Source organism: Macaca thibetana, chromosome 16, assembly GCF_024542745.1.
Source record: "Macaca thibetana thibetana isolate TM-01 chromosome 16, ASM2454274v1, whole genome shotgun sequence".
Taxonomy (NCBI): domain Eukaryota; kingdom Metazoa; phylum Chordata; class Mammalia; order Primates; family Cercopithecidae; genus Macaca; species Macaca thibetana.
In genome coordinates, this window is record NC_065593.1 from 53,253,668 (window position 1) to 53,314,615 (window position 60,948).

Consider the following 60,948-nt stretch of genomic DNA (forward strand, 5'->3'; position numbering starts at 1 on the left):
TGGGCACAGAGGATAGGCATTTTGCCCTTAAGGAGTCTCAGCCTAGCAGGGAGACCCAGTACACAAGAAATTGCAGTGTAAGTGAGCATTAGCACCACTGGAGGCATGCACAGGGGACTGTGAGTGCACAAAGGAAAAAAGATTCGCTGCTTCTGGGGAAGACATTTCAGAGGAGTTGACCTTGAGCTTGTGCTGAAGGACAGAACGAAGTGCTTCAGGCAGAGATGGAAACGAAAGCCATCGTACACAGAGGAACAGCATGTCCAAGGCACGGAGGTGGGCGGGAGGCTGGCTTAGTCGGGAATAGAGGACAGCTCTATGGCTGGAGCACTGAACAGGGAAAGAGGCGAGGTTGACAAGGTGGTTCAAAGCCTGAGTTTTGTTCTTTGCTTTTTTTTCTTTTTTTTTTTCTTGGAGACAAAATTTTGTTCTTATTGCCCAAGTGTGAGCTGCCACGCCCAGCCTGAAGCCTGAGTTTAAGAGGCCTCAAAAGGCATACTAAAAAGTTGGAACTTCGGCTCATACCTGTAATCTCAGCACTTTGGGAGGCCGATTCGGGCAGATCACCAGGTCAGGAGATCGAGACCATCCTGGCTAACACGGTGAAACCCCATCTCTACTAAAAATACAAAAAATTAGCTGGGCGTGGCGGCGGGCGCCTGTCGTCCCAGCTACTTGGGAGGCTGAGGCAGGAGAATGGCATGAGCCCAGGAGGCGGAGCTTGCAGTGAGCTGAGATCCCGCTACTGCACTCCAGCCTGGGCGACGGAGCGAGACTCTGTCTCAAAAAAAAAAAAGTTTGAACTTCGGCTTATAGGCAATGGAGAGCCACTCACTGTTCTAAGGCAGAGAGGGATGGGATCCAACACAGACTTTTGAGACAAAACTGGCATAATGTGAAGGGTGGCAGGGAAGAAGCAGGCTGAGAGGCAGGTGGGGACAGGGGAAACTGAGGGTCTGAGCTAGGTGAGAGGCCAGAGGGCTGCAGAAGGAGAAGACCAGGGATCTGCTGGAACCCGCCACGTGGCTCCTGGTTGGCTGAGGCGAAAGACAGCAGTGCTCTGTGCTGAGGTTGGGGGTAGGAAAGCTGCCAGCTCCTCCCAAGGAAGGAAAAGGGGTTCAGAGCGGTGCCGCCCCTGAGAGCAGCCTCTCCCTTTCCTCTAGGACCCTGCTGTCCTCCCTCCCCTTCTCCCACCTTCCAGCTTCTGGCTACAACACGCCTGCAGCCCAAGGCAAAAACTCAGCAAACCCAGCCCCCAGGATTGAGTGAGTGAATGGCGATTCCGCCCCATCCCTTGCCACCCTTCTTACAGAAGCAGCCAGTGAGTGCCTGCCTGGTACCAGACACAATACTTACCACTTAGGTGTCCCCACAAGCCTGGGAACTGGGTCGTCCAGCTGTGGAAGTACAGGCTCAGCAGGGTTAGGTCACTCGCTTAGGGTCACACAGGAAGCGCCAGAGCCTGGAAGTGGTCACAGCCTGACCCCAAAGCTCGTGTTCTGTCTGTGCCATCCAGAGTCTCGGGGGCAAGCCAGAAATGGGCCCTGACCTCTGGACTCATCCCTGCCACCCTGCCCTTCTTGGTCTCATGGCTGCAGAAGGAAGTCAAGACCTTACTGAGGCACGGGTGGTGGGGAGGGGGCACATGATGGTGAGGGGAGGACCTGCCCTTCTGGTGAGGAAGGAGGTGACAATTGACTGTGACTGTAGAGGGAGGGCAGGAAAGTGGCCACTGAATGGTCACTGGAAAGGGTCATGGAAGCGAGGAAGGGGAGTGCTTATACCTCCCCACAGAGGGAACAGGCTGTGGGCCCAGAAAGAGACTGAACATCACACACAGCTGTGGGGTGTGTCTGATCTACGGTCTGCTTCCTCAGAATGGCTTCATCTACATCTGTTTGCTTACTGGGGTATCCTTTAGCTGGGGATGTTCTGAGAAATGGGTCCCAGAGAGGCTAGGGTTCAGGGGTCAAGGGTCAGAGGTCTGGGATGCTGGGATGCAAGGGTCAGGAAGGATGCTGAGGCATTGCTTTTGGACTTGTAGCTTCTCCTGGGCTCTACCCAGCAGGAACCACAGCCAAGCAGGGGAAGACAGGGGCTGAGGCCACTCCATTCCCAGGGACTTCCCGGTACGGGCACGAAAGAACTTCTCAGTACGCAGCAACCTCTCCTCATGCAGCGACCTCTCCTCCTGCAGGGAGCTCCCGCCCCCCACAGCAGCTGGACTCCACCTCAGCAGAGGATGCCAGTCCAGCTCTCAGCAGCGGCAGCTCTAAGCCCAGGTGAGCCCCAGGTGACCAACATCACCTTTCAGGCCATCACTAAACCATAAGCTGCCTTTGAGCAAATAGGAACCCAGTGGTCTTTCCTCTAAGCAGACACATCCTCGTGTCATGGCCACAGCCTGCAGCACAGAGGGTCCCTCACAGGGACCCTTGAGCAGTAGACAGCTTGCACTATAGGAGCCAGCAGCTCTGCTGCCTGTCCAAGGCGAAGGGTCCACCAGGGTCGCAGTCCCCACCTCTCTCCCTGCCCCAGCCTCAGGGATGGCCCCCCCAGTTCGGGGCTTTTGCCTATATACTTTGCACTAAGCCCTGTGCCAAGCATGAAAACTCAGAACCCAAAACAAAACAATTTTTTTCCTTACAACTGGAGTCCCAGCCTGAAGGATTGGTTCTTGGGGGTTGTAAATGCACTTGGCTACCGACATCCAGGCAGCTGCTGGCAGGTTCAGATCCTGCTGAAAGTGAATCCTGGGGTTGGCAACGGGAGCAGGGATCCCTCCCACGCCAGACAGGGCTGATGGGACATCGTGGTCCCTAGTGCCCTCTGATCTCCTTGGGAGAGATAAAGGACATGGCTTGACTCACAGTAAGAATGCCAGGATGCCCCACTTGCCTGTGCCAGTGACACCAGCCCAGATAAAGGCCACTGAGAACTTCCCCGCACACCACTGCGTGACCTGGCAAGTCGCTCATTGCTTCAGGTGTCAGTTTCTCCAGTGTGAAATTGAGCCACTCCTACCTAGTTACACAGGGATTGTGGAATTTAACAACTAACACTGACATGGTACCTGGCATGTGTCTGGCACTGAACTATGTGCTTTTCACATCCTGACCCATTTGATCCTCACCACAGCCATTTTACAAAAGAGGAAATTGACACCCTGGGCGGTTCAGTCACTTACCCAAGGTATAGGAAGGTGGTGGAGCTAGAGTTTGAATCCAGACAGCCTGGCTTCAGGGTCTGCACTAATTAAATAATGATTGTCAAGAGCCAATAGCACTAAATATCGCCCTCCCGCACCACACCCCCCACAAGTCTTTGCTGCATTGAATTGAATTCCACACTAGGGATTGGCTTTCTCAGCCTGTACTTGGGACCCCCAAAGGACATAGACTCTGGCTTATCTGGTAACAGCCACTAGGCTCCTTGTGTCTCATCTCCAGGGTGTCCATCCCAATGGTCCGCATACTGGCCCCAGTCCTGGTGCTGCTGAGCCTTCTGTCAGCCGCAGGCCTGATCGCCTTCAGCAGCCACCTGCTCCTGTGGAGAAAGGAAGGTGAGCAAAGGTGGGTGGCAGGAAGGTGGGAGGCTCACTGGACCAGGGACCTCGCTGAGACCTGCAGCTCCCCGTCTAGCCCCGGAAAGACCCTGTGGGTCTCAGCGTGTCTGTCTGAAATGTGGGCATCAGGAGCTATGGCCTCCCTTCTGAAGGAGCCACAAGGTAATCAACATTAGGAAAGCAATTCACAAGGGGAAATGGGAGAACGAAGGGTTCTCAGCTTCTTGCCTGTCCGAACTGATCAAACACTTCTCTACCTGTTGATCCCAGGGAATTCATGGCCAGCTCCTTGTGTGGGAACCAACTGCCAGGGGCAATGCAGGACCAAGCACTTGAACTTGAGCAGGACAGACATTGTAACCCCACTCCTGCCACTGGGTCTCTAGAGCTGCTCAGTCCCTTCCATAGGCTGGGGCTCAAATCCCAGCTCTGCCACTTTTCAGCTGTGTGAGCTCAGGCAAGTCATCTAACTGCCCTAAGCCTCATTTATCTCAAATCACAGATATACATCAAACAGAAATAGAATACAAGTCACAAATGTCATTTAAAACTTTTGAATAGCCACATGAAAAAGAGTAAAAAGAAATGAGTGCAGTTAAGTGTATTTTATTTTATTTTAATTACTTATTTTTTTAGAGATAGGGTCACACTCTGTCGCCCAGGCTGGAGTGCTGTGGTGTGATCATGGCTCACTGCAGCCTTGAACTCCAGGGCTCAAGCGATCCTCCTGCCTCAGCCTCCCGAGTAACTAGAACTACAGGCATGAGCCACTACGCCCAATCTAGTGAAGTTGATTTTAATAATGTACTTTATTTAACCCAATATGTCCAAACCATTCTCATTTTGATACGGAATCAATATGAAAATATCAATGATACATATTCTACTTTCATGTTTTTCATATTGAGCCATCAAAACCCAGTCTAATGTAAAATAGTCACATTTCAGTGCCTGATGGCCATGTGTGGCTTCTGGCTGATGTGCTGGATGGCAAAGACTAAAAGGATTAACCAAAATCTCAGTAATAAGAGCTACCATGTGCCAGGCACTATCCCCAGCTTATCTTGCTTATCCTCTTTAATCTCCTCCACACTGTGGAGTACACCTATTTTCCAGAGGGAGAAACTGAGGCACAGAGTGGTTAAGCAGCTTGCCCTTTGTTTGCATAGCTAGGAAGTGGTGAAGCCAGGAAGATAATCACAATGTCGTCCCCGTGGAGGTGGCCATGGGGGAATCCTGGGCCCGCTTTCCATCTCTTCCATGTGGCTCCTAGGAGGAAATGTGGGCTTTGTCCAGGTCCCCTCTGAGGAATCCAGGGTGGGAGCATTCCTGGTCACAACCTCAGAGCCACTTAGCACCTTGCCTCCCAAACTTTGATTGCCAGCTAGCAGCGGTGGCAACCCTTGGTAGCCTGTTAGAAATACAGACCCTGAGACTCTCACCTCAGCCTACTGAATTAAACTCTGCACTGTATGAAAATGTCCAAGGTGTCCTATGTGCACACTAAGGCTTAAGTAGCAGTGACCTTAGCACACAGATTTATTTTCCCAGCCAGTTTCTGACCCTCATGAGATCATCTCCATGCACTGATCTCAGAAGACTGGGTCATTCCCAAGGGGCTGAACTGGAAGGGGCTCTTCTGCCCATCTGGCTGCCTCCTGCCTCTGGGAGGCCCCTGCTCCCTTATGCAAGGGGGCCAGTACGCCTTTCTGGGCCGAGCTCCAGGCCATTCCCGGCTACACCTGGCTTCAAGGAGCTCCTGCTTCTACATCTCTTTCAGCTCGACAGGACTTGGAGACACAGAGGAATGAGAAGGTCTACCTCTCACACTTGGTAAGGACAGAGGCGTAGGGAAGCCCAAGCTCAGATCCCCTTGGGGCTGCAAGTCAAGATTTCTGGGCTCTGCTTCTGTAACTTCCTACCTGGGCCTGCATGCCTGACCTGGAGGCAGCACTTGCTCCCCACCTTGGAGGAACCTCTGTGAGCCCGAAGACCAGTCCTTCAGGGTGTGAGCCGGACAGAGTGCCCGTGGGGGACTCACAGGTGGGAACCTGATTTCCCGCCAGGTGCCAGGCAGGGTGGGCACCAGGAGCCATGTGAGCATCTTCTCCAGGCGCCTTCTTTCCATGCCTGCCTCCTTTTATAATTACAGAACATCGGAGCTAGATCCAGAGGAAGCCTTTGAGATCTCTAGCCCAACCTTTCTCTCGGATTAAAGCAAATCCCCTTTCAGAATGCCCAGGGGTCAGGGAGCTGTTAGAGATGCACTCTCCAGGGCCCCAGCCCCCGCTGAACCCTCCAGGGGTGTGGTCCAGGGACTCTGGCAGTGCTACAGACTCTAGTGTGCTTTTACAAAAGATGAAACTGAGGCCCAGAGAGGGTAAAGGTCTTGCCCATGGTCACACAGCAGGTGGTGGCCCAAATAGAAAACAGGACCCAGATTTCTTGACTCCCTGCCCTTCTCTTTCCAGAACTCCCTGATGTTTTCTCTGAGCCTTCCTTGGCTCTGAGACCAAGGTGACATGGCTGCCCTAGGACCCAGGCTGAGGGTGGTGCTCTGGGGACCAGCGGCAAGAGAATAAGGGTCCCTGTGCCCATTATCTGGAGCAGGGAACCTGCCCCAAGGCTACTGCTGCAAGAAGAGACTGTGCCCTCCGAGGCCAGCCCTCCAATGGAGGGGGCTGCAGCATTGCACTTCAGGAAACAGAAGCCTCTGGCCCCTCCTCCCTCCGCTGTTTACTGAGATGCCTCCACTCCATTCCTTTAAACACAAGGGCAGGAAAGCAGGGCTACCACTGCCTTCTTTCCTGGCGCCAGTGAGGACAAAAGACTCAGGCCTGATCCCCCAAGGATGGTCTGGGGTGGAAATGGGACTTTGGGCTGTGGCTTAGGAAGCAGCTGTTGCTGTGTCAGGAAGCTCAACAGGGCCAAAGGTAGCGGAGGGGAGTAAGGGAAAAGTCATGGAGACACATGGATGGACGGATGGTGGGTGCCACTGGCCGCCTCCACGTCCGGCCTCCTGCCTCTGTGGCCTGGGGCCTGGGTCTCACCCCACCTGGCTCCAGAAGAGGGGTTGGGGTCCAAGGATGCTGAGAGCACCTGTACCAGCCACAGCCCCCATGCTACTGCCTTCTGGCAACCCTGGGAAGGGCTGCTTTGGGCTTTTTCCTGCCTGAGGCACCTGACCCTGGCTCTGCTGAAGAGGGAGGGGACAGGAAGGGGCACAGGGCCAGCAGGTAGAGGGTCTCTAGGGGCAGCCCCTTGTTGAGGGAAAGATGGAACAGGGCCTCCCAAGAGGATCAGAGGCAAGAACCTTGTAAATACGATCAGGTGGGAGCTTCTGCTTTTTCTTGATTATTTCCCTTGTGGCTTCTCCATAAGTTTTAGCAGAGTCTGGAGATGGAATTGAAGGGCTTTGGGGTTTTCTTTGCCCACATTCAGGTCAAAGAGGGAGGGGGATGCATTACTCATACTCTGAGAGAACCTCACAGGGGTGTGAAAACCCTGAGGGAAGTGTTAGGGGTCAGACCAGCATTTTCTTTCCCAAAGAGATCTTGCTAGAAGGATTGCCATCCATCCATTCATGTCAGGGGCTTTATATATGCCATTGAATCCTCATCATTCCCACACGAGGTAGATTAGTATCCGCCTCATTTTGCAGATGAAGAAATACAGGCTCGGCTTTGCAGACGCTGCCGCCGAGGAAAGTCCTGTACTACTAGCCATGGTCAACCCTACCGTGTTCTTCAACATTGCCGTCGACGGCGAGCCCTTGGGCCGCGTCTCCTTCGAGCTGTTTGCAGACAAGGTTCCAAAGACAGCAGAAAATTTTTGTGCTCTGAGCACTGGAGAGAAAGGATTTGGTTATAAGGGTTCCTGCTTTCACAGAATTATTCCAGGGTTTATGGGTCAGGGTGGTGACTTCACACGCCATAATGGCACTGGTGGCAAGTCCATCTATGGGGAGAAATTTGAAGATGAGAACTTCATCCTAAAGCATACAGGTCCTGGCATCTTGTCCATGGCAAATGCTGGACCCAACACAAATGGTTCCCAGTTTTTCATCTGCACTGCCAAGACTGAGTGGTTGGATGGCAAGCATGTGGTCTTTGGCAAAGTGAAAGAAGGCATGAATATTGTGGAGGCCATGGAGCGCTTTGGGTCCAGGAATGGCAAGACCAGCAAGAAGATCACCATTGCTGACTGTGGACAACTTGAATAAGTTTGACTTGTGTTTTATCTTAACCACCAGACCATTCCTTCTGTAGCTCAGGAGAGCACCCCTCCACCCCATTTGCTCGCAGTATCCTACAATCTTTGTGCTCTCGTTGCAGTTCCCTTTGGGTTCCATGTTTTCCTTGTTCTCTCCCATGCCTAGCTGGATTGCAGAGTTAAGTTTATGATTATGAAATAAAAACTAAGTAACAAAAAAAAGAAAGAAAAGAAATACAGGCTCAGAGAGAAAAGGGAACTTGCCCACAGTGACCCAGCCTGAAAGAGGCAGAACTGGGGAAACTGACAGGTCTATGGGGCCAGCTGCAGAGCCCTCTGTGTCCTCCACCCTGCTGCACTGAAGTACAAGGGGTTTGAGGAATGAAGCCAAGCTCACAACCCAAGATTCCTCCCCCAGACTCAGGAGAAAGACCCTGGGACAGCTGCAGACCCTCGCTCCTGGAAATGAATAGCCTGCTAAGCTCCCATCAGAACTCAACCCGGCTTCCCAAGACTTCCCTCTTTCTTTACTATGTTTATTACTAGTACCTAGAAACAGGGGCTCTGATCTATATCTTGCATATTTAGCAACCCAGAAAATGCCTCTGTGCTTGCTGGAACAGGGTCGATCGTCCACAGTGGAGGCAGAGGGACAGGGGAGAGATGGAATCACACCAGACTTACAGTAGTGGGCCTGGCTGCTGCCTACTACTGTGTGTGGTTTGGCCTCTGCACTGAGAGGCTCTTTCCTCAAACTCGGTCACCCAGGAACAGGTGACACTTCTGTAGCTGCTGGTGGTCCAGGGTCAGCAGTGGCTGGGTTATAACCAGACTGCAAAGCTGTAAATACAGACTCATGGGTGTGATGTCAGGAGTCCTCTGGAGTAGCCCCAGGTCTGCCCTGCACCAAGGCCCCCTCTGTCTTCACCATGGGCAGGGCTAGGAGGGACAAGAGCCCTGAGTGGCAGCATTTGGGAGTTGCCTTACCCCTCCCAGTGCCCCCATCACCACCCACATTTCCCCCAAGGAACTCAGCTCTAATCCTTGTCTCCAGAAGGCTGAAGATGTCATCCTGTGTTTCTTTCTTTTCTTTAGTTTCTGTTTGTTTGTTTGTTTGTTTTCTGTTTTCTGTTTTTGAGACAGAGTCTTGCTCTGTCGCCCAGGCTGGAGTGCAGTGGCGTGATCTCGGCTCACTGCAAGCTCTGCCTCCCATGTTCACGCCATTCTCCTGCCTCAGCCTCCTGAGTAGCTGGGACTACAGGCGCCCGCCACTAAGCCCAGCTAATTTTTTGTATTTTTTAGTAGAGACGGGGTTTCACTGTGTTAGCCAGGTTGGTCTCAATCTCCTGACCTCATGATCTGCCTGCCTTGGCCTCCCAGAGTGTCTTTAGTATATTTATCTTTTTAATTTAAATTTTAGAGAAACAGGGTCTCACTATGTTGCCCAGGTTGGTCTCAAATTGCTGGGCTCAAGCAGTCCTCCAGCCTCAGCCTCCTAAAGTGTTGGGATTACAGGCGAGAGCCACCACACCCAGCCTTCATCTAGACATTTCTAACAAGAGATGGCTCAAACATCTACCTCTGCCCCCATCCCCAGAAGCTAGGTATTGAGTGAAGCTGGGGCCTGGTTAGTATACCACGAACACCAAGCCCAAGAGAAATGTGTCACACACCCTGCCAGGATGGCAGCAGGGTATAGGGAAAGAGCTTGGGTCTGCAGTCAGACAGTCTCCGGTATGAGTTCCAGCTCAGCCATTTGCCAGCTGTGTGATGTCAAGCAGGTTGCATTACCTTTCTGAGCCCCTATTGCCATAGCTCACATGGTTGTAAATAGAAAAGAGTGAGATGACATACCCCATAGATACCCAAAAAATGGGAGCTTCTTTCTCTAGCATCAGTGCCCATTTGGCCATGGGATTCACTGTCCAGGAAACCTCAGGGCAGCCTGTGGCCTTGGGAGTCTTGGCTGGGGACCTTGGCCGGCTCCAGCCTCTGCTCTGCCCACCTGCTAGGGCAAGGCCCGAGATGGATGGGCCTGGCGTTCCTGATCTGAGGACCCATGGGAACAGCCAGGCCCGGGTCAGAATATGGGCCTCCCCACTGATCTTGGACTACCTCTCTCTTCCCTGGGCCGTGGTCTCCTCATCTGATAGATAATGGATTGCTCAGACCCATTATCTCATGTGCCCCTTGTTATTCAATGCATCTTTGGCATGTTCAACTTTGCTTTCTCCTGGCCTGTTACAAAGAACCTGCAGCCTGCATGATCTTTCTGCTTTAAAGGATAGAAAATAATGAAAACAAATCAGTCATTCCAGAAGTTCTCACTGGTTGAGTGGTAGGATGCTATTATGAATATTATAATCCCAAAGGACAAATTCTTACCTAGTTTTACAGCTGAGGAAACTGAGCTTCAGAGAGGTGAGACAGCTCGTCCTTCTTTGGACAAGGCACGAAGGAAGGAAGTGGCAGAGGCACGCAGGAGCTTAATATTCTCCCCTCCCAGCACCTCCCTGCCTTGCCCACCCCTCCCATGTTTCCCTCCTCTTGCTTGGGCTTGGCTGGGCTCGTAGACCATCCCTGCTGCCAAGAACAGGCTGTTCTGACCAAGTCTCTGTTACAGCCACTGGGGAATGGCCGGGACACAGAGGACGCCGTGATCAACATTGCAGGGTCCATGGGGCCTCTCACCATCCCTGAGCCCTCTCCCGGCCTCCACACAGAGATCCAGTATCTAAGCCAGGTATGGACAGAAGGGCCCTGGGAAGGGAGGGGCTGCAGAGCCACCTTGCCTGCCTCCACTCTGACAATTGGAGGAAGTGGAAAAAGGCCTTTTCCTCAGCATCTGCTCCCCAAACCCCACACCCCCGCGTTCACCCACCTTCCCCATCACAGCCACAGCCCTAGCCCATTTCACCAGGGAAGCCAGGGCTTTTGACCTCACATCCTCTTTTTTCCGGTCCAGAAAATTCCTGAATAGCTTGTTGGGAGTCACAGCTGACAGTCCTGTGGGCTGGCAGGAGGCCACAACTGTGCCAGAACCCAGCCTGGAGCCTTGAGGGCACCCCGGGGGAGGGATGGATTGGGGTCATGAGAGGCCATGAATCAAAGCCTGGGAGTTCTGGGGAGGAGAAGTTGTTAGGTCGTGTGCCCCTGCAGGTGGATGGAGGGCTGGAATTTGTGGAAAAGGCTGGGTGGACACAGCAGCTACCTGGGGACCACTCCTCACACCCCCTACCCCTTCATTTGGGTTCTGCTCTCCAAACCCCACTGTTGTCTTTACAGACTACAGAGGAAGAGGAAGCCCCTTCCCAGGCCCCCGAGGGGGACGTGATCTCGATGCCTCCCCTCCACACATCTGAGGAGGAGCTGGGTTTCTCAAAGTTTGTCTCAGTGTAGGGCAGGAGGCCCTCCTGGCCAGGCCAGCCGTGAAGCAGTGTGGCTGGCTGGATCAGCACTGATTCGCGAAAGCTTTCCACCTCAGCCTCAGAGTCCAGCTGCCTGGACTCCAGGCTCTCCCAACCCTCCCCAGGCTCTCCTCCTGCATGCTCCAGCCTGACCTAGAAGTGTTTGTCAGCCCCGAAGCCCAGAGCGGTGGCCTTGCCCTTCCAGCTGGAGACTGGGACATCCCTGATAGGTTCACATCCCTAGGCAGGGCACCAGGCTGCTGACCCTCAGCAGGGCCAGGCAAGGCTCAGTGGATCTGTCCTGAGTTTCTATCTGCCACAAACTCTCCTGGGCCTCATGCCCAGTGTCGGACCTGCCTTCCTCCCGCTCCAGACCCCACCTTGTCCTCCCTCCCTGGCATCCTCAGACTTAGTCCCACGGTCTCCTGCATCAGCTGGTGATGACGAGGAGCATGCTGGGGTGAGACTGGGATTCTGGCTCCTCTTTGAACCCCCTGCATCCCAGCCCTTCAGGAAGCCTGTGAAAAATGTGATTCCTGGGCCAACCAAGACCCACCAAAACCATCTCTGGGACTTGGTGCAGGACTCTGAATTTCTAACAATGCCCAGTGACTGTCGCACTTGAGTTTGAGGACCAGCGGGCCTGATGAACGCTCAGACCCCTCCAGCTTAGAGTCTGCATTTGGGCTGTGACGTCTCCCACCTGCCCCCATAAGATCTGCTCTGTCCGTGACACCATGACTCAGCTGGGCACTCCCCTGAGGCCTGCCTAAGTCCAAGCCTGGATCAGGTCAGGTGCACATTGCAGGGATAAGCCCAGGACCAGCCGAGAGTGGTTGCTTTCCATTCACCCTCCCTGGCCATGCCTTCTTGCCTTTGGAAAAATGATGAAGAAAACCTTGGCTCCTTCCTTGTCTAGAAAGGGCTACTTGCCTATGGGCTCTGGTGGCTAGAGAGAAGAGTAGGAAACCAGAGTGCATGTGGGTGTCTAATACGGAGGAGAGTAGGAACAGGGCGGATACCTGAAGGTGACTCCGAGTCCAGCCCCCTGGAGGAGGGGTCAGGGAGTAGGGGTAAAGTAGCACAACTACTGTTTTTTTTTCTTTTTCTATTATTATTGTTTTTTAAGACAGAATCTCGCTCTGCCACCCAGGCTGGAGTGCAGTGGCACGATCTGCAACCTCCGCCTCCCACGTTCAAGCAATTCTCCTGCCTCAGCCTCCCGAGTAGCTGGGATTACAGGCACGCACCACCACACCTGGCTAATTTTTGTATTTTTAGTAGAGACAGGGTTTCACCATGTTGGCCAGGCTGGTCTCGAACTCCTGACCTCATATGATCCTCCTGCTTCAGTCTCCCAAATTACTGGAATTACAGGCGTGAGCCACCGCGCCTGGCCTTATTTCTTTAAAAAGTGAAATTAAGAGTTGTTCGGTATGCAAAACTTGCAAAGATGGAGAGGAAAAAGAAAAGGAAGAAAACATGTCACCCATTGTCTCACCAGAGACTATCATTATTTCATTTTGTTGTATTTCCTTCCACTCTTTTCTTCTCCACATAATTTGCCGGTGTTCTTTTTACAGAGCAATTATCTTGTATATACAACTTTGTATCCTGCCTTTTCCACTTTATTGTTCCATCACTTTATTCCAGCACTTCTCTGTGTTTTACAGAACTTTTTATAAATAAAATGTTCATCAGCTGCGTATTCCATCCTATCAGTGTGTCTCAGTTTATTTAACCAATTCTTTATCACTCGATATTTTAATTTGCTTCCATTTTCACTATTGTAGATAAGTGTGGGTGAATATTTGCCTGGGGCTTTATCTGCATTGGGAGATTTCTTTCTCTTTTTCTTTCCCTTTTTTTTTTTTGAGACAGAGTGTTGCTCTGTCACCCAGGCTGGAGTTGAGTGACGTGATCTCAGCTCACTGCAACCTTCATCTCCCTGGCTCAAGCCATTCTCCTGCCTCAACCTCCCAAGTACCTGGGACTACAGACATCTACCGCCATGCCCCGCTAATTTTTGAATTTTTAGTAGAGACGGGATTTCACCATGTTGGCCAGGTCTTGAACTCCTGACCTCAAGTGATCCGCCTGCCTCGGCCTCCCAAAGTGCTGGAATTACAGGCATGAGCCATTGCACCCGGCCGGGAGATTTCTTAAAAGGATTTGCATGCGTGGTAGTGCCAGGTCATAGGGAGTGAACAGTTTTGAAGTGACTGACACCTCTTGCTAAACAGCTTTCTGGAGTGGCAGCACCAATGTCACTCCCGCCAGACCCTTGCAATCAATGTTTCTTGAAGTCCTCTGCACCTGTCCCTGCTGGAAAGGCAGGAGAAACAGTTCAATAATGGCCCTGTGGTCAGAACCTCAAGGGCCTGGGGTACTGGGTGGAGGTGGAACTGGTCTGATGAGGCAAGAACAGCTCACCAGAAGGTGCCAGCCTGTGCCCGAGGCCCCTGCACTGGGGTTGCACCAAATACCTTCTCCTGGTGGAGAGTGAGCTCCCAGGCCCGAGCTCTGTGTGCTGCACCCAGGCTCCAGGCACCGTGTGTACCTACCAAGGTGTTTGGGATATAGGGAGCAGCAAGTTTCAGATGGTCCCAAATCTTCTGCTGGGACCTGGGCACACACACTGTCAGAATGCACCTTAGAAGGGCATCAAAAGCAGGCTTCGCCCATGAAAAATCCCTTGGCTGGGGTTTCCCTGGAAGGAAAGAATCCTCCTGTCCCCTGAATCTCTCCACTGGAGCCAGGGCTTCCTGGGAACCAGAAGGCGGTCAGCTGGGCCATCCCACTCCCATCCCTTGCCCATTCGCAGACTAGGCTAAATAAATTGACATCGTCTGAGAGGCAGAGTTCTCTCCCGGACAATCTAAGATTGCCATCCGTGGAATTCCAAGTTTCAGTGGATTTATGAGACATGCAAATATTACTCAGAGACACTGTCTTATTCTCAAAGTACCACCAAGAGGTCCCAGCTCCCTCCTGACAGGTAGGGGAGAAAGACCACTCCCTTACCAGTTGCCACTTTGAATCCCCCATTTTGATACACCTTGGTTTTATGTTTGTACTCGAAGACTCAGAGCTGCAGTCTTTGGTATTTACGTGAGATTCTATTCATTCCCCCTTAAACAAAAAGAAGCAAAAAGTCACCGCTCACCTATCCTGAGAATGAGAGTTTCCAGTTTGGAGACTTTTCCTGGGAGGTGAAACTTCAGAAAAAAATGGAGGAACATTGAAGAATTGCAAACATTTAGTTTTGCCAAATTAGGACAGTAAATATAACAAAAATAATAAACTATCATTTACCAGTCCAGCTATTTCCTTAAAAGAAACTTTTTTTTTTTTTTGAGATGGAGTTTTTGCTGTGTCGCCCAGGCTGGGGTACAATGGCACAATCTCGCTCACTGCAACTTCCACCTCCTGGGTTCAAGCTATTCTCCTGCCTCCCAAGTAGCTGGGACTACAGGTGTGCACCACCATGCCCGGGTAATTTTTGTATTTTTAGTAGAGACAAGGTTTCACCATGTTGACCACGCTGGTCTCAAACTCCTGACATCAGGTGATCTACCCACCTCGGCCTCCCAGAGTTCTGGGATTACAGGTGTGAGCCACCGTACCTGGCCAAAAAGAAACATTTTAACACCAAAATGGATTATTTAAGGCCTCTTTCCCCCTCCCTACTCTTAACAAATAATTGGATCTTATGTCTAATCGCTTGAGGTCTATTAAGGAGAAATTTGTAAATTCATCCAGGAAGTAGGCAAGGGAGGTGCATCTAGGGGGAAAGAAAACAGAAACAGAGAAGGTGGAAAGCGCCTAAGACATGCAAGGGGCTGTGATGTGCTTTGGGGGAATCTTCCCAGGAGCAGGGAAGAGCTCTCTGCCAGTATCACTTCAAGGTGTGGCAAGCAAGCACCTCAGGCTGACAGCTGGGATGGCACCACGGGGCTGGATGTGAGTGCCGAGGCCCTGAGTCTGATGCAGAGCAGCAGATCTGCCCATCTGCAATGACACACAGGCTGGGACAGAAGAGACAAAGCCAGTGGCCCTTTCCTTATTGTCTTTTTTGCCTTTTTCTGGATTAAGTTCTATTTTTGTTTTCTTATGCCATTCTTTCTCCTTCTACAGTTGGGAGGGTATAGCCTCTATTTTGAATCTTGAACTTTGTATTATACATAGATTTTCAACAAAGACTACAGTTAATATCCTCACAATCCTTAATTTTTCCTTGAATAATATAGGAGTCCCAAACCCTTTAACTCCCATCACTCCCTCCTATCTTGCAGACCATTGTCTTCCAGTTTTTAATTCTGTCCTTTCTCTTTCTTTTTTTTCCCAACAAACTGGACATCATTGTTAATTACTATTTTTAACAGCTTTATTAAGGTATAACTGGGGATGGGCACATTAGGTCATGCCTGTAATCCCAGCACTTTGGGAGACTGAGGCGGGCGGATCACCTGAGGTCAGGAGTTTGAGAGCAGCCTGGCCAACATGGTGAAATCCCGTCTCCACTAAAAATAAAAAATTAGCAGGGCATGGTGGTTCATGCCGGTAATCCCAGTTATTCAGGAGGCTGAGGCAGGAGAATCGCTTGAAACCAGGAAGTGGAGGTTGCAGTGAGCCAAGACCGCACCACTGCACTCCAGCCTGGACAACAAGAGTAAAACTGTCTCAAAAAAAAAAAAAAAAAAAAGCATAATTGGCATTCAATAAATTGCACGTGTTTAGATTATACTATTGGAAAAGTTTTGTATTATGTATATACCTGTGAAACAGTCACCACAATCAAGATAATGAATATATCCATCACCCCTAAAAGTTTTCTTCTGCCCCTTTGTAATCCTGCCTCACTCCCATCCTCATTCACCAGTCGATGGGCATTTGGGTTCTCTCCAGTCTGGGGCTATTACAAATTGAGCTGCTATGAATACTCATGTACAAGTCTCTTTGCGTGCTATCACTTCTCTTGGGTAAATACCTCGGAGTGGAACATCTGGGCCATGTGGTAGATATCTGCTCATGCTTTCCAAAGTGGTCATAACATTTTGCATTGCCACCAGCCATGTAGGAGAATTCCAGGTCCTCCACTGACACTCGCTACTATCAGCCTTTTTCATTTTAACCATTCTAATAATTGTATAAACTGCACCAAAATTATAGCTTTAATTTGTATCTCCCTGATAACTAATGACTTTGAGTATCTTTTTGTGTGCTAATTTGCCATCCATTTATCTTCTTTGGTGAAATTTCTGCTCAAATATTTCGTCTATTTTTATTGAGTTTTGAGAGCTCTTCATATATTCTAGAAATAAATCCTTCGTCAACTATGTGATTTACAGATATCTTCTCCCAGTGTGTGACTTGTCTTTTCATTCTCTTAAAAAGGTCTTCTTAGCTTACTGCACTGAAAAAGGGGAAAAAACAATGTCTTTCACAGAGCAGAAGTTTGACATTTTGATGAAGTTCAGTGTGTCAATTTTTTCTTTTATGTATCATGCTTTTTGGTGTTGTATCTAAAAAATCTTTGCCTAACCCAAGGTCACAAAGATTTTCTCCTATGTTTTCTTCTAGAAGTGTTATAGCTTTAGGTTTTACGTTTAGACTTGTGATTGAACTTGAGTTAATTTTCACATATGTGTGAGTATGAGTTAAACAACTTCTTCTTCTTCTTCTTCTTCTTCTTCTTCTTTTCCTTCTCCTCCTCCTCCTCCTCCCCTTCCCCTCCCCTTCCCCCCCCCCCTCTTCCCCCTCCCCCTCCCCCTCTTCCTCCCCCTCCTCCTCCTCCTTCTTCTTCTTCTTTTTCTTCTTCTCTCCTCCTCCTCCTCCTCCTTCTCCTCCTCCTCCTTTCTTCCTTCATCTTCTTCCTTTTTTTGTGTATGGCTATATCCAACTATTCCAGCACCATTTGTTAAAAAGATTACCTTAGGCCGGGCACGGTGGCTCAAGCCTGTAATCCCACCACTTTGGGAGGCCGAGACGGGCAGATCACAAGGTCAGGAGATCGAGACCATCCTGGCTAACATGGTGAAACCCCGTCTCTACTACAAAATACAAAAAACTAGCTGGGCGAGGTGGTGGGCGCCTGTAGTCCCAACTACTCGGGAGGCTGAGGCAGGAGAATGGCGTAAACCCGGGAGGCGGAGCTTGCAGTGAGCTGAGATCCGGCCACTGCACTCCAGCCTGGGCCACAGAGCGAGAGAGACTCCGTCTCAAAAAAAAAAAAAAAAAAAAAGACTACCTTGTCCTTCCTTTATTGAATTGATATTGCACTACTTTGAAATCAGTTAAACATATTTGTGTGGGTCTGTTTCTGGCCTTTTCTGTTCTATTGACCTATTTATCTATCTTTATGCCAATAACACATTGTCTTGATTGCTGTAGCTTTATAATATGTCTCAAAATCAAGTAGTATAAATCTTCCAGCTTCGTTCTTTGTCAAAATTGTTTTTGCTCTTTTAGATTTCTAGTATTTCCATGTGGATTTTAGCATCAGCTTATCAATTGGTACCAAAAAAAGCTTGCTAGGATTTTGATTGGGATTACATTGATTACATAGATCAGTTTGGGGAGAATTGACATCTGAACAACATTGATTCCAACCCATGAATATAGTATAACTCTATTTATTTAGGTCTTTATCTTAATTTGGGCTGCTATAACAAAGTGCTATAGTTTTGGTGGCTTCTCAACAACAGAAATCTATTTCTCACATTTCTGTAGGCTGTAGGTCCAAGATCAGGGCGCCAGCATGACCAGGCTTTGGTGAAAGCCCTCTTTTGGTGCATTGAATTCTTATGATTTTATGTTGTCTTGGCATCCATTTTACATATAAACTGGACTTTCTCATATCAGAAGCAGGGCTTAGTCATCCTTGCCACAGTTTTCAGGTATCTGCCCTCTCGCAGTTCCTCAACATGGTCGATCCCAGTTCCTGCTTTATACAACCACTTCCTGGTGACCACCTCTCTATGAGACAGCTAGATACGACCTATCTGACTTGTACTACTGACCCTCTTACCCCACATGGACTGTGAAAATATGCCACAGTGACTACCTCACAGTCACAGCATGACTCCACGGAACTCGTGCCTGCTTGTTCTAAACCCATCAATTAGAACTCCCTACGGGAAACTTACTTGAGTAAACTCCTGGACTCCAATAAAGGCTTTGGCCCAAGGTCCGTCACCCTCTCTCTCCTGCTCCCACCCACTGGTTGAGCTCCTTGCCACCTCCAGACTTCCCACTGGGAACCAGTAGACGCCCCTAATGTCTCTGGGAAACTGTAAGTAATAAATTTCTTCTGTTTCATGCATTTGGGTTTAACTTTCTCATTGTGTCTCATCTGACCTACACACTGTAACTTAACTTTCCCCTGATTGGGGCTCTTCTAGAAAATTGCTATCTCAGACTGTGCGCAGTAGCTCACACCTGTGATGCCAGCACTTTGGGAGGCTGAGTCCAATGGATCACTTGAGGCCAGGAGTTTGAGACTAGCCTGACCAATATGGTGAAACCCGATCTCTACTAAACATATAAAATTAGCCAGGCATGGTGGTGCGTGCCTGTAATCCCAGCTATTCGGGAGGCTGAGGCAGGAGAATCACTTGAACCCAGGAGGTGGCTGCTGCAGTGAGTCAAGATCACGCCACTGCACTCTATCCTGGGTGACAGCGAGAGACTTGGTCTCAAAAAAAAAAAAAAAAAAAGAAAGAAAAGAAAGAAAGAAAATTGCTGTCTCAGCTTATGGCCACTGTCAAGAGAGACCTCAAGACCAAATTAAAAGAAACCATGGGCCAGCCATGATGGCTGATGCCTGTAATCCCAGAACTTTGGGAGGCCAAGGCGGGAGAACTGTTTGAGCTCAGGAGTTCAAAACCAGCCTGGGAAGCAAAGCAAGACCCCATCTCAACAAAAAATAAAAAAATTAGCCAGACGCAGTGGCACTTACCCATAGTCCCAACTACTCAAGTAGCTGAGGCAGGAGGTTCGCTTGAGTCAGGAAGGTTGAGGCTGCAGTGAGCCATGATTATACCACTGAATTCCAGCCTAGGTGACAGAGCAAAGACTCTATCTCAGGAAAAAAAAAAAAAAAAAGGACTATTTTCCTCTTCAATGACGTCTATGGAGTCCACTCATTAAAGATAGTGTTGGCTGGGTGCAGTGGCTCACGCTTGTAATCCCAGCACTTTGAGCACTTTGGGAGGCTGAGGTGGGCAGAGCACGAGGTCAGGAGTTTGAGACCAGCCTGGCCAGCATGGTGAAACTCCGTCTCTACTAAAAATACAAAAAATTAGTCAGGCATGGTGGTGCACGCCTATAGTCCCAGCTACTCGGGAGGCTGAGGCAGCAGAATTGCTTGAACCCGGCAGGCGGAGGTTGCAGTGAGCTAAGATTGCACCACTGCACTCCATCCTGGGCAACAGACTCCAACTCAAAAAAAAAAAAAAAGATGAAGTCACAAGATAGAAAGAGGCTAGATCCCTGAATCAATGCTAGTAGCACCACTCAATATACATGAGATGTCATGTGATCAAGAAATGAGTAACAAAGGTATTAAGTTGCTGAGATGTGGTGGTTGTTACAAGGGTTGGCCCCTCCTGAACTTCTGATCTAATTGATGTGGAGAAGGGCCTGGGCAATTGTTTTTTTAGCCCCCCAGGTGATCCTAACAGGCAGCGAGAATTGAGAACCACTGGATTGGGACAGAAATACAAGTGCGGAGTTGCTTAGTAGAGAAATACTGAGTTTCCAGGAATGCCCCTAGGAAATGGGAAGAAAGTTGTCCAGAAACGAGAGGAAAAAAAGAGAGGACAGAGAGGACCTAGCAACATGGTGGAGGCAAGCGACCAAAAGAGAAGTTGATCAGAAAGACAGTCTTTGTGCTAGGAACGGTCAGGGGCTCTTTGGAATAGAGGTGTTTAACAATCAATGCCAAATTCCCATCAGAACTATGAGGTGATATGAACCCCCATGGATGCTTTGGGGAAATCATTGCACTTCCCCAAAGGGTGGTTGCTCATCTGGCCATTGCAAGGAGAAGGGAACCGCCAAAGCTCCTGAGAATCCTCAATGATCCCAAAGGAGTGGCACGCAGTTCCGCTGAATAACTCAGGTAGAAAGAAAGCTGACCTCTTAACCCTGAAGGATTTGCCAAATATCGCCCCTGGGTGGTCTTTTGATGTCACCTATGTCCCCTGTTTTTGAGCACCTGGAAGCAATCCTAGTGTTACCACTGGAAGAGTCCATGACACTGTTACAGAAGATGAACCTGAAGCCCAGAGAGGTAAAGGGACCTGCTGGAGGCCGCACAAGTTCCAGGTGGAGCTGAGTGGATTAGCCACAGTGTGTCTGGGTCCTCTAGCCCCATGAATGCTCGCAGACACCCGGGTGCAGGCATTTTTTTTTAAATTTCAGATTTAGGGGGTACACGTACAGGTTTGTTACATAGGCATATTGTGTGATGCTGAGGTTTGGGTTTCTATTGAACCTGTCACCCAAATAGTGTACAGAGAACCCAATATGTCGTCAATGTGTCGTTTTTCTTTTTTTCTCTCTTTTTTCTTTTTCTTTTTTTTTTTTTTTTGAGACAGAGTTTTGCTCTGTCCCCTAGGTGGGAGTGCAATGTCACAATCTTGGCTCACTGCAATCTCTGCCTCCTAGGTTCAAGAGATTGTCCTGTCTCAGTCTCCCAAGTAGCTGGGATTACAAGTGTGTGTCACCACACCTGGCTAATTTTTGTATATTTAGTAGAGGTGGGTTTTCATGTTGGCCAGGCTGGTCTTGAACTCCTGACCTCAGGAGATCCGCCCGCCTCAGCCTCCCAAAATGCTGGGATTACAGGCATGAGCCACTGTGCCCGGCCAATATGTCATTTTTCAACCCTTATCTCCCTCCCTCCCTCCCTCCTCTCATCATCCCCAGTGTCTATTGTTGCCGTCTTTATGTCCATGTGTACCTATAATGTTTAGCTCCCACTCAGAAGTGAGGGCATATGGTATTTGATTTTCTGTTTCTATGTTAATTTGCTTCAGATAATGGCCTCCAGCTGTATTCATGTTACTGCAAAGGACATGATTTCTTTTTTTTTTTTTTTTTGAGATGGAGTCTCACTCTGTTGCCCAGGCTGGAGTGCAGTGGCACGATCTTGGCTCACTGTGACCTCTGCCTCCCAGATTGCAATACAAGCAATCCTCCTGCCTCAGCCTCCTGAGTGGCTGGGACTACAGGTGTGCACCACCACACCCAGCTAATTTTTGTATTTTTGGCAGCCACAGGGTTTCACTATGTTGGCCAGCCTGGTCTTGAACTCCTGACCTCAGGTGATCCACCTGCCTTTGCCTCCCAAAGTGCTGGGAGTATAGGAGTGAGCCACTACGCCCAGCCAATTTCATTATTTTTATGGCTACACTGTATCCCATGGTGTATATGTACCACATTTTCTTTATCCAATCCACCACTGATGGGCACCTAAATTGATTCATTGTCTTTGCTATGGTGAATAGTGCTACGATAAGCATACAAGTGTGTTGGAGGCCGAAAGAATGAGGGTCGTGATCAACTCAGTATACCACTGAAGGCTATATGAGCAAACAGCAAATTGTTCTCATAAATGCAGAATGTTGGCAAAAAACTGACAAACTGCGTCTGCCGCCCAGAAGGAATACTGAGGGCAGTCACGCCCCAGGCACAGTGTTTGTGATTATCTACAGGCATACCTGAAGCCTGTTAGCAATCATGTGAACCTGTGATAAATCAAGCAGCTGACCAATGGTTACCTGCTCCTCCCTGCTCTTTCTGCCCAATAAATATGGAGGGCTGTGGAAGCTCAGGGCCCTTGCTCACTAGAGGCAAGGAGCCCCCTGACCCCTTCTTTAAAACAGATTCTTTTGTCTTAAGTTTTAATTTCTGCGTTCGTCCTCTTTTGTTCAGTCCCGTAGTAACTGTCACAAGTGGCACCCAAACAGGGATGGACAGGGACAGACAGGGACAGATAGAGACTAGCAGGGACTTGCAGAGATTAGCAGAGACAGACAGGGACATGAACGAGGAACGTCTGCTGGAGCAGAGAAAGTGAAACTGACCAGATGAACGAGAAACCCCAGGACGAGTCTGCCGGCAGTGGATATAAGGTCAGTGACCTAAAGAGGTACTGGGAGTGGGAAGTTTCTGAATCAGGGTAACATGGGCAGAATTTGTTCATTATTTCTGTTTTTTCTGTTTGGAGTTTGGTCTGTACTGTCCTTTTGTCATTATTTCAAAATTTGAAAGAATTTTGTGCCCCACCCACAGCACCTATCGAGGGTGGTGAACAGGAGAGGGAGGGTGAAGATTGGCCTGTACCATCTTCTTCTGTGGCTGCAGAAATACTAACTTTAACTTTGGCTTTGAGAAGGCAAACGTGGATTGTAAACATGCACTGGCACCTGTGAGATGTACAAGAAGCTTAGGAAATTTTCTCAGAGCTTGTCAAGATGTGGGAAATTGAGCTTCATTGCTCTACAATGTTGGCTCAAGCAGTGGCTAATTTAGTAGCTGATAAACCTAAAAGGAGCCAAGGGTCAAACCCTAAAGTGGAAAAATGTTATAATTGTGGAAAAATTTCAAAAAAGAATGCCGTCAGATCTCCAGAAAGAAAGGATCTCATAACACAGTTCCCTCCCCCGCAATAGCAAAAACACCAGGACTTTGCCCTTGTTGCAATAAAGGAAATCATTGGGCTAATCAATGCCATTCAAATTTTCATCAAAACAGCACCCCCCTGTGGGGAAATGACAAGGGGGCCTGAACCCGGGCACCTCAAACAATGAGGGCATCCCCAGTCCAGGACACAACTCCGTTTCAGGGGTGGGTTTCGGAAGGCACATTGATTCCCCCTCCCCAGGAACACCTGGAAGCACAGGATTGGATCTCCCAGTCAGAGAATGCGTTACGTTAGTTGGAGGAGACAAACCCACCAAGATTCCCACTGGTATTTGTGGACCTTTGCCAACAGAATACATGGGATTAATTTTAGGCAAAAGCTGTCTTAACTTACAGGGCATTACTGTAGTCCCAGGAGTTGTTGATTCAGATTATGAAGAAGAAATTCAAGTAGTGGTAATGTTACAAGATCTTTGGGTTTTCGAACTGGGAGAACATATTGCTCATCTGTTGCTTATCCCCTGCAAATTACACCCTTCTTGACGAAAGAAGAAACAAGGGAATCAAGGATTTGGAAGTACAACTAGGAGGGAAATTTATTCATCACAACCAATAGCATCTAGTAGACCCACTTGTGCAGTGCAAATTAAAGAAAAGAAGTTGTGTGGGCTTATGGATACAGGAACAAGAGACTGGCCTCTTGCAGTAATGGATCTTGGAGATTTTTTTTTCTATACCTTACATGAGAAGGATAAGCCTCAAGTTGTTTTCTGTGCCTTCTGTTGGAGAAAGCCTGTTTTTCATTATCAATGGAAAGTTTTACCCCAAGGCGTGCTCAGCAGTCCTAACGTTATGTCAGCATTTTGTAGGAAAAGAATTAAGGAACCTCAGAATATGTTTCCCACTGCCTATAGATTTATCAACGTGGGGACAAGGGTATGCTTGTGTTTTTACAGGAGATGGACAAACCATGTGGGTGCCCTCAAGGTGTGTGCAGCCATGGAACAGGAGACTGGAGGGAACCATGGATCCCAACCATGAGCCTGGTTCCCCTGGTACGAGCCATGAGTCAGTTGAATCTGAATGTGAAGATGGAATGAGGACTGACCAGAGTCACACTGACATCAACCCCCATAACATGAGGACAGATTTTGTTCAATTAATGTAAAAACAAAAAGGGGGAGATGTTGGAGGCCAAAAGAAGGAGGGTCGTGATCAACTCAGTATACCATTGAAGGCTATATGAGCAAACAGCAAACTGTTCTCATAAATGCAGAATACTGGCAAACTGTGTCTGCTGTCCAGAAGGAATGCTGAGGGCAGTCACGCCCCAGGTGCAGTGTTTGTGATTATCTACAGGCATACCTGAAGCCTGTTAGCAATTATGTGAACCTGTGATAAATCAAGCAGCTGACCAATGGTTACCTGCTCCTCCCTGCTCTTTCTGCCCAATAAATATAGAGGGCTGTGGAAGCTCAGGGCCCTTGCTCACTAGAAGCAAAAGCAATGACTCCTTCTTTAAAGCAGATTCTTTTGTGTTAAGTTTTCATTTCTGTGTTCATCCTCTTTTGTTCAGTCCCATGGTAACTGTCACAAGTGGCGTTCGTCCTACGTTCAGTCCCGTAGTGACAATCACACCAGTGCAGGTATCTTTTTGGTGAAATGATTTCTTCTCCTTTGGGTAGATGCCCAGTGATGGGATTGCTGGAATGAATGGTAGTGCTATGAAAAATCTCCAAACTGCTTTCCACAGGGGCTGAACTAATTTACATTCTCACCAATAGGGTATAAGCACTCCCTCTTGTCTGCAACTTCACCAGCATCTTATTTTTTGACCTTTTAATAATAGCCATTCTGACTGGTGTGAGATGGTAACTCATCATGGTTTTGGTTTGCATTTCTCTGATGATCAGTGACATTAAGCACTTTTTCATACATTGTCACTTGTATGTCTTGTTTTGAGAAATGTCTGTTCATGTCCTTGGGTACGAGCACTTAGAAGGAGCATCTTCTGGGGAAGGGGAGTGTGCAGGGGCAAGACAGGAAAGGAAGACATTGCAGAAAACAAGACATGTCACTCTGACTTCCATTCTAGAGTCATCTGTGCTGTGCTCCCCAGCTCTTTCTCCCAAAGCCATCCACCAACCCCAACCAAAGACAAGCAGAGCCAGAAGCCTTTGCTTTCACATTTAATCCAAGGAAAAGAAAAAACCAGTCAGTGAGAAAACTCAAGAATTGGATGGCTGAGGGAGGGGACAGAGGAAGGGCACTGGGGCTGGGACTGAACATGGACAGTGGATGGTAGGGTCCTCTCTCTCCTGAGGTCCCTCAAATATAAGAGTCCACAATGGCAGGGAGGGAGAAGAGTCACAGAGCTAATGTGGTGGGCACACACACCTGTTCCAACCCAGCCCCAGCCCTGTCCCAGGTGAGCCAAGGACTGACAGCCTCTGCTCCCACTTGATAGGTACCTGGGAGGGCTGTGGAGTGGGGCTCAGGCAGGGGAGGTAGGAGGCTGTTCAGAGAGGAAGGACTGAGAAGAGACAGGAGGGAAGGGCTCCAGGCCTGCCCCTTGGCATCACTAGCAGTGAGGGTGCCATGAGGGCCAGGTACCCAACCCATCTCCATCAGAGATGATGGTCATTTGGACCAAGGGGGCAGAGGCAGCTGCAACAACAAATCTTCCCCTGCCTCTACCCTCAAGTCGCCTCTACCCTCAAGTCCCCCAGGGAAGGTAGGAAGTGGCAAGTGACCCCATAGCCTCAAGTCAGCAGGAAAACACCCCATTTCCTTCCCACTCTCTTAGGCTGAGGGTGATGCAAGGGACAGCTGAACTAGGATGAAAGGACACTGATCAAGGGAAAAGAGGAGCAGGAAGATGAGTGCGTAGTATATGCAGAGGCACACCAACGAGATGGGGGCAGGCCTGGCCTTTCCACCCCATGTGTATACTCTATGCAAATGCAAATGAGATTCCTAGTATAAGAAATATATTCTAACATTTGTAATAAATATTCTGTTTATTCTCCTTCCCCTTCCCTAGGAAATGGGCACACAGTGGTTCAGGGGCCAGCTTTGGCTGACGCTGCAGAGAAGACTAGTTAGACACTTGGAAGAACTGGGAGGCACAGGGGTTTGGACTTGGGGTGTCCCAGGTTGTCTCCTCTGAGGACAGGCTCACCCCGGAAGGAATGCAGAGAACAATGAAGGATGAGATGCCCAAATACATCTAGGACAGCATTCTTTCTTAAAGGGAGTCTCCTATTTTACAAAACTGCCCTCCCCAAGTTACGGCAGGGGGGCATTTAGGGTAGAGGGACAATAGGACAAGGGAGAAAACATCAGGAAAGGACCAGGGCTTTGGAGTCTGGGATCAGGGTATTATAAGAAATGAGGGCTGATGGGGAACCCCCAGAAAGGGGCCCCAAAGAGAGACCTCCAAAACAAAACAATCCTTTGCTTCCTCGCCAAACTAAACCTGACACACACACACACACACACACACACACACACACACACACACACACACGCACATACATATACACACACCCCAGTGCCAGAGGCACAGACAGGCGCCAAGCATGCACATGGAACCACAGGCTGTGCAGACTACAGTGTAAATGGCGCCCCCTGGAGTTGTGTGTGAGGAACCTCCTGGTGGGCAACTGTCCTTCAAGCCCAGGCTCCCAAGGTCCCCTCTGAACTCCTCCTCAGCCCCTCCAACCCGGCAGCCCTGACGCAAGTGGGTTACCTGGACCTGGCTAGAGAAAAAACCAAAATGGACCAAAGTCAAGGACACAGAACCCAGACCTGTGCCTGCTGTGGGCCATGGAGAGCTTGGGGCTCTTCAGTTGGTAGCAGCAGGTTGTCACAGGGCTCAGCCCTCCATCCCGCGCCTACCTGGGCTGAGCCCACTGACCCCTGCCAGCTTGGCCCTGTGGGGAGCAGGGCTGACATGTCAGGACACATTGGAAAAATCTGGAAAAACTTCGGCAGTGAGAAGCTGTGGATGAGGGAGGGACCGAGCAGCATCTGCCCTGTGACCCTGCCCCTTTCTGAGGGAGCTGGGAGCTACAGTGCTCTGCAGCTGTGGCCACTGGCTCTCACTCTGACTCCTCCAGCCTTCAAGATGGCACCAGGCTGGCACCACCACCCAGGCCTGTCTGGCTGCCAGTGGGACATGCATTCCCCTGGCCACATGGAAACAGCCCAAGGCCTGCTCCTGCGACACAGAGGTAAGAGGTGGAAGGAGTCCAGGAATGGGGTGGGTGTGGCCAGTCCAGAGGAGTGTGACTGGGGAGGGGTGGCAAGGGGCAGTGTACCTACTGACCATGTGGTCCCAAAGCAGCTTTTATCTTCTCTGTACTGACCATTATGGAGGTGACTCTGACACATTCCTGGGCATGGCTTGGCCCTCAGAGATATCTGGTGGCCAATGGGCATTGGGAGTGGGCAGCACCTGGGCACAGGGTACCCCATGAATGCCCACCTCCCTGGCAGTGCACGCCTCTGTGCTGAAGCCAGACTTAGGGCCTGCTGAGAGCTATTACCCAAGGAGAGCCAGATATAGGGGCTAAGGATTGTGGCAGGGGGTCACAGGTCAGGAATGGGATGGATTCAGGTTCTGGGTTTCAACACAGAGTGGGCTGAGGACCAGGTGAACAGGCTCAGTACACCCAGCTGACAGGCACCCACTGGGGCTCTGTCCGTAGCTTCTCCATGGCCGCCTGGAGCTCGCGGAAGGTCCTCTCCAGGTTGCTATTGACCAGGCAGAGGTCAAAGTAGTGCCCGTAGCCCCTCTGGATGCGGCTGCTCTCCTCCACTGTCCGTCTCAGGTCCGCCTCCTGCCCAGCCACAAGGGGACCTCCCTACAGTCAGTTCTTACAACTCACCCCCACTGTCAGAAGGAGCTACAGCTCCCCCACTCCCCCTCCCCAAAGCCCAACCCTGGTGTGGACTCCCTGGCTAGGGAGGGAGGGGCCCCTTTCTGTTTGCCTCAAAGTGGCTCACCATCGACCACAAACAGATGATGAGTGAAAGGGAGGAAATAAGCTTTAGTAACTGCCAATCACACCCCTAAATGCTTTGCATGCCACATAATCTTCACTACAGCTTTGCAAAGTAGGATTAATTCTTCCCCATTTATAACAGAAAATTAAGGTACAAAAAGGTCACACAGACAGTGGCTAAACAGGGTCTGCCTGACTCTCAAGCCAGTGCTCCCTCAAGTCTGACTAGGCTGCCTTACCTATGCAGCATGACAGGCTGGTACCAGGGCAATCCACAAGTACCCAGGACAACCCCACCCTCGACCCAGTGGAAGCTGGCTGGGCAGGGGTGGGGAAGGGTACTTGACAACTGACTTAAATAAGCTGAAGCTAGCTATATCCCAGGAGCTCCGGTTGGCCACACCTTTTGCCAAGGAGGAGGTGCCCAGAATGGGAATCAGGCAAGGGTCCAGAGCTCCTAAGGGGGTCACTGGCAGAAGGGTGCCAGCCTAGACAGCCTCTTCTGGGCCCCAGCCATGCTAGAGGGTGGGGTTGTCCTGGGTACTTGTGGATTGCCCTGGTACCAGCCTGTCATGCTGCATAGGTAAGGCAGCCTAGTCAGACTTGAGGGAGCACTGACTTGAGAGTCAGGCAGACCCTGTTTAGCCACTGACTGTCTGTGTGACCTTTTTGTACCTTTTGTACCCGGGGCCTGAGTGCAGCAGCACCAGGCATGGCCAGCAGAGGGACCCCTGCGCTCAGAGCTCTGCAAACCCTCCACCTCCTGGGAAGGCGCAGCAAGACACAGGGTGGAAGGAGGAAGAGGCCAGAGTCCTGCAATGCAGGCTTGAAGCCTCTCCTCCAGGCACTGCCTGCTCTCTTACACTGACTCACCCCTCCAGCCAGCCTTCCCGCCTCTGGCTTTCTCCTACCTTTCAGCTTCCCCCCAGCTATAAGCAACCCAAGCTCACCTGGCCCACCTCCTGCCCACCTCTTCCACTGGCCCTCTGGAACTCTCTCTGGCCAGCTTTCTGCCCCTGCAGAGTGGGCTGAGCTGGGGGCCTGGAGTCAGAAACACATGTGTCCCAGGCTAGCTGTGTGCCTGGCTCACTCTGAGACTTTGGACTTCCTCTCTCAGACCTCCCGTTCCACATCTACGCAGTGGGGGACCACGTCCTGCCTCACCGATAACTGGAGCAGGCCCCTGTCCCTCCCCAACACCACCTCCTTCTCTCTCTCTGTCAGCTCAGGCCTGTCCCCCACCACCCTAGGCAGCCATTGGACGCCTCCCCCACACCTCAGAGCCCTCACCGTGAGCTGCTTGGTGGACACTCCACTCTCCAGCGCGGCCCTGTTCATGGCCCGCAGGGTCTCGAAGTCTGGGGCCTCGATGAACACCACGTAAGGGACAAACTCGGCCGTTCGTAGCACCTTCACCGCCTGCAGAAGGAGAAGGTAGGGTAGGGAGCATATCCCCATGTCTGTCCTGGGAACCAGAGAAAGGCTGTGAGGGTGACTAGGGTTGGGGTGGGCACTTGGGAGTGGGTGGAAAAGGGTGCCTAGGGGTCTGGGACATGAGTCCTGGGACAAATGACATATAGCTGGCAGGTGGCTGGGTGACTGGAGGAGACTAGAGGAGGAGTGGGGGCTCTGGAACGCTGAGAAAGGTTCCAGGTAGGCTGGGTTTCAGCAGTAGTTGAGGGCAGAGGGGGTACACGGGTGTGCTCAGGTGACAGGTACCTGGAACTATAGGGGAGCACTGAGGCAGCAGAGAGGACATTAGGCAGGCTGGGAAGGAGCAGAGTGGCAGTACCTGAGGGTTGACATCCAGCACGCACACCTTCCCAGCAGCGACCACGCCCCGGATGGAGTCAATACGTGTGCCATACAGGTTGCCCTCGTATTCGCCATGTTCCAGGTAGCGCCCAGCACGGATGTCAGCCTCCATCTCCCCACGGGACACAAAGCTGTAACCCTGACCTTCCCGCTCTGAGTCTTTGGGCCGCCGGGAGGTGTCTAGGGGGATGGGGGTAGGTTGGGCCGAATGGGCACGGGCAGGTCACAGTGCCTCAGACACATATACGCACACTTACCCAAGCCCCCGTTTCCCAGTCTTGGGGGTGCAGTCTGCCCCTCATCTTGCCAGCACTGCTGCCTTTGCACACACCTGCCCCCCACCCTCCCCACTGGCACACACAGAGACATGAGGTGGTAACCTTGGTCTAACCCAGAGCCCACAGATGAGAGGCTGAGGTACAGAAAGGGCAATGTACAGCCCAAAGCCACACAGCAAGAGCCAAGCAGACCAGGGCAGCGCTCTTAGTCCTGCCTCTGGCAGCCAGGAGCTTCCCCCACCCCCGCTGGTTCTGCCACTAAGAAGCCCTGTCTTCCACAAGGCTACACATACACAGCTCATAGCCGGTTTCACCCGGGTGCACAGCTGGGCACTCACTTTCTTCACGGCTTTTAGCAAGTGAAACAAGAGAAGGAAAGGGGACGCCAGCCCAGCCCACTAGGCCACCTGTTGGCAGGACACCTCCCTCATCCTTCCTGAGCCTGAAGTTCCCCTACCTACCCACAGAGGGCGTGCACCCCAACCCGTACACCCAAAGGTACCACCTGGCCTGGCGCCTATGAAGATGCCCATTCGGTAGGCTCAGCCCTGGCCCCCAGGGGAGCCCCTGCTCCCTGTCCCCGACTCAGCAGGGCCCAGCTCCCACTCACAGGGCACCGTGGTGCCATAGCGATCTGGATCCCACATGATGAGCTTGTTCTTCAGGCTGCGCCGTCCCACGCCCTGAGCCCCAATCAGCACCAGGGTTTTCCGGCGGAACGGGGGCATGCGGGCCACCTCCTCATAAATGAGCAGCTCATGACGGTCAAACTCTGGACACAGGGAGATGGCGCTGCTCACCAGGCTGCATGGTGAGGGAGGGGCGGAGCTCTCAGGGAGGCTGAGGGCAAGAGGGCTTAGAACAGGGGAGCAAGGGGGAGTCGAGCAGGGCCTAGGGACACGGCTGGCAGCATCTGAGCCAGGCACACATCTTCACGGTTGATGCGTGGGGACAGGGAAAGGCAAGCCATGTTAGAGGAGGACAAAGGGGGGGACACTCTGATACCCACCTGCATTCTTGGTGGTCAAATACATCATTCGCTTCTTTTTCTTTCCTGAAAGGCTGCCGCATAGGGTCCCTGGCCATAGGGAGATGGGTGAGTGAGGCAGACAGGGCCCTGTCGGATCCCAGATTGGAGATGTGGGGTAGGGGGGAACCTCCTACCTGAGTTTGGTGTCAGCTCCAGGTCCCTCTTGACAAATGCTTTCCGCTTCTCCTCCAGCAGCTGGCTGGGGATGAGCCCAGCACTGCCCCCTTCAACATGGCATGCCTGAAACGGACATGAGACCAAGATCTGCCTGAGCAAGAGGACCCCTCCCTGTGCCCTTGCCCTCCCATGTACCACACCTGGAGAGATGCAGGGGTGCCCGGGGCTCACCTGCCACCAGTTGGCATCGTCCTGGTTTACGATCTGGAGCAAGTCCCCAGCGTTGAAGCGCAGGCCTGCTTCCTTGCAGGGGATGAGGCTGTCTCGGGCCGGGTCATAGTCAAAGTGACATTTCACAAATACCTGGGCCCAGGAATCAGCAAAGGGTCGGGGGAAGGGGCAGTAGAAGGCTGCAGGTGGAGGTCTACCCCGTGCCCCCTCTTTTCACAAAGACACAAGGGGAAATGGAACTGTCCCCCTGCAGGAGTGATGCCTCCAGGCCTGCCCATGTGCCTTCCTGGTGCCAACCTCCCTTCACATCTAGTACTACAGGATTCAGATCTTAGGACCAAGGATGTGGGACCACCAAGTAGGGGACAGGACCCTGGCATCTAATCCTGGATCCCTCCCTCCACTCACCCTCTACCCTTGGAGAAGGGCTCTGGCAGAGGGCGAGAGAGCCAATAGGAGAGGTAGATAGAGCAGCCAGACCCCCAGAATCCACCAACTAGGAGACAGTTGTCCAGGACATACGACAACGCCACCCACCCTGTGCATGCGCACAAACATGTGAAGAACGCAGACCACGATACAGGCGCTCTCTCATACACTCTGGTACCCCAGGCTGTGGCTGCATGCATAATGCCGGCCAATGCGGGAGCACGTGCAGGTGCAGCAGAGGCAGAGGCCTGTCAGCGGCTGCAGTCAGCTGCCCCTGGGCTGCAGGTCCCACCCTCATCTCCCCTGGAGGAAACCAGTAGGAGAGGAGGGCCTCAGTGAGACTTGCAACCCTGACAGCCAGGAGGCTCGGCCATCCCTTGGGCCTTCTGCTGAGAGAGGGGCTGGTGGAGGGGCCCACCTGGCGGGGCAGATGGGGCTCCTGGTAGCTGGGCAGGATCTTGAGGATGACGCTGCCACTGGCATTGCGCAGGAGCTCCTGCAGTGCACGGGGGTCACTGCCCACTGGCTGCCCGTTCACCTCCTTGATGATGTCACCCACATGCAGCAGGCCTTGCTGAGCCACCATGCCCCCATGCAGAATGCGTGCGATCACCAGCTCGCCGCCCTCCACGCGGAACGTTACACCCTGGAGGTCAGAGGGAGAGTGTAAGATGAGGACCCGATTGCTCCAAGTCAGAATCTTCAAATACTCTTCTAATAGCACCTCCATTCCTGTCCCCACCCACCCACCCCCGCACTCACAAAGTCGTCCTCCATCCTTCTGCCTAAATTCTTCACTTAGAGCAGGTACTAATGGCAGGCGGAAGCGGGCAGACTGGAGAGATGCGGACACAGGTGAGTGTGCAGTGTCTATGGTCTCCTGGGTCTGCATGGGCCCTTCCCTGCACAAAGCTGGCCCCATCTTCATCTTCAGACCACGCTTGGCCTTTTTTTGTCCCCTCATTGGTTATTCTCAATCCCCCACCCTCACCAGCCCCGCCTCTGGCCCTGCCCAGTCCTCACCAGATGTTCTCCGGCTGTCTTTCGGATGCCCACCATGCGCACGGCGTCGGGAGGTACGGGCTGGTTGCTGAATGTAGGGTCCAGGCCAGGGCTGGGGGGTGGTGTCTCATAGGTCTTTGAGGCCACAGAGTCATGCGTCTCCAGGAGGGACTAGGGGGTGGTAGGAAAAGAAGGGACAATGGGGCAGTGCCCCAGGTCTCTTCCCATCCCACCTCCAACTTCCTGCCGGCCCCTCCAACAGCAGCATGCCCCGGTCCACCCGCCTCCTGCTCCCTCACCCCAGCCCCAGCGGCCAGGAACCTGGAAGTGGGGCTCCTGGAGGATGTGGGCCAGCTCGGCAGCAGTGCTGCTCTGCTCAGCCAGCTGTGCCAGGTCCCGCAGGATCTCCTGCACCAGCTCCAGGTTGTTGTCTCTCACAGCCTCCAGCTTCGTCTCCTCCAGCCTCTCATGGGCCTGGGGATGGAAGCAGAACAGGTGTGGCTAGGAGCTTCCCCAGGAGCCCTGAGACACCAAGCAGGGTCCTCCTCAGTCCCCAGGCATTTTCCCCAGCCCCCAGCTTCAGCTCCTCACTCACTGACACACAATAATACCCACACGTGCACATTCTTTCCTTGCTATCTCCTTTCTTCCCCAAAATGACTCAGACCTACTTTAGGGAAGGAAGAAACCAAAGGACAAACTTTCCTTTCCATCCCCTTGCCACAGAGGGTCATTAGAAGTTACCAAATTGTCCCCAGCTCCCAGGACCCTATATGCATTGGCATTCAAAAATAGCTTCTTCCACCAGACATTATGGTTGGGTGGGGTCTTGAAGACCCTGAAGCCCCGGATGAGGAAGTTAGGGAGGTGGAATAACTTTCCCAGGGTCACTAGGACTTGAACTTGCATCTCCAGGCTCTCAACTCAGTGTTCCCAGTGAATGAGGGGACATGAAATCAGCACATGGTGCCAGAAGCAGGCCCCACACCTATTTGTCACTCTGCTGGCTCCGGGTTCCATACCAAGGTGCGCTGAAAACGGAAAAGGAATCCTTTGCCAGTGACCAGCCCAGGGTGGGGTGTTAGGTTAGGTGGGTCAGGAAGAAAGGAATTCCATTTCAAGAGTATATATGAAGACCTTTTTTTCCCCTCTGAATCTTTGAAAGATCATTGCAGACAACACAAGCCACTTTATCCCAAAGTATTTCAGCATGTATTTCATAGGAACCAAGACATTCTGCTGCATAAACCACAATACCATTATCACCTGCAAGAAATTGCACATTGATTCATTAATATATAAGACAGTCCATATTCAAATGTCTACTCTTGTCCCAAAAGTATCCTTTATAGTTCTATTTTTTTCTGATTCAGGATCCAATTGATGATCATATGTTGTATTTGGTTGACACATCTTTTTATTCTCCTCTAATCTAGAACAGATCCCAAAAACTTTTAGACTTTCAGGACATTTGTTGTTTTGTTTTTTTGTTTCTGTTTTTGTTTTGTAGGGACAGGGTCTCACTACGTTGCCTAGGCTGGTCTCAGACTCTGGGCTTCAAGCGATCCTCCCGCCTCAGGCTCCCAAAGCCTGGGATTACAGGCGTGAGCCACTGCACCCAGCCTAGACATTTTTAGACTCCAGGCCAGTAGTTTTTAGGATGCTTTAGCACTAGATTTAGTTGTTTCCTCATGATTAGACTTACGTTAATCCTTTTGACAAGAGTTCTACGTAGGTGATCTTGTGTCTTTGTGTCTTTCCCATACTTTGAGACTATGTGACTATTCTGTTCCCCCAAAATCCTTCACCAATGGATTCAGCGTCAATTTATGACCCTTGCCTAAATGAATTATACTGGAGGTTGCAAAATAGTGATTACCTAATTCCTATCATTCCTTCTACATTTATTGGCATTCTACTATAAGAATGAGCTTTTCAGCCAGGCACAGTGGGTCACGCCTGTAATCCCTGCACTTTGGGAGGCCAAGGCAGGTGGATCACCTGAAGTCAGGAGTTTGCAAAACAGCCTGGCCAACATGGTGAAACCCCATTTCTACTACAAATACAAAAATTAGCCAGGGGTAGTGCTGGGCACCTATAATGCCAGCTACTCAGGAGGCTGAGGCAGGAGAATCGCTTGAACCTGGGAGGCGGAGGTTGCAGTGAGCCGAGATCGTGCCATTGCACTCCAGCCTGGGCAACAAGAGCAAAACTCTGTCTCAAAAAAAAAAAAAAAAACTCTTCTTTTCTCTCTACCACCCTACTCCTCTTTCTCTCCTTCTCTCTCTCATGATATCACTATGAATTTTTTTTTTATTTCATGTGTTCTAATCCATTACGATCACTATCTTCATTGATGCAGTTTATCCCAAATTTGTTCAGTGGGAGCCCCATTCACACCTCTGTCCTGCTGACATGTTCTCATCAGTCCTTGAGCATCTCCTTCCCTTCTGGCACAGGCTCATTTGATATCTTCCCTACCCCAGGTCTGGAATCAGCAATTTCTCCAAGGAACCCTGATTCCTTTTAGCAGGGGATAGTATTTAGAAACCAAGATGTGGGCACTCAGTACCCACTGTTTCTGGGCATCATTTCTTTGGCAGTCATTAGTAGATACTGATGGCTCCAAATAAAATCAAACTCTAAAGGATTTTTCTCACCTTCCCCCATTCCATATTTGTGTCTCCCTTGTCCTTCAGTGAGAACTTATTTCCCAATAACATCAATATATTTACTTATTTGTTCTGTCCTTCAATATTCAAAGCAGTTTCAGAATTGCTATACAACTGCTACTACCTATCACAAATCTATTAAGTAAAAATCAGCGGAGATGGGTAGTAGGGGCATAAGGGATAAAAGACAACACACTGAGTACGGTGTACACTACTTGGGTGATGGGTGCATCAAAATCTCAGAAATCACCACTAAAGGCCAAGCAAGGTGGCTCACGCCTGTAATCCCAGTACTTTGCGAGGCCGAGGTAGGAGGATCACCTGAGGTCAGAAGTTCGAGACCAGCCTGACCAACATGGTAAAACCCCATCTCTACCAAAAATACAAAATTAGCCAGGCATGGTGGCACACGCCTGTAATCCCAGCTACTCAGGTGGCTGAGGCACAAGAATCACTTTGACCTGGGAGGCAAAGGTTGCAGGGAGCTGAGATTGCGCCACTGCACTCCAGCTTGGGCAACAGAGCAAGACTCTGTTTCTAAATAAATAAATTGCCCTTTCTTACATAAAACATAGAACACTGTATATACCTTTTGACACCCTGGGGCTTTTGTTTATTTAACTGATTTGGTTTTCTGGCTTTTTATTTAAAAATATGCCATAGAAATCACTCCATGAAACTGCATAGAGATCTTCCTTTATTATTATTTTTAGTTTGTTTGAGACAGAGTCTTACTTTGTCACCCAGGATGGAGTGCAGTGTCATGGTCTCAGCTCACTGCATCCTCTGCCTCCCGGGTTGGGATTACAGGTGTGAACCACCGTGCCCATCTTATTATTTTAATTACTGCATTTGACTCCATTGCATGACTGGATTCCTGTAATTTATTCAACCAGTCTCCATGGGTATTTAGGTTGTTTCTAATACTTTGCTATTGCAAATAATGTTGCAGTAAATGACTCTGGCATAGTATTCTATATCTGTGGAGATCTTCCATGTAAATTCCTAGAAGTCTTGCTGGGTCAAGTAATATATACATACGTAATTTTCTTAGATATTGACAAATTCCCCTCCATGGGACTTGGGCCAGTTTGCCCTCCTGCTAGCACTATATGAGGGATATTCTTGAAGCTCACCACCAGAGTGTTGATCAAATATTTGCATGTCTGCCAATCACATGGAGGAGAAATGATCTCTCAGTGGGGCTTACTTTGCATTTTGCTTATTATGAGTGAAGTCAAACATCTCTCCATATGTTTAAGAGCCATCTGTATATACTTTTCTGTGAACTGTCTACTCATGTCTTTCCCAATTTTTCTGTCAGGTCTTGGTTTTTATTCTTTTCCCTATTTTAAAAAATGTTTTCTCTCTATTGGGAAAATTAGTCCTTTGTGATATCTCTTGCAAATCACTTCCCCCAGTTTGCCACTTGTCTTTTGACTCTGCTTGTGGTGTTTTTACAGGCAAAAAAAAAAAAAAAAATTTAGGTCAGGTGCGGTGGTTCACACCTGCAATCCCAGCACTTTGGGAGGTCGAGGAGGGAGGACTGCTTGAACCCAGGAGTTCAAGACCAGCCTGGGTAAGACAGCGAGCCCCTGTTGCTACAAAATATTTTTTAAATGCACCTGAGCATTTTTAATGCTCATTTTAATGCATGGTGGCATGTACCTGAGGTCCCTGCTACTCTTACTTGGGAGGCTGAGGTGGAAGGATCACTTGAACCCAGGAGATTGAGGCTGCAGTGAGCACTGTCTGCACCACTGCACTCCAGCCTGAGTGACAGAGCAAGACCTTGGCTCAAAAAAAAAATTGTTTTTTAATGTGGGTGAATGTAATAAGCTTGCATGCATCTGAATTTTTAGGCATAGTTTTTTGTTTTCTTTTTTTGTTTTAAGGGAGGGCTTTTCCCATATACAGAGCCTTGTTTTCTTCTAGGATGTGTATGATTTATATTTTCACATAGAGATCTCTGATCTGCTTGGAGTTTATTCTGATATATGATGTGAGGAATAAATATACTTTGATATCTTTCAAAATTACTATCCAGATGTTCTAATACCATTTATTAAAAATTCATGGCCGGGCACAATGGCTCATACCTGTAATCCCAGCACTTTGGGAGGCCAAGGCAGGAGGATCACTGGAGCCCAGGAATTCAAGACAGTAAGACCCCATCTCTATTTTTAAAAATTTGTTTAATTTGGCCGGGGGCGCGGTGGCTCAAGCCTGTAATCCCAGCACTTTGGGAGGCCGAGGCGGGCGGATCACAAGGTCAGGAGATCGAGACCACAGTGAAACCCCGTCTCTACTAAAAATACAAAAAAATTAGCCGGGCGCGGTGGCGGGCGCCTGTAGTCCCAGCTCCTCAGGAGGCTGAGGCAGGAGAATGGCGTGAACCCGGGAGGCGGAGCTTGCAGTGAGCCGAGATCGCGCCACTGCACTCCAGCCTGGGCAACAGCGTGAGACTCCGTCTCAAAAAAAAAAAAAAAAAAAAAAAAAAAAAAAAAAAAAAAAAATTTGTTTAATTTAAAAAATTCATAAGAAAACTATTGTTTGATTTTTTTTAGGTGTAAGAATAGTAGTATAACTTTTTAAAAGAATCCTTTTCAGTTAAGCCCAGTAGTTTATGTACACAATGAAACACTTACAGATGCAATCTATTATGGCTGAGATGTACTCCAAAACAATGGAGGAGAGAGGGAAGTGGATAAAGGTATGGATGAAATAAGATTATGCATGACTTATTAAATGTTGAAGTGGGGTGCTAGGTGATAGAGGTTCAGGATATATTTTTAAATTTTTTCATAATAGAACATTTGTTTAGCCATGAGATGGTAAGATTTGAATAGCACCTCACAGGACTGCTGTGAGAATTTGGTGAGATGGACACAGTGCCTGGCACACCACACAGCAGGTGCTCAATAAAGGTTAGATCCTTTCTGCTTTCTCCTTCCCCAAACAGGCCAGGGAACAGCACCCCACATGGCCCCATAGCCTCCTAAACTATCCTCTGGCAGGTGGGCAGCATTTTAGACTGACACCCACAACCTACTGGGGAAACAGACAACTAATGGGGCAAAGGAGTAGCATTTGGGGACAGGAAAAAGCCCCAGAGGGTTGGTCTTCCACAGAACCCTATGTGATTTTCAGTCATTTAGCTGGGCCCAGCCCATGGAGCCCCAGAGTGAGGGAGGCATCCCAGCTCTGTCAGCCCGTGCCTAGGACAATGTTGGGAATCAAAGCCCCAACAACTGAGTGTCAAGAATAAACAAAGGCACTCAGGCAGCAACAATCTCACCATGGCAACCCTTGCATGGCTCTTTTGGGTTAACAGGAGCCAGCTCTGGCACAGGTGTCCTGATGTGACCATTAGAGAGGTCGCTCATTTTGACTTTAGCACCGTCTGGTCCATGGATGGAGGACAAGTTTTCCGAGGAGATGTGTTTGATCAATGGGGAAGCCAGGGTGCCTCCTAAGCTGCTTACCTCTTATCTTTGACTGAATGACATTCCCACCATGGGCTAATCCATTCCTCCTCCTGTGGCCACTCCTGGACATTTTATACCCACAGATATGAAAGCACAGCTCTCCAAGCTCGACCTCACAGCCCTGAGGAAACTTTAAACATTTAATCGTTCAAATACAAAACCAACACCTCAGTGGGCTGAATTAAACAATTAATTTTTTTTTTTTTAGATGGAGTCTCACTCTGTAGCCCAAATTGGAGTGCAGTGGCACAATCTTGGCTCACTGCAACCTCTGCTTACCAGGCTCAAGCAATTCTTGTGCTTCAGTCTCCTGAGTAGCTGGGACTACAGGCACACACCACCACCCCCAGCTAATTTTTTATATTTTAGTAGAGATGGGGTTTCACCATGTTGCCCAGGATGGTCACAAACTCCTGAGCTCAGGCAATCTGCCTGCGTCGGCCTCCCAAAGTGCTGGGATTACAGGCATGAGCCACCACACCGGGCCTAAATTAGATTTTTTAAATGATATAACAAGGATCTAAGAAAACTCACCACCCCAACTAAAAAACAAAGCTCTTGACAATATCGTACATCTAACCACGTGCCCCACTCACCCCTCCCACTTGCAGAAAGCACCATCCTTTTTTTTTTTTTTTTTTTTTTTTTTTTTTTTTTTTGAGATGGAGTTCTGCTCGTTGCCCAGGCTGGAGTGCAATGATGCAATCTCGGCTCACTGCAACCTCCGCCTCCCGGGTTCAAGCGATTCTCCTGCCTCAGCCTCTCAAGTAGCTGGGATTACAGCATGCGCCAACACACCCACCTAATTTTGTATTTTTAGTAGAGATGGGGTTTCTCCTTGTTGGTCAGGCTGGCCTTGAACTCCTGACCTCAGGTGATTCACCCAGCTCAGCCTCCCAAAGTGCTGGGATTACAGGTGTGAGCCACCGCGCCCAGCTGAAAGCACTATCTTGATTTAGTGTGTTTGTCATTCCTTGGCTTCCCAATTAAAGAGTTTTAATGTGTCTGTATGTATTCTACATACTTCTGAAATGAATATAGTTAATAAAAAGGGAATACTGTCTGTTCAAATGCATTTTCTATGACATAACAAAAGGGGGGAATCATGATTTTATCCATCCCTGGGGCCTGATTTTTTTTCACTTAATATTATTAAGTGAACAATTATTTCCCTTACTACTTTTTTACTCACTATTATTTTGCTAAGACTTATTCTTCTTTTCCATGTTAGGTGACACATGGCCCAGAACTAGAAGAGTGATTTGAATTTCTGTGGTAGCCATTCATTTCATTCTGCTCTGAAAATCATCCTCAGCAAAGCAGGGGCTCAAGCTCATGGTAGACCAGAAGCTTGGGTGGGAGACACAGCTAGCTCGTGTGGAGCCAGCCTGCATTCTGCTCTGTTTGCTCCCAATCCAGAGCTGTAGCAGGCTGCAGATGCAAACACTACACAGTCATTTCAATCAAAAGTTTTCCCTCTGCCCTCTACTCCAACCCCCCTGATCATAGTAAAAGACAGGGAATTCCTATTTGAAGCCCTGGTTCATAATTAAATAGTGAAATAAAAAGCTGAAAGATGTCACAGAGAGTAGTGTGTCAGAAAGTAAAGGAACTCTTTAATGTGAGTTTGACAGATGTGACTTGCTTTAGCCAATGGACCATTATCAAATGTGAGCAGAGGCTTAGAAAGTGCTTGTGACTAAGGGCTTGTCCTTCCTTGCTTGTGAGACCACCATGTGAAGGTGGCTGAGGATGAGAGACCCTCCTAGAAGATGAGAGACCAGATGGAAAGGGGCCTGGCCATCCCAGACATTGCAGTTTTCCCAGCTAAGACACCAGATATGTGAGTGAGGCCATCCTGGACCACCCAGCCCCAGTTAAGCAAGCCCAGACCAGGAGAACCACCCAACCAACCCACAAAATCAGGGGAATTAAATCACACTTGTTTTAAGCCACTACACAGCAGGATGGTTTGTTACACAGCAAAAGCAAACTGATACACTGGCCTCACCACTACACCCTCTGCTTGTCATGTCCCCTTGTCAGAGCCCCTATCTTAGTGACCTCCCTAGACCTCTATTCTTCTAGGGCCATGTCTTGCTTTCCCAGCTCTTCCACCCTAGCCTCCCCACAGAAAAAGAGGCCTCCCTGTGAACTCCAGTCTAAAGCTAAGATTATAACAACTCTTTCTGACTCAAAAAGTACTTCTAGCCGGGCACGGTGGCTCATGCCTGTAATCCCTGCACTTTGGGAGGCCAAGGCAGGCAGATCACCTGAGGTCAGGAGTTCGAGGCCAGCCTGGCCAACATGGTGAAATCCCGTCTCTACTAAAAATACACAAATTAGCCGGGGATGGTGGGCCTGTAATCCCAGTTACTCGGGAGGCTGAGGCAGGAGAATCACTTGAACCTGGGAGGCAGAGGTTGCAGTGAGCCAAGATTATGCCATTACACTCCAGCCTGGGCAGGAGAGCAAGACTCTGTCTCAAAAAAAAAAAGTACTTCCACTTCCATAACCTCCACCTAGCCCCACCACAACTCTGAGGGATAGGTATCATTCTCCCCACTTCTCAAAAGAAATAACTAAGCTGGGCATGGTGGCTCATGCCTGTAATCCTAGCACTTTGGGAAGCCAAGGTGGGAGGATCACTTGAGCTCAGAAGTTCAAGACCAGCCTGGGCAACAGAGTGAGACCTCATCTTTCTTTTAAAATAAATAAATACATGAATAATTAATTTTTTAAAAATTCCTCCATAAGAAATAACAAGTTCAGAGAGGTTGACAGATATACAAAACTCACAAAGCTGGTCAGTGGAATCTTCTGACTCCAAGCCCTGTGTTCTTTCTTCTTCATCTCATGTGAATTAGTTTACACCAGCCTTCACATGCCTCTCACCTGGCAGATGTCCCCATTAGTAACAATTTTTCTGAATTTCTGAATGTTCCCTGCCTTGGATTCTTCACCTTGGCCTTGTCTGCAGCTGGAACACCTGCTACCGGATCCATGTCAGCCCTCTCAGATGCCAGCCACCTGCCAGGGCCGCCACCTGCTGTGTGCAGTCAACCACCTGGACTTCTGATCTCTCTGCCAGACTTGACTTCCCTTAGGGCCTTTAACCCTCCAGATTTTTACCCTCAGGCCCTGCCCCTCCCTGGTCCCAGATCTACCCAGCCTGGACCCTCCCACACTGCCTGCCACATCCCCAGAGAGAGTCAAGCCCAGCTCCACAGGGTAAGGGAGGGAGGCCAACAGCTACCACATGTGGCTCCAATCTGATTTCATTCCTCTGGGTTTCTGGGCCACTTCACCAAGTTTTTGCAGTAGGATCTTTGATCACAGTGCTTTGTCTATTAGGTTAGAAATTTGTCTATGTACACAAAATCATTAAAATTGGTGAGAAGGAAGTAGGTCCCATTGTCCAATGCAGGGAGCTCTGAGAGACAGTCTTTGATGAGAGGAGTGGCAAATTTACATTACAAAGGATCACCTATACAAGGACAGAAGAAATGTATCTTCAACGAGCTCAGGTAGGCTCCTTTACGGAGATTCACTTCCTGTTTGTTTCACAACCACAGGGAGAGAGAAGTCACTGGATTGCCTTAGCCCATTAGTCTCGTTTTGGGGGTCTCAGAGGGGAAGAAATGTCCATAATCTCTTCTATTGTGCTCTATGACTCCAGAACCGTACCAGAAATTTCTTGGAAAAAATCCTGACCAACTTCTCCCCAGAAATGTTTCTAGAGAAGGGAGTTTACTTACAATGTGACATAGCACAATGGTTCATTCTCAATTAGGCTTTACTGTGAGGTCCCAGGACTGCGGCATTGTGGGGTCCAGTGAAAGGAAGACAGACTTGGGCTTCATCAGGAAAACAAACTATCTGGCAGTTCACTGTCATAACCCCAGCACTGTGCCTGGTATGTGGCAAGTGCAAAATAGGTATTCGTTGGATGGATGGATGGATGGATGGATGGATGGATGGATGGATGGACGGACGGACGGATGAGTGAATGACATAGCCAGCCAGCAAACCCATCATTAGAGAGCTGTCGAGCGGACTGTCAAGTGGACTGGACCAGAGAGTAATGCTATCAAGGGGGATCCTACTTTGAAGGGTATTGTCGAGAGGGCTGTCTCACTCTGAGACTCTGCCATCCCAAAGCAAAGTCTCACTGTCTCACTGTGGAGACAATAGCTAAAGTACGCAGAGGTGATGTGGTCTCATAAACCCAACTCTGAAATCCACTTTGGAAAGTTACAGATGTTGAGGTTCAAAACTGCACACATTCATCAATTTCATTGCCAAGTGTCCATTCTAGAGAAACCCTCACGAGTGCAGAAGCAGATGGATATAAGGATGCTGCAGCACTGTTTTTCAGAGAGGAAAATCACCAGTGACATACACATCTCTCGGGGGGGAACCAATAAACAAACAGCTCTATTCATATATTAGAACAGGGGTCCCCAATCCCCAGGCCAGGGACCAGTACTGATCCGTGGCCTGTTAGGAACTAGGTGAACAGCAGGAGGTGAGCAAGCATTACTGCCTGAGCTCCACCTCCTGTCAGATCAGTGGTGGCATCAGAGTCTCATGGGGCGCCAACCCTACTGTGAACTGCACGTGCCAGGGATCTAGGTTGTGTGCTCCTTATGAGAGTCTAACGAATGCCTGATGATCTGAGTGGAACAGCTGCATCCCGAAACCACCCCCCTCACCCTGATCTGTGGAAAAATTGTCTTCCACAAAACTGGTGCCTGGTGCCAAAAAGGGGACTGCTGTATCAGAACACCATACAACAATTCAAATGAATCTCCCTATCTCTATCTATACTTAGGTCGACAGCTGTACTACTTATATGAAATAGAAATCTCAAAAACAGAAGCACCTTACACTATCATTTCATTTATATAAATTTTTAAAGCACACGTAATGGCCGGGCATGGTGGATCACACCTGTAATCCCAGGACTTTGGGAGACTGAGGCAGGAGAATTATGAGGTCAGGAGTTCTAGACTAGCCTGGCCAATATGGTGAAACCCTGTCTCTACTAAAAGAAAATAAAAAATGGCCGGGTACGGTGGCTCACGCCTAAAATCCCAGCACTTTGGGAGGCCGAGGCAGGCAGATCGCGAGGTCAAAAGATCAAGACCATCCTGGTCAACATGGTAAAACCCCATCTCTACTAAAAATACAAAAATTAACTGGGCGTGGTAGCACGTGCCTGTAGTCCTAGCTACTCGGGAGGCTGAGGCAGGAGAATCACTTGAACCCAGGAGGTAGAAGTTGCAGTGAGCCACGATTGTGCCACTGTACTCCAGCCTGGTGACAGCGTGAGACTCTGTCTCAAAAAAAAAAAAAAAAATTAGCCAAGCATGGTGGCGCGTGCCTGTAGTCCCAGCTACTTGGGAGGCTGAGGCAGAAGAATCGCTTGAACCTGGGAGGCAGAGGTTGTAGTGAGCCGAGATTGCACCACTGCACTCTAGCCTGGGCGACAGAGTGAGACTCCAGGAAAAAAAAAAAAAAAAAAAAAAGCACACCTAACAAAGGTAGAACCAGGCATGGTGGCTCATGCCTATAATCCCAGTGCTTTGAGAGGCTGGGAGGATCACTTGAGGCCAGGAGTTTGAGACTAGCCTGGACAACACAGCAAGACTCTGCCTCTACAAAAAAATTTAAAAATTAGCCAGGCATGGTGGTACATATTTGTAGTCCCAGTTACTCAGGAGGCTAAGGCAGGAGCATCATTTGAGCCCAGGAGTTCCAGGCTGCAGTAAGCTATAATTGTTTCACTATAGAACAGAGGTCCACTGTACTCCAACCTGGGAGACGGAATAAGACCTTGTCTTAAAAAAAAAAAAAAAAAAAAAAAAAAATCACACCAAGGTATATTGTTTACAGCTAAACACATATGCAGGCAAGATAAGCCAACATTCAGTGAAATGACATCAATCTCTAGCCAGTGGTTACCTGTGGGAAGGGAATGCAGTGAAAATGAAGAAGGGGAGAGGCATTAACTGTGTCAAACTTTTTATTTCTTTTTTTTTTTTTTTTTTGAGACAGTGTCTCACTCTGTCACTCAGGCTGGAGTGCAGTGGCATGATCATGGCTCACTGCAGCCTCGACCTACCCAGCTCAAGCAATTCTCCCCGCTCAGCCTCTTGAGTAGTTGGGACTACAGGTGAATGCTACCATGCTTGGCTAATTTTATTTTTTTTTATAGAGACAAGGTTTCACCATGTTGATCAGGCTAGTCTTGAATTCCTGAGCTCAAGTGATCCACCAACCACGGTCTTCCAAAGTGCTGGGACTAAAGCTGTAAGCCACACCGTGCCGTGCGCCTCATACTTTTTATTTCTTAAGAAATGGCAAGAGTCAAAACAAACATTATTAACATTTTGGAGATGGGTACTCAGGAGTTTATTATGTTATTTTTTATACTCTGTTGTATTTATTCATTCAATAAATACTCAGTGAGCACCTACTACGTGTCAGGCATTTTGTAGGCTCTGGGGATACAGCAGTGAATCAAAGAGACAAACATTCCTGCCTTCATGGAACGTCTCTATGTTTGAAATGTGTATAATTCCTTTTTTTTTTTTTTTTTTTTTTTGAGACGGAGTCTCGCTCTGTCGCCCAGGCTGGAGTACAGTGGCCGGGTCTCAGCTCACTGCAAGCTCCACCTCCCAGGTTTATGCCATTCTCCTGCCTCAGCCTCCCGAGTAGCTGGGACTACAGGCGCCCGCCACCTCGCCCGGCTAGTTTTTTGTATTTTTTAGTAGAGACGGGGTTTCACCGTGTTAGCCAGGATGGCCTCGATCTCCTGACCTCGTGATCCGCCCGTCTTGGCCTCCCTAAGTGCTGGGATTACAGGCTTGAGCCACCGTGCCCGGCCTAATTCCTTGTTTTTATTTATTTATTTATTTTTATTTTTATTTTTTTAATTTTTTTTTTTTTTGAGACAGAGTCTCGCTCTGTCGCCCAGGCTGGAGTGCAGTGGCTAGATTTCAGCTCACTGCAAGCTCCGCCTCCCAGGTTTACGCCATTCTCCTGCCTCAGCCTTCAGAGTAGCTGGGACTAGGGGCGCCCGCCACCTCGCCCAGCTAGTTTTTTGTATTTTTTTTTTAAGTAGAGACGGGGTTTCACCGTGTTAGCCAGGATGGTCTCGATCTCCTGACCTCGTGATCCGCCCATCTCAGCCTCCCAAAGTGATGGGATTACAGGCTTGAGCCACCGCGCCCGGCCTGTTTTTATTTATTTACTTATTTATTGAAGACAAGCTCTCACTATGTTACACAAACTGCACTTGAGCTTCTTGGCCTCACGCAATGCTCTCACCTTAGCCTCCAGAGTAGCTGGGACTATAGGTGCCTGCCCCTACTCCCAGCTTCTTGTCTTTATTTTTAGTAAATGAGTAGGATCTTCATTTGCTGAATGAAAAGCACCCTGCCTTTCTCCAATCTCCTCCAATCTGCTCAGTTTTCTCTTCCCCAGAACTTCCTACTACTAAACATCTGCAACTTATCATCTTTCGCTGTTAACAATCTTCCCAAATCTTCAACCACTCCACAGATAACGTGAATAGGCTACGTCCTAGGGACACGGTGTCCCCTGCAGCAATCCCCACTCCAGTGGGATGTGTCCAGCCAGCCTGTGACAGAGTCCCCACTCTATAGAAAACCCACCACCTGGCTGTACCTTCTTTCTCCCCACCCTTGCTGTTATTGCTGACTTCCTGGTCACCTCCACCACCATGCACTGAAAACCCTGCGGACTGCCTCAGTCTTCTCCCTACCCTGATGCCTGCCATAGCCCTACATGTCAATGGCTGTGTGGACAAGCCCATCCCACTCCTAAGCCTTCCATTTATGGACGTCTTCAACACTGATGACCTACCTGTCCACTGCAGCCCCGCCCTACATTATCATGGCATCCCTAGAGCTGTCCTCCTTGGAAAACTTTCACCTACTACCTCTCTTCCTCTGACCTTAGTCTTTTTCTCTTCCATCTATATCCCCACCATTACCCCTTAAATACTCTGTGACCTTAGAGAGCCACCGAGCCTTCACCTCCATTTTCTCTCTGTTCCACCTCTTTCCAGCCTGGGCCTCTTTTCTCTGAGCCTCTCTCACCAGCTCCCTTCACAATTCCCTGCATCCGACTTCCACAGCCCCAGGCCAGCACATGCCCTGGACGAAAGCCCCCTGTCCTTTCCCTTCCTCCCTGGATGGAGTTACCCCCACCCTGGGAAATCGGGCACCTGACATGGACAGTCGAGGTCCCCATCCATTTAATTCCTTCTCCCCTTCAGTGACCAGTCAGACCTTCCCTTCTGAATCTTCCTGCTCCATCTCTGATCCTTAATTCGCAGGAGACGACTGCTCCACCTTTACCAAGAAATCCGAGAAATTAGGTCTGATTTCCCACAGCTCCCAGCCTTGCCTCCAATGCAGCCATGGGCACCATCCCCACCTCCCCTCCTCAGGAGAGGGGGCATCCTTCCACACTCCCTGGGGCAGGATCCCAGGTGCCTTGCTGTCCCCTAGCCCTCACTGCCAAACACCAAGTTCCACCAGTTTACCCTAAGGTCTGGGACCACAGCTCCAGTTCAGGCTCTCAGCATCTTATACTTAACCCACTAAAGAGCCACTAACTGGCTTCTCCAACTCCAGATATGACTCCCCAACAGTTCTCCATGTGGGTGCCTAAAACACCCACATTTGGCCATCACATCCCTGCTTAAATACCGTAAAGCCTGCCAAGCACAGTGGCTCATGCCTGTAATCCCAGCACTTTGGGAGGCCGAGGCAGGCAGATCACCTGAGGTCAGGAATTCAAGACCAGCCTGACTAACATGGAGAAACCCCGTCTCTACTAAAACTACAAAATTAGCTGGGCATGGTGGCGCATGCCTGTAATCCCAGCTACTTGGGAGGCTGAGGCAGAAGAATCACTTGAACTCAGGAGATGGAGGTTGCAGTGAGTCAAGACCATGCCATTGTACTCCAGCCTGTGCAACAAGAGCAAAATTCTGTCTCAAAAACAAAAAAAAAAACAAAAACACACACACGTAAAGCCTCCCTGATACTCACGACACTCACAGAAGGATGCCCAAGCACCCACACACAGCCCCCAACCTTTGCACAGCTCGCATTGTCTCACGCTTGAGGCTCAGCCTCGCACCAGCACTTCCAATCCCCTGCACACTCCTGACTTTTTCTTACCTCTGTGCTTCTGCTCAAGCTCTTCTGTGGCCCAGAATGCCCTCCCCCTCTTCCTCATTCTTCCACTCAGCTCAAGTGTTCCTTCCTCCAGGAAGGCCTCCTTGCTTACCCCAGGCTGGGTTAGGCATCTGTACTTTATGCTCCCAAAATGCCTAGTGTATCCACCTCTATCACTGTCATTACCAAATTGTCCTATAATTTTCTCTTTCAGTGAATCTCTCCCCAACCTGACACATAGCAGGTGACCTTAGAAAGACATGCACACAAAATGCCCAAAGGCAGAAGGACAAGCAAGATGAATTCTAGAGGTTCTCCAACATGTGCATGCTGGCCCACACCAATCATACACTCCACAAGCTGGCGGTCACCAAACATCCACCCACGCACTCACCAGACAGGTGCCAGGGCAGCCCCGTCTACCTGCAGCCACTCAGGTCACCACCTGGGCATGATTTTCTTCTACAGTCCCCTTCAGGGGGGCCTCTTGTGCCACATGCCCCATTCCCAGGGCCCTCTGTAGCTAATACCCCATCCCCTACTGTGCCTCCCCAGGCACAGTGCCCTTGTGCCCACCTCCCTGGAGCACTGTACCTTGGCCAGGGATCTTACTATGGGACTTTCCATAATGCCTCGAAGGAAGATCAGGTCCAGCTCTGCAGCCCCCGTGGCATTCGGGAGGGATCCCAAGTTGTCCAGGACTTGCTGCATGGCTGGGGGAAGGTATGGGCAGTGAGATACACAGGTATCAGCTGGGTACAGTAGACTAAAACACACCACAATACCTGCCACTCCCCCACCCCCATGTCCCACAGAAGACAGCCCCTCCCCGACAACATTCCCCTCCCTGCCCAGCACAGGCACCCCAGGCCCTTGAATGCCTGGGACAGGGGTCCTTGAGGAAGGGGACAGTTTCCTTGGCCTGTTCTCTCCACCCTAGGTAACACCAGCCTGAGTAGGTGGGAGGCTCCAGGCAGCTGGAAGGGACTCTGAGGTGGGGGGAAGGGAGAAAGGGAAGCAGGTGTCAGGTTCCAGGTCCTGCCCTGCACCAGAAAACCACAAGCTGTTGGGTGGATCACCTGAGGCCAGGAGTTCGAGACCAGCCTGGGCAACAAGGCAAAACCCCATCTCTATTAAAAATACCAAAATTAGCCAGGCATAGTGGTGTAGGTCTGTAATTCTAGCTACTCAGGAGGCTGAGGCAGAGATTGCAGTGAGCTGAGATCACGCCACTGCACTCCAACCTGGGTGGCAGAGCAAGACTGTCTCTGGCTGGGAGCAGTGGCTCACGCCTATAATCCCAGAACTTTGGGACACCAAGGTAGGTGGATCACGAGGTCAGGAGATCGAGACCATCTGGACCAACACAGTGAAACCCCGTCTCTACTAAAAATACAAAAAAATTAGCCGGGCATGGTGGCGGGCGCCTGTAGTCCCAGCTACTCAGGAAGCTGAGGCAGGAGAATGGCGTGAACCTGGGAGGCGGAGCTTGCAGTGAGCCAAGATTGCACCATTGCACTCCAGCCTGGGCGACAGAGTGCGACTCTGTCTCGAAAAACAAACAAATAAATAAAATAAAAATTAAAAAATAAGACTGTCTTAAAAAACAAAAAAAAAAAAGAAAAAGGAAAGAAAACCAGAAGTTCCTCACTCAATCTCCAGATGGGCTGAAGCCCAGGACTCAGCCACCTGCACCTGGCAGGCTTAAGGATGAGACAGACAGTACTTGGAGCAAGTCCCTGAGTACAGGCCCAAAGTCAAGCGGGCAGCCACACAGGAGCCAGGGCCTGCAGAGCCTCCAGTCTAAGCATCACTAATTCAGTGTGACATTGTACAAGTCACTGTCCCTCACTGGCCTCAGTCTTTCCTGCTTGTAAAATGGATGGGTTGGGCGAGATGATGACTACAGGCCCTTCAGCTCTAAGTGGCAATGATCTATAACTGAGAAATTAACATGGATGATAGGAAGTCAGAGCTGAAGCCTGGAACGCTGGCAGGAGCTAGGGAAACAGGCACTGGAGGCCTGGAATGACTGTGGGCACCCAAAGGCCAAGGTCACACCAAGTCATCACAGGGATAAGCAAACTCTCAGCCCGGAATGGGGCATAACAGAGGACATGATAACACCTGCAGCTGGGCCGCAACAACGCCCTGGAGATCGGAGGTGGAGGCTGCCTTCACTCACTGGCAGAGGTGGGAGTTCCAGGCTGTGGCAAGTTCCCGGGAAAGGAAGTGAGAAGCAGAATGTGCCCAGCTGGGGGCAGAGATGGGCAGGGGGTATCATTACTCTGCCACCATGCCACCTATGCCTACATCTGCATAACAGAACCCAAGCCATGGAGGACGGGGGAGGATGCACCCCTGGCGCCTCTCAATGCTCCTGTCAGTGCTCCCCTCCTCCAGGAAGGAACAGGAGTGGAGAGGAGGGGGCACTAGAACTGGAGCTGTCAGAGATGGTTCAGGGACTCCTGGACTCCCATCTCCTTCCTCCTCCTGCTCCCTGCCTTCTCCAGAAAAAAAGTCCAAGCTTGCCCTTCAGACCCCTCTTGCCCGGTCAGAGACCTGCGAAGCCCCCAGTGGGCTCTGAAAGAGGCCAGGGCAGGGACCCTTCCCTCCCTGCCAGGGTATGCCAGATTCCCTCCGTCAGTTATCCAGGGGAGGACTGAGCCAAGGGAGTTGGTGCCCTCTGCCCAGGACAGCTCTCCTGAAGGTGCCCTCAGATGACCTCTCCCAGGCCACCCTCCCCAGATGCCCCGACTCTGCTGGAGGAAGGTAGGCTAAGGGGCCAGCTGCCCCGCCCCCATCTGGCCCACCCTTCCCTACCTTCCCTCTGGAGCTCCGCTTCCTCAGAAGAGCCCAGGGATATACCCTCCAAGGAGACCCCGCTGCCTGGGCTGCCTGCCATGGCAGCCCCCAGCCCCGGGGACTCCCGGAGTGTCCTCCACACCGCCGTCTGCCGCCTCCCGAGCCAGAGCCTGGCGGGGCTACAGAAGGCGGGAGTCGGGGAGCACCCTCTGAGGAACCAGCCAATAGCAAGGCTCAGCTGCCGTGATCGCCTTGCTGATTGGCTAAAGCCCCCGACTGGCGCTGCGCGGTGCAGAGCAGGCGGTAACCCTGGTGGGAGAAAGGTGGTGGGAGGGAGCCCTAGTCCCACAGATGGCCCGATCCCCAGCATGTCAGTGTCGGTGGGGATGGGGAGGAGGCGTCTAACAGGAGGTTTTGGGGAGGGGGTAGGCATGCTGCACCTTCAAGACTGGCGCGGTACCCCGAGACCCTCCCCTCACAGCCAGCTTCAAGAGACCCGAGGGAGAAAAGTCTTGACCCATCTTGTCCCTGCACCCTCTTTTCTAGAAGTCCCTCCTCTGATACACCCCATACCACCTCCTGCCTATGCCCTCTGACCTCTGCTGTCAGTCCCCTCTCCAGGCCCTGCTTCCTTTACAATGGTCCCTCAATCGAAGGAAGTCCCCAAGAACGACTCAGCCCTCTACCGGGAGGCAGCCTCACTCGGGCATGGGGCAAATACCTCAAGCCCCAAACGCCTCCCCCCACCAGCCCGCGGCCAGCCACTGGGAGGCAGGATACAGGGGGCGGGGGGTGACATCGCTGTGGGTAGGGACGGTGCCCCAGCCCTGCTTACCCCTCGCCTCACAGCAGCTTCTTCCCCTCCCCCATCTCCCATGAGTTCTTCCCCTTGATGTAGGGGGTGATGCCCAGGTGCCCAGTCAGGCATCTTGGAACTCAGTGCCCCAGAAAGGAAAAGTGAGGACACATTTGCACACAGGGAAAAGTGTGGGCAGAAGGGAGGGATTCAGCTCCACCCCGGTGACCCCATTCCTCTGAGATCTTGTGCCCAAGAGGCCACCACCAGGGTATGGCAGCCTCCATTCAGCCATTCCCCAAGGAGTGACACCAGGTCGCATTGCACCCCTGGGGTTTCCATGGCAGCAGAATTACACACCAGGACAGTAACCTAGGGATGGAGGAGAGATTTAAAGGGACAGCTCCACCTGAAAGCAGCCACAGATCCCAGTCTTGATCCAAAGAAGGAAGGGAATCTGTGACAGCGGAAGAGGGAGCAAGGCTGCAGATCAGGAGATGCCAGGTTCAGGATCTCTAAGCTCTCAGCCCAGTGCCATTGCCCATTTATCTCCCAACTCGCAGGAAAAGGGCCCCTGACTTTACCCAAAGTAGATATGGGGTCTCTCTGCAAGAAGAATACACCTATACCTTTTCCCTCCCTTCCAACAACCACACTGACCCATGGAGAAGGGCGGAAAAAGGACCTTGTTAGCTTTGCCCTTCACAGAGTCCAAGACAGGGATCTCCCAGGGAAGGAGGGAAGGGGAGCCTGAACTCAGAGGCAGGGACACAGCTGTCTCTCTGTCCTGTGGGAAGTATAATGACCACCAGATAATAAGGGGAAGAACCCAGCATTAGATTTTTGAAGCTGGGAGCTAATGTAGCTCAGGATAGGACAGAGGCTGCCTGAAGGAAGAGAAATACTTTGTACTTCTTCCTTTGAATATGAGAAGCCAGAAGCAGCCCCTCGAACAACATGAAGGGGAGCAGGAGCCCCAGGAGTCCTTTGAGGAAGCAAAACCCACTGCCACACCCCAAGGCTCCACTCCCTGTCCCCCATCCTCCCCACCACGCCCCCATCAAGTGGTCTGCAACAAGGAAGCCAAATTGCTGGGCTTGCTCCTCCTCCTACACCCCAGTCAGGCACCATTGATGGGTTTACTAGGCAGCCCCGATGGACAGGCCATTAAGCATGGGCTCAGGGGTGGGTTTAATTAACCCCTAAGCAGCTTACAGTGGGGCCTAGGCAGGCTGAAAGAGGTGGGGAGACCCCAGGGAGCCCAGCAGGCTGGACAGGAGATGGGGAACTGAGCCCTCCAATGCTGCAGAAGCTGGAGACATTGGTGCCATCCCTCCACTGCAAGGAGAAGAGGCCTTTCCTGGACAAGTGTGCCACAGTTTAGACCCTGGCTCACTCCCTTCACGTTCTTGGAGAGGAGGGACAGAGGAATCATTCTACCCAAAGTGGCAGCCCTGGAACCTCTAGCAGAGGCAGTAGCGGGGCCTCGAGCAAGGGAAGGAGCTGCATGGGAGGGAGGCATCCAGGCAGGGGGAAGTTCAGACAACTCAAGAGCAGAACCATAGCAATTCCCAGCTGCCCAGGACTCAGAGAGCCTCTATCACAGGGAACTCAACCTTCTGGGGTCCTGCGTGCACTACAGGAATCCATGAGCTCTTAGAGTGGCATGTACCTTTTGTGCATGGATGCATATGTCTACAATGAGGGCTCACTGCTGTCACCAGATTCTAAGTGACTCAGGACCAATAAAAGTTAAGAACAGGCCAGGTGCGGTGGCTCACACCTGTAATCCCAGCACTTTGGGAGGCCAAGGTGGGTGGATCACCTGAGGTCAGGGGATTGAGACAGCCTAGCCAACATGGTAAAACCCCATCTCTACAAAAATACAAAAATCAGCTGGGCATTATGATGGGTGCCTGTAATCCCAGCTACTCGGGAGGCTGAGGGAGGAGAATCACTTGAACCTGGGATGCGAAGGTTGCAGTGAGCCAAGATCCCACCACTGCCCTCCAGCCTGAGCAACAGAGCAAGACTCCGTCTCAAAAAAAAAAAAAAAAAAGTTAAGAACACTGATCTTGTCCCATCATCTCATCTTAGGGAATTCTCAGGTCTTCAAAGGGAGGTGACTGTTTCAAGGACACAGGGTTAATGCCAAAATAACAACTCAGGCCAGGCACAGTGGCTCACACCTGAATTCCCAGTACTTTGGGAGGTTGAGGCAGGTGGAGCACTTGAGCTCAGGAGTTTGAGACCAGCCTGGGCAACATTTTTGTCTTTACAAAAAATACAAAAATTAGCTCAGCATGGTGGTGCACACCTATAGTCCCAGCTACTCGGGAGGCTGAGGTAGAAGAATAGCTTGAGGCTGGTAGGTAGAGGTTGCAGTGAGCCAAGCTTGCACCACTGCACTCCAGCCTAAGCTAAAGAGCCAGACCTTTTTTTTTTTTTTTTTTTTTTTTTTTTTTTTTTTTTTTTTTGAGATGGAGTCTTGCTCTGTCGCCCAGGCTGGAGTGCAGTGGCCGGATCTCGGCTCACTACAAGCTCCGCCTCCCGGGTTTACGTCATTCTCCTGCCTCAGCCTCCCGAGTAGCTGGGACTACAGGCGCCCGCCACCTCACCCGGCTAGTTTTTTGTATTTTTTTAGTAGAGACGGGGTTTCACCGTGTTAGCCAGGATGGTCTCGATCTCCTGACCTCGTGATCCGCCCGTCTCGGCCTCCCAAAGTGCTGGGATTACAGGCTTGAGCCACCGCGCCCGGCCCAGACCTTGTCTTAAAAACAACAATAACAACTTGGTGGCAGTGGCAGCAACAGCAGTATAATAAGTATGACTATTCCTAAAAGTAATGTGCTCTCCCATCACAGCCTTTGCGTCTCACAGCAGCCTCTTCACAGAAGAGGAAATGTGAGCTCCAAGAGGTTAAGCAGTTTGCTACTGAGGCTTTGCTAGTTTATCTGAGTGGCCCATTCCCTTGTCCTAATGCCTCCTACAGAGCCACGCCCAGGTATCCTGACCTGGTATTCTCGTTCCTTCACTCAGAGCTTCCTGGCCCCCAGTACCACCTGTCCACCTGTGGCACATGCTGGCCTAGTGGGCAGTGATTATGGACTTCTCAGCCCCAGGCTGTATTGCTGTAATCCCTCCATCCCCAAGCCATTCTCCAAGGCCCAGCTCCCAGGCCACCTCCTGAAGCCCTGGTCCCATGCCACTGCCCTCCAGCAATAGTACGGGTCACCTCTGGAGCATGCATCCCCTGCCCTCCACAGAAGTGAGTTGTGCTCCAGCCCTACACTGGAGCAGGGGAGCAGGTACGGGTCTTATTCCTTCTCTTCTCCGTTCCAGCACAGGAACCCACACAGAGGAGATGGCCACAGCAGCTGCCAGAAGGAATGGCTGAGTGGTAGGATGGAAGAGCAGTGGAGCCAGTTGGTCCTTATCTGGACCTGTGCAAGTGCCCATCCCTAAGTCCTCGCCTGGCACCCTCTGAACCACTGAAATAAGCTAACATCCTCACCCACTTCTTACCAGACTCAGAGTTGGTGGCGGCAACCGGCATGGTGAAGGAGGCAAGGACTCTGAAACGTCTCTCCTGGAGAGGGGAGAGAGGAGGATGAGTGGATACAAGGGCAAAGCAATGGGGAAGGGAATAGGAAGAGCCTCCCCTTCAGGACCAGTCAGCAAGGTAGGGGAGAAGGTGCTGCCCAGAAAGTGGGGGTTGGAGAACAACAATGATTCCAACAGTCCTGGGAAGCAGGAAGAGCAGGTATTACAAGCCTATTTCTCTGAGGAGGAGGAGACCATGGAGGATAAAGGAGGTTAACTGATTTTCCCAAGATCACAAAGCTAATAAGGAGAGCTAGAATGAAAATCCAGGTTTTATGACTCAAAAATAAGTATATAAATAAAGTGTTTCTTCCTGCTGTCTTTTTTGTTTGTTTGTTTGAAGAAGGAACAAGTAGAATTTTTAGAGGGTAAGAACATAATTTGGCTGAGCAAGGTGGCTCACGCCTATAATCCCAGCACTTTAGGAGGCTGAGGCACGAGAATCACCTGAGCCCAGGAGTTTGAGACCCACCTGGGCAACATGGCAAGACCACCATCTCTACAAAAAATTTAAAAATTATCCAGGTGTGGCAGTGCGTGCCTATGATCCCAGCTACTTGTGGGACTGAGGCAGGGGGATCTCTTGAGCCCAGGAGGTCGAGGCTGTGGTGAACCATGATTGCGCCACTGTACTCCAGCCTGGGCAACAGAGCAAGAACTTGTCTTTTAAAAAAATAATGGAAGAGTCCAGAATTTGAGTCAAAGTAGAAAACACGAGTACTCCCAGACTGTAGGTTCCCTGAGAGCCAGAACCACATTGATTTTATTTGCTTCTGGAACCTAGGCCTACCAAAGCGTCGATGTTTCACAGACATTTATCTGGGGGGCTGACAGAAGTTACATGTACCTCTCCATGGCCCCTCTGGCTGGCTCTCTCTCCTCTCTCCCTTTCTTAGCTCAGAGCTGGCACAAGGAGACCAAGTGCTCTGGGCAGAACCAGGCATGGAGTCTACAGCCCCAGTTTCCATTCCAGGGCCTCCCCAGGCTAGGATGGGCTCCCTCGTTCTCCCAGGAGAGGGCAGGGGGTTACCCCCCACCCTTCTTCCCTTTGCCTTTCTGGGCATGTGCTGCTGGATAAAACCCTAATTCCTAGTTGCCATGACAACAGGAGGCAGTGGCTCACAGCAGGGGTGGGGAGTGGGGGGAAGCATCTGGCAGTGCCCACTTTAGGACTGAATGCCTGCTGAGTCCTGGGGATGTGGGAACCACAGCAACTCCACCTGCCCCCAAAGAGGATTCTTCCCAGAGGACTCGTACCTGATTTCAATAAAACCCTCTCTGCTCCCATTCCTCTCTCAGGCCTGAGCTGGTCACCTGAGCTCAGGTGACAGAAATTACAAAAGTGAGGGGGATGGTTCCCTTTCCTCCCGGCTCTGCCCCTGAGGACATGGAAGAAAGGTGCTTTCAGCGAGGGGAAGGGCACCCCTATTCAGGCCACACCCAGGCTGGAAGAAATGCCCAGGATCCACTGTGCTGGCCCGTGCCTCTGGTGCCAATCTCTACTTCTAGAGAGCAGGGAGGAGGGATCCCTTCCCTCACTGCCCCAGGCCTTGATGACCTGGAGCCTTCTGGCTGCTGCTGCTCTCCCTCAGAAGGTCAGAGACTCTTGACTCCAGAAGTCCTCCTTCCCTAGAGCGAGGAGGGTGGGAAAAGGCAGGGAGAATCATGTATGAAATCCCTGCGCTCAGAAGTCTTGCCCAGCCTACCTGGGCTTTCTCCCGGGGAGTCGGTTCCCACAGCATCGGCTGGCTTTGCTCCCCCAAGCCTGTCCAAGCCGCTGAGAGGGCGGGGCCTGGCTGTGCCCACAAGAGAACGGCAGTGCCAGGCAAGCTAGCCTGGCTCCGTGCCAAGGTCCTGCACCCAGGCATCTGGGAACCTGCACCTCGGCTTCCAAAAGCCTGGGCCCAGATGCCCTCTCAGCTCTGCCTCCGAGATATCCCCATCACCCAAAGTGTCCGTAGGCGAGGGGACCAGCAGTAAAAGGGAGAGGTTTCTTCCAACCTCCCACCCATCCCTCCATCCGTACACATACAAAGAGGTGCGAAGAAGAAAGGTCTGACAAAGGCGCTTTGAAGAGCAAGAGGTCGCGGGGAGGGTTGGACAGAACTGAGGGTCAGAGGATGGGGTCGAAAGGCCAGGCGGACGTGCATGCTTGGACAATCGGATCACTCCTGCCCCAGCGGACCCAGCCCTAACACACTGGGCGCTAGGACCTGGGGGAGGGGGGCGTGTTGCGAGCCATCAAAGAAGGCTCTCTCTGCATGCGCGCCCGCCGGAGACCAGGGATGAGGTCACTAAATGACTGCCCCAGCCACCAACCCCCAACCCGTCCTTATCCCCCCCACACACACCCCCGCTTAATTGACCTAACTTTCTAACCCTGGCTCTTCGCTTCTGGCACTGGTCCCCTCCCAAGTCTCCAGACCCTAACCCTGGCTCCCGACCCGCCCTGCTACATACAGCCTGGGAAGCGGAAGAAGCAGCGCGCCCCTTCTGGGGACCCCCTCCCAGTGAAGATTGTGGTGTTAGCCGCCTAGGGGGACCGGGGGCCACCGGGACAAAGCGCAACCTCTGTTTCTCTCCCCAACCCCCGGAAGCGCTAACAGCACGGTTCTTACGTAATGCCGGGCTTCCAAGTCCCCCCAGCCCGCACAGACCCCGGGGAGGCCGCGCGGATACCCGGGCCCCTCACAGCTCACCACCTTGGTGCCTGAAGCCACTTTGGAGCCCCTACCGCAGGGGCGCGGACCAATGTCAATGGGCAGCGGGCCTTGGTTCTCCCAACTAGCACCCCAGAAAGAGGGCCCAGGGGCGGGGGCGGGTGGAGAGGGAGGGAACGGGCCTGGGTGAAAGGGGCCTGTGGAGTTTAAACCCAGTGAATAGGGTCCTAAGTGCCGTGCCAGGACGAAAAGGAGGCTGAGGTCTTGGGGTGGGTGGTGGCCAGGGGGCCGGGGGACGCCTACCTGCGCCCCGGGGAGCCCCTAGCTCCGCGCAGCTCCAGCGCAGCCGGGCGCTCACCGTTTATTGCTTGTCAATCGCTAGCCCGGCTCTTAAAGCGGCAAGGCCTCTCCGCGAGGGGGCGGAGGCCTGGCGAGAGGGGACGGGAGAAGAACGCGGAGGCCGGCACAACTCGGAGGAAGTAGTCTTTCCCAGCAGCTGGTACGCGGGCAGCCAGGTAGTGGTTTGGAAGACACCGCACAGACCACGACGCCGTCCCACTGGGACGGGCTAGGGAGGCAGGACTGGTACCGGTACCCGCTGGTGTCCCTCGGCTCCCCCTTAAAAGGGCGATGGTTAAAGTGCCGAATGAGACCGGCTTGATTACTCCGCCCACCCCTCTTGGCTTAGACCCGCGTTCTAGTTCCAGACGTGCCTCACCTTTCCTGGTTATCCTGCTTCCATATTGAGAAAAGGAACAGGAAGACTATCTCCCAGGAAGCAGGATACCAGCCCCAGAAGGCCTCGGGATCAGGGACAGCTTTTTAAGGACTCGGAGGGTGGGTATCTGGATTCCAGACTTTCCAGAAAATTTGCAAAAAAGAGGAAATGTCTTCGTGAAAGGATTCGAGAGCCTATTTTAGGTCTGGGTGAGGGAGGCCTGTTCTATTTCCCTGTCTATGGAATAAAGAAGTAACTGGCTAGCCTTCCTCAGAATCCCAGCCCCAAGAAGTAAATAAAGGGTTAAGCCCACTGGCCCGCCTTCGCCTAGCCTCCGGCTCCACCCCAGATCTGCTCGTAAAAGATACTGGGCCTCCAAATACGGGAGGCTCTGTGCAGTGCGCCTGGCATTTGGGGTCAGCTACGCTACTTATCCGACCTCGGCGTTCCGTCACCCCGTCCAGTTACCCTCAGCAAGATGTGGGAGTCATCCCTCTTCCTTGCTAACTGGATTCCTAAGATCATAAATGAACTGCATCTTTGGCCGGGCGCGGTGGCTCACTCCTGTAATCCCAACACTTTGGGAGTCCGAGGCGGGAGCATCGGTTGAGCCTAGGAGTTCGAGGCTAGCCTAAGCAACCTAGTGAAACCCCATCGCTACAAAAGATAAAATAAACAAAATTAGCTGGGCGTGGCAGCGCGCGCCTGTAGTCCCAGCTACTTGGGAAGCTGAGGCTGCAGTGAGCCGAGATTGCAACACCGCACTCCAGCCTGGGCAACAGTGTGAGATCCTGTCTCAAAAGAAACAAAAAGAAAAGAAATGGATTACATCCTGGAAGCTTGCTTGGAAATCTCAAATATGGGAATCTATCCCGAAAGCAGGGAACTAGTCCCTAGGTCCCAAGACTCAGCTCTCCCCTGAATTCCAAGGGTATAAGTTTGGATATAGGGAAAAGCCACAGAGGCGGCCAAACTTCTGAAAACCACATTGTTTAGGTGCCCCCGGCTTTTACTGAGAGAAGAAAGTTATCGACCCCAGATAGCTTTGACAGGAATTACAGGCCTTGGTCTCTAAACAAAGAGGGTTCCTGGAGCACATTGCTTGCAGCTCTCTCCTCTACCTGCAAGCTAGAAAATCCTTCTTTTTTTTTTTTTCTTTTTTCTTTTTTTTTTTTTTTTTGAGACAGAGTTCCACTCTTGTTGCCCAGGCTGGGGTACAATGGCACGATCTCAGCTCACCGCAAACTCTGCCTCCCGGATTCAAGCGATTCTCCTGCCTCAACTTCCCAAGTAGCTGGGATTACAGGCATGCGCCACCACGCCTGGCTAATTTTGTATTTTTAGTTGAGACAGGGTTTCTCCATGTTGGTCAGGCTGGTCTCGAACTCCTGACCTCAGGTGATCTGCCTGCCTCAGCCTCCCAAAGTGCTGGGATTTTAGGCATGAGCCACTACACCCAGCCTAGAAAATCCTTCTAATTGAATTCAGGAAGAATTCCCCTTTCCATTATAAAGGCTACCCTCCACTCTCACCTGTCCACCTCTGGGCTGGAAATCACGCAGCTATTTGTATTTGGGAAGAGAAAGGATTTGAATCTCTACAAGATATTAATTAGTTCTCAATCAGTAACCCACAGCAAACCTTCCATTCTATTTAGGATACTGAGGACAGGCTGGGATCTCAGATTCTGGCCCACCTGGGGAGGTGGAGCCCAACTCATTATTCTTAGCGGCTGCCCTGCTGCATTTGTCAGTCAACAAGTATCTCTCTAATAAAGGCCTTGCAGAATGCCAGCCTCTCACATCTGTTCAGGACCTTACAATTGACAAATTGTTTCATTCTCACAACAGCCTTGTGCAGTTACAGAAAGAGAAGAAACATTTCTTGATGCAGAATAAGATGCTCCTCTTCTGTGCCAGGCAAGGTACCATTTTCTGTGATACTGAGATAGATACAGGCCATGACCTCCTAGAGTTCACAGTCTGGGGTTGAAGTCAGGAAGGGCTGTGTTACATAGATACAAAAAGCGCTTCTTGGTAGCACAGCTGAATGCCATAATAAAGGTGCAGTGTGTCCTAAGCTGTTCCCCAAAGGAATAGAGGTGCTAATGGTTGGCAATGGAGTAGCTGGGAAGGGAAGCAGGTTTGCGGTTGGGCAATGCATCCCCTAGCAGTTAAGGGCTGCCCACTACCTCAAGAGGGGAATGAGTCCTCCTTCTCTGGGGTCTGTAATTAGCTCTGC

General features: G+C 50.7%; 3 protein-coding genes across 14 annotated transcripts in view; 2 read left to right on the forward strand and 1 right to left on the reverse strand.

Moving 5' to 3' along the window:
• CD300LG (CD300 molecule like family member g) overlaps positions 1-12,902 on the forward strand; it is a 17,679-nt gene extending 4,777 nt beyond the window's left edge. For 2 of the 9 annotated variants that reach the window (XM_050763026.1, XM_050763029.1), the window contains 5 exons: positions 1,164-1,265; positions 2,198-2,282; positions 3,450-3,562; positions 5,346-5,398; positions 7,227-7,999. In XM_050763026.1, coding sequence (XP_050618983.1) covers positions 1,164-1,265; positions 2,198-2,282; positions 3,450-3,562; positions 5,346-5,398; positions 7,227-7,787 — 914 coding nt within the window. In that variant the 3' untranslated portion in view covers positions 7,788-7,999. The other 7 variants (XM_050763027.1, XM_050763031.1, XM_050763028.1 and 4 more) reach the window with 6 other exon arrangements.
• Positions 12,903-25,837: 12,935 nt separating this feature from the next.
• On the reverse strand, positions 25,838-58,745 carry MPP2 (MAGUK p55 scaffold protein 2). 4 transcript variants are annotated; one of them, XM_050763035.1, is made up of 13 exons: positions 58,293-58,745; positions 55,252-55,315; positions 48,720-48,838; positions 33,069-33,221; positions 32,769-32,918; positions 32,164-32,391; positions 31,317-31,448; positions 31,103-31,208; positions 30,948-31,016; positions 30,549-30,710; positions 29,638-29,840; positions 29,136-29,264; positions 25,838-27,680 (listed from the first exon to the last, which is right to left on the reverse strand). In XM_050763035.1, the coding sequence occupies exons 2-13, from the start codon at positions 55,280-55,282 to the stop codon at positions 27,504-27,506; spliced, it is 1,659 nt and encodes a 552-aa protein (XP_050618992.1). In that variant the 5' UTR covers positions 55,283-55,315; positions 58,293-58,745; the 3' UTR covers positions 25,838-27,503. The 4 variants fall into 4 exon arrangements, with proteins under 4 accessions (XP_050618992.1, XP_050618994.1, XP_050618995.1 ...); XM_050763037.1 differs by having other exon boundaries at positions 58,348-58,624; XM_050763038.1 differs by lacking the exon at positions 55,252-55,315 and having other exon boundaries at positions 58,293-58,739.
• On the forward strand, positions 26,615-29,167 carry LOC126938661 (uncharacterized). The gene is made up of 2 exons (XM_050763039.1): positions 26,615-27,071; positions 29,070-29,167. The coding sequence occupies exons 1-2, from the start codon at positions 26,615-26,617 to the stop codon at positions 29,093-29,095; spliced, it is 483 nt and encodes a 160-aa protein (XP_050618996.1). The 3' UTR covers positions 29,096-29,167.
• Positions 58,746-60,948: the final 2,203 nt, after the last annotated feature.

What these genes read in the sequence shown, in the direction of transcription:
- LOC126938661 (XM_050763039.1), top strand. Translation starts at nt 26,615, where the DNA reads ATGGACCAAAGTCAAGGACACAGAACCCAGACCTGTGCCTGCTGTGGG. An exon ending in CCTGCTCCTGCGACACAGAG is followed by an intron (nt 27,072 to 29,069) that starts GTAAGAGGTGGA and finishes TCTCTCTGTCAG; the next exon opens with CTCAGGCCTGTCCCCCACCA.
- MPP2 (XM_050763034.1), bottom strand. Translation starts at nt 51,030, where the DNA reads ATGGCAGGCAGCCCAGGCAGCGGGGTCTCCTTGGAGGGTATATCCCTG. An exon ending in AGACAGCCGGAGAACATCTG is followed by an intron (nt 32,392 to 32,768) that starts GTGAGGACTGGG and finishes TCTGACCTCCAG; the next exon opens with GGTGTAACGTTCCGCGTGGA. An exon ending in GGAGCTGACACCAAACTCAG is followed by an intron (nt 31,017 to 31,102) that starts GTAGGAGGTTCC and finishes CCCTATGGCCAG; the next exon opens with GGACCCTATGCGGCAGCCTT.